Below are 72,089 nucleotides of genomic sequence, written 5' to 3'. Positions count from 1 at the left end.
GCTCTGTGAAAAGGGTATTTACTGCATGTGTCCAAAGTGTCGTCCCAGATGGTGTCACTCTACGCACATGCATTAAACACCCTTTCCACAGAGCATGGCTCATATCCACAATGTGACCCCTGGGACATGGTCAGTTTGACCCAAACCGTCAAAATTTGAACAAAATTTGTTATGGATCTCTATACCATGTTTCATACCAAATTAAAAAGATCTGGGACTTGCAATTTCAGAGAAGAAAATGTGTTAAGTACTAAACTATATAGGTCTATATAGTTAAATAATGGTGACTAATGTGCAATGGCCAGTTATTAACCCAGAGGCATGATTTGAACAAGCTGTGTATAAGATGTTATAAACCAAATATTTAATGTCTGAGCACTGCACTTTGGAAGAAAATATTTTTATGTTTCAACTCTTAAAAACTATTTTTAGCTTTGTAGACCAACACACGCAGTGGATCAGACCAATGTGCACAACTTCAAAAAGGGTTAATATTAAGTTTCGAAAAAATCCGCCTTGTGTTTAGGGCGGAAATGTTGTTTGAAGGAAATTGTTGAGGATGGACAACACAGGAGGGTCACTTTTACCACAATAGCTCTCCAAGAGTATTACATTTGAAGTCGATATAAAAATGACGCGTTTAAGTTAAAACAAAACTTGAACAACCATTCTATGGAATCTTTTAGCACAAAAGCAACTAAATGGTCAATAAATTTAATCAGGCGTAAAACAACGTTCGTTTCCACTAGCCCAATCAACCCTAAATTTTGTGTCAACCTTACGAAAAAAATTCAAGTTGAGTTCCAATTATGTTTGTTATTTAGTTTGCAATCATGTTTGCTACGCTTCATCATAATTGCTAAATTAACCATAAATAGATTTAAATTACCTAAAGAAAAAATGTGAAATATAGACTTTGAAGATTTCGCAAGTGACGTCACTGCATATTCTTATAGAATTGGGAATAGTTTTAAAAAGTACATTTATATGCAAGTTAAGCCGACCTACTACCCTTTTTTTTAAAGCCAATATTAGTGGAATCAATTGATTTTTGTGAAACATAGTTCTGCAAATTAGCCTATGACTTTATTTTGACTCCATCTGACCAATTGTTACCTTCATTTCTGGTAAATCATCCATAAACTTGTGTTCCAGGAATCGCACAAGGGCGACAATTCCATGGTCTCCTGCCATTTTCCGTTAGTCTTTCTTGGTGAGTCGTCGTAGTATTCATCCAAAATGGCCCCAATTTGAGTCATCCATAGCACACTTGTGTACAATTTGTTGTTGTAGATTAACACTGAGAACAATTACACCATCAGTACATAAAAATGCCATGAATAAGCCGCTAAGGACAAGCATACAAATTACTTGATACATTGATATTATTATAAAATTAATAATTAATTCTTACGTTTTAAGAAACCAATTTTAAATATTTGACTAACAAATACGAATGTGTTTACAAAACAGATAATTTGTTTTATTAACTTCCTTTAGAAAAAGCCTACAAACTGACCCATAGTCAGCAATCCTGGGTAGGTAATGGCAAATCAAGCTATGTTTACGTTGGACTTAAATAAGCAATATTCATGATACATAGAAACGCGTCCAAAAAATGTAAGTTCTGTTATTCATGTAGTATTATATTACAAAAAGATATGACTAATATATAACCTGCGCCATGCCAATTTGGGTCTTATTTCGTATGCAGCATGCATAGCTCAATACCTGCAGCCAGCTCAGTCAGGAGCTTACATGTCTGTTATAGTCATGTAAGGTTTTGTGTCTCATTAGTAGACAGGGCAGCTCCTGACAAGACTGCGCCACTGCACATGCTGGTATGTAGCTACGCTAGCAACATATGACATTTAATCCATATTTGCCCGATGTTTTTTTTATATCTAAGATTCTGAGCTCAGTGCAACATTTACAAGCGGCGACCTTATCAACTTCATGAGCCTTGTTCTGTAATAATGTTCGTAATTCATTTGCATCAATTGTCTTTCCAGATTAGCCTGTGAAGTCTGCACAGGCTAATCTGGGACGAAACTTTTTAACGTTACTCGATGTTCTTTTAAAAAGAGACCTCCTTGCATGAGAAGTTAAATAAAAGCGGAAAGTGTCGTGAGACGAGACATATGCATATGCATTAGGCCCTGTATTCCCAGAGCAGTGCGCATTTTAAGGTGCATACTTACTTATTCTTCCTCCAGGTACTAAGACTCTGGTCATCTCCTGCAATGCAGCCTCTGTGGCAAACCAGTGGAAGCACTGGGCACACAGGCTGTTCTGTGGAATAGGGATAACATAATAAACCATTTACTGCTTTGATACTCATTTTTATGTCTGCCCGCTTATTTTGTGAAAAGGGCTAAGATGTCAATCATGGAAACAAATGCTGTAAGAAAGTTTCAATAATACTGGGTAAAAAATTTGACTCCTAAAGTGATCATTAGCACTTCAGCCATAGACAGAAAACTACCTCGCCCCCCTAGCTGCCATGTTTTTCAAAAAACCAAAACCACTTTCAAACCAGCTGAGATATTGTAAAAAAATGCTTCTTTTAAATTAACCTAGTTGCCTACTTTTTACCCCTGGGCCCACTTCACCAAGTTTCAAACTCGACCAAGGTATCATTGGGACAAATGATGTGACAAAATTTTATGTAGGTTGGGCAATAAATGAGGCCTCAAGAGTGATCACAAGGTAAGAGTTGAAAATGTGAGACGCACCGTGAACTACGAAACATGAGCAAAAAACAAGCAAAAATACTCACCATGAGCATGTTATACTCTGATGAGCTCAAAACGTAACATAAACATTACATTCTTATAAAGATACATTCTGAAATGATTTATTTGGTAAATGCACACATAATGGATAGCCGGCAAACAAATGCTCATAATATTGCCAATAATAATAAAGAAACGCTAATTCTTCTAATACAGCGAAAAGTGCTATCAATCCTTATAGTACCAAATAGCTGCGCTCTGAGACACAGAGCTTAATGCAAGTGCGTAAAGAGTCGTCGCAGATTAGCGTGTATAGTCAACACAGGTTAGTCAATGATGACACTTTCCCCTTTTTCGGAATGTAATCTAGTCAAGGCGGTAATTATCGCCCTTGATTAGCCTGTGCAAACTGCACAGGCTAATCTGGGACTACCCTTTGCATTAAGACCCTTTTTCCCACAGCGCCACTCATACTAATAAATCACAATTACCTCCACTGAGCTGTCAGGCAGTGGTATCTGGGTGGCTTGACACACGGCAGTGGTTACATTCGGACTGTGTTCTCGCAGCACAGACAGAAACCCTACCGACGGATCTGTGGCTAGATAAGTCACCTCCTGCATAATGTCATCAACTGGTTGTTATCCCCACGCTTTTTGAAAAGCCGTCCGTCTGTCCGTCCGTCCGTCCTGGCCACTATCTCATCCTACACTATTAGCACTAGAACCTTGAAACTCACACACATGAAAGCTATGAGCATATGAGCGACCCTGCACTATTTGGAATTTTGATCTGACCCCTGGGTCAAAAGTTATGGGGGTTGGGGTGGGGCCGGGTCAGAGATTTTCACTCATGTTTTAGGTTATTTTACATTAACGTCTTCATTTCTACACCGATTTACTTCAAATTGATACTGAACCCCTCTTATGATAATACGGTAAATCTCAACTATGCATGGCCCTATAACCAGCCCTGGGGCGCCCCGCCCACATAGACCACGCCCACCCAAAATTGCCTTTTACTATAATTTCTTCATTTCTACTCCGATTCACTTTAAATTGATACTGAACCTCTCTTTTGACAATACGGTCAATCTCAACTATGCATGGCCCCATTACCAACCCTAGGGCGCCCCGCCCACATAGACCACACCCACCTAAAATTGCTTTTACTATAATTTCTTCATTTCTACACCGATTCACTTAAAATTGATACTGAACTTCTCTTATGATAATACGGTCAATCTCAACTATGCATGGCCCCATTACCAACCCTGGGGTGCCCCGCTCACATAGGCCACACCCACCCAAAATTACCTTTTACTATAATTTCTTCATTTCTACACCGATTCACTTCTAATTGATACTGTACTTCTCTTATGACAATACGGCCAATCTCAACTATGCATGGCCCCATTACCAACCCTGAGGCGCCCCGCCCACATAGGCCACACCCACCCCAAATTGCCTTTTACTATAACTTCTTCATTTCTACATCGATTCACTTCTAATTGATACTGAACTTCTCTTACTTCTTTTACGACAATACGGTCAATCTCAACTATTCATGGCCCCATTACCAACCCTGGGGCGCCCCTGCGTCAAACATGCGGCGTGGGGATATGCGTCGGCCTCTGCCGCGCCATTTCTAGTTTTATATGCCATTTTATTATACAGCTACATTGACATCTGCCTGATATAACACTGCCTAATATATTTGTTTCATATCAGTTCAACAGGAAGTTGTTGTATCAGTTTATATTTGGAGGTAGGTAACATTTCTAATAATCAACTATAAATTCATCATTTGTAGTGAAATATAATGAGATTAAAAAACAAAAGCAATTTGATACCATGAAGAAATATATTTTGAACACAAAAAGCAACAAAGACAGCAAAAAACATTTCAAACAATTAATAAGTTCAAGTGCTTATGACAATGAAATGTAAACAAGTAAAACTCATAATAATTCTTGCTAAAAATGCAGCGCCGTATCGTTTTTTTAATTATTTCTTTTTAAATGGTGATGTAGAGGTATGATAAGCAGAAAACACTTTACTGTCTGATCATTTTGTAATAAATTATCACCATATCACACCATTGGTAAAGGCATTAAGTGGTGTCAAAAACTACCTGAATATCATGAGTTTTAATAATGTTTCGTAGAAATATTTTTCTTCAGTGTACATATGTATTTAAACTATTTTTTTTTTTTAATAAAATTTAAGAAAAACAAGAGATGTGTTTGTCAGAAACACAATGCTCCCTACTGCGCCGCTTTGAAGCCATATATTTGACCTTTGACCTTGAAGGATGACCTTGACCTTTCACCGTTCAAAATGTGCAGCTCCATGAGATACACATGCATGCAAAATATCAAGTTGCTATCTTCAATATTGCAAAAGTTATGGGCGATGTTAAAGTTTTCGGACGGACGGACGGACTGACTGACAGACGGACTGACGGACAGTTCAACTGCTATATGCCACCCTATCGGGGGCATAAAACGCCCCTTTGAGTAAAAAGGTGTTATCATCATAAAACAAAGAAGGCTGACACTTCCTTTGAGATTTCATTGCATCCATCACACACTTGTGGTCATTGGATGACACTTCCTTTGAGATTTCACTGCATTCATCACACACTTGTGGTCATTGGATGATAGGAGGCTTACTCTGGGAAAACAGGGCTTAATGCATGTGGGTAAAGTATCGTCCCAGAGTAGCCTGTGAAGTCCGCACAGGCTTATCAGGAAAGACAATTTCCGCATTTATGAAGTTTTCCATTTAAAGGTATAGTCACTTCTTAACGAAAATACAGTTTAGACTGAATGTCATCCCTGATTAGCCTGCGTCTTCTGCACAGGCTAATCTGAGACAACGCTTAAAGCAGATGCATTAAGCCCAGTTTTCCCAGAGTGAGGCTCATATGACTCACATGAGGAAGGTGTTGAAGTATTTTCCTTGTAAAGTGACCCGTCCCTGCCCCTAGCTCAAGGACTGTAAACTTGACACCTGGAAACATTCTCAGTATTTAATACGAGCATTGTTTGGGGAAAATCAGGCTTGAAGCGTGTGCATTAAGTGTCGTCCCAGATTAACCGGTGCAGTCCGCTTTCTTCATTTGTATTAATCATCTGAAGGAAGTATCTTCATTGCGAACATCCAGTTTGGGCCGTGTGAAGTGCCTGATAAGCCTTGCAGACTTCACGCACATGCATTAAATACTGTTTTTTCAGAGAGAGGCAAACACAATCTGATTTATTTCTGATATTGGTCACTTGAAACAACGACAATCAAGTAGCAAAAATCAAATCTTGAATCTGACAGGTTCGGAAAACCTTAACTTGGAAAATATTTGTTATTAGGTCATTTTCAGTGTAACTAATGTATTGTAAATACTTTACAAAAGTATACAATTGCATCCTTGGTATCTTGAGTGTCGATTAATTCCATAAACTACATTTATTGTTATGATAACAGAATGTTACATCATACACATTTGGTTATTTGGAAACGATACAATTGATAAATCATAAAACATTTTTAAAGGCATTATAATAGACTGATCCCAGACTTCGCTAAAGTTTAGAAAAAACCACTAATCCCACGGTATAAACAACGCTGTTCCATTATATCAACCATGATAGATTGATTTGAATAATAACTGTTGATTAAATGTGTGACTTTGAAAGGATTATATATGGGTCAGATTTATTTGTACCAGCAGGTTAGTGGGTATTTCCAAAAGTTTATTTTCCAGAATTCATATATTAGTTCTTCATTTAAAAGTTTTTAAATGTTAAAGACCAATCGCTGTTTATATTATATGATGTTTAAAAGGTTTATTTACAGTGATTTCCAATTTTCAACTGGTCAACATTACAGCGAAACAAAATGGACAATACATGAACAAATTTCAATTGTAAGAAGTTTCGGTCTAAATAAAAATCTTAAAATGAAAATAAACTTTATGAATCTATCTATTATGATTACTACATTAGACAGATCACGCATAGTCTATAGATATTGGCTATATAGTAATTTACTAAATGCATAAAACAATTAGTTTCATTTCAAAATAAATTATATAAACATGTATTATTATACAATAGAACCATCATTATTGGTGTGAAGTAGCCTGCTGATTGTGTACTTCACGATTTCATCAGTGTAGGATGGCCTATGGAGGTCATAGTGGGAACCCTAAAATTAACATTTGAACCATTAGAAATGTAAACCATAGGTGCTCGATGGCAATGCTTTATTCATTGATTTATTAATTTTTTAGTTACCCGTTGTTTAATATTATGCGTACACATACTAAATAAAAAAAAATCTTCTGACAAAACGTCTTCTTAAAAAAGATAGTTCGACTATGTACATAGATATTGACCAATTGTTTAACTTGATTTCGTCTGCCATGTTGATTTCCAGAAAAAAATTCAGCGCGTCAAAACTTAAATCTGGCGCCAATAGTGTGTATTGGCTGTTGTTGTAGAGAAAGAGCGAGGTTCCCGGTTAAATAATTGGTAAGGAATGATTCATGTGTATGCAATTTACAAAATATTTTGTTAATTACCCCATTAGGTGAGTGAAACAAATAGTAACATGGATTTATCACATCGTTTGTGGAGGTTTTAGTTGCAATAATCCAACTCCCAGCTATTTACCCTCCGGGTCGCTGGGAGTTGCAACTGCTAACCCGATTTTCCATTGAAACGTGCCGCCCAGAATCCGGAAATATTAGCCACTTAAACTATTTTCTGGCATTAATAAACACAAATAGATCGTAAATATATCCATAATGCGCAAATTAAAACAACTTACATGATATGTTATGCTCGCATAATATTGATATTTATCCAAAGTTTCAAACAAGTCAACGATTCATTTAAATGTATATGTTTTAGCAACGGACAAAGCCGTGTATTCCGAGTAATTCCGAATTCAAAAATACGCTATATACTCTCTCCGGAATCCTCGGCTAGATAGATCTCGTGTCTAATCTACCAATCGATATATACCAAATATCTCCGGAACATCCGTAAGATAGATCGAATCGTCAATTCAAAACTTCGGCTTTCGGTTTGATAACGGTTTTTCTGAGCCTATCCGAATTGGCTGGCTGCCAATATCCAAATTCCCAAAAGTCCGATTTACCACTTAATTCATGCGCAATAAAATTAGTTCTTCGTAGATCTCAATAACCCGCCTTGTAAATACAGAACATCACTATATAACATAACAGTGTTGCTTAGCATTGGCTACGACAAAGTTTTTATTGTTTGCATATTCATGCGAGAATAAGTTCCTCACTTGACGGTCTAGGCCGAAAAGATACGATTGTTTACGGAGACGGTAAGAAGATTTTTTTCTGAGACATTTTTTGAAGGCATTATATTTGGTATCTATAAACATATTTAAAAATATTGTTATTTTATTTTGCGTTAACAAGACATTCCAGAAAAAAGAAAATGAAAACAAACAACAAATATTCACGATCGTCCTCGGAAATAGACGAAGTAACCGGATAGATCGAGCGCGTAAATCGAGCGCGAAAAGTTCTACGTAAGACAAATTACACAATATGTACACCGTTCTTTATCAGTGTAAGTGGATTTTCTTTTGTATACACATTACAAAGGAAGTATGAGTGTTTTCCTGATCTGTTAATTATGTGATAAAACGCTATTTTAGGCTATTGAAAGTGATTTATTTGACGCCAACAATAACAGTTTTTTGCGCCCATGTTGTTGTTGCTGTTGTATATCTTCACCGCCTATGTAGACGAACCTCTACTTGATCTTTAGAGTTGAACAACAGGTTATCGTTCCACCACCAGTATCGTGTAGTCCTCCACCGTATTTGTACACTTTAGTATATACCGTAATTACTCCATGTTTTCGGACACTTAAAAATAATTAATTTTTTTCGTGTCCGAAAACTTAGATACGAAAAATATTCACAAAATACAGGTGTCCGAAAACTAAGATTCGAAAATTGAAGTGTCCGAAAATAGCGTCAATTGTATCAACGACTACCGGTTATAGCACGCGCTTGTAAAATACCATGCCGTATAGTGCAAATTACAGTTATATATGTTTGCACTGCATTTTAAATAATTTTAAATGCTAAATTTATTTGACAAAAAGTTACTACAAGGTTGTACTCTGACCAACGAGTTCAAAGATAAGCATGTGACAAACCGATACTCGCTAGTATGAACCTGTAATTAACGAAATAAAAAAGCAAACTATAAATTATTTGTTTGTTCATTTCTGATAGTTGTTGTCTATTACCTTCCATTGTTCGCAAAACTTGCAAAAGGGTGCATCACACTTTGAAGCGTTTAGTATTTGCCACAGTTTTTTTACTGAGAAGGGGGAGTACCATTGCGGTAGATAATTGAACTGTTAATTGGCACTACCCCCGGTAATTGTCATAACGCTTATGCTATCGGGCGAAACCATTTTTTTTATACCGGTTTACAAGGTTATTTACCCAATAACGCAAATGTAATGGCCCGTTGCCCTCAGGCATGCACCTGCCATGTTTTATGATGTTTATCTGGTTGTAAAACCCCATGATCGAAGTGTCATAAGATATCGAAAACAGGACTGAAATTTGGTAAAATAGCGCTGTAAAATATACTGTCCGAAAACTTAGAGGCATTAATAATGGACGAAAACACGTGTGTCCGAAAATTAAGAGTCACGAAAAATAATTATTTTTGCTAAAAAAGGGTTGTCCGAAAACTTAGAGTGTCCGAAAACATAGAGTAATTACGGTACACAAACATTTCTTTTCTTACAGTCTCTGAGCTTCTGCACTCAACCGCTATGGTCAATCCGTATAAATTCGGACAAAGGGTAAAATTCGGACAATACTCCTTCCCAAGCACACTAAATCTAGCCCCAGGCCTTCAGTGCCTACAGCGCTTTGATTGTATCAAGTTTTTGTTTTGAGTATTTCTCCACAATTCACTCGCAAATTGATATCGGTAATAACAGGTATTGTGTTTGTAACGAAGTATTAGGTTGATTAAACTCGATTTTATAGACATACGTGAGACTAATTTTTTGACATTAAAAAATAGGTTATCAAGAAGAACTCTGAGCTGTACGTATGTACTTATAAAAGCTCCGAGCATTCAAGAAGAACTAGTGATGGTTTCTGTTGAAACTGAAAGTAGATAAAGAGCGAGGTTCTTTGCCTGCGCGCGCATTTCAATAAGCGAGCGGGGTGACTGCGATTTAGTTATGTGTAATGACGCAGTTCCGTTGCTTAAGAAAATGGCGAGTGCCCACCTTGTCAATATCTATGCATTGTGTACACACCGGTCTTACTGACAATAACGTAGTGACGTCACCATCTATGTATAGAATGAATATCTATGTACATAGTCGAACTATCTTTTTTTTTAAGAAGACGTTTTGTCGGAAGATTTTTATTGATTTAGTTTAGTATGTGTATGCATTATAATAAACAACGGGTAACTAAAAAAAATTAAAAAATAAATAAAATAAAAATTGTCATTGGCATCGAGCGCATATGCTCCAGATCAGTCTGGTAAGGAGCTATGCTATCCGTTAATGAGGCCACAAATCTGTGCTGACCGTGTAGTTCCTGACCAGACTTGGCAAATGCTCTGAAAGAAATGTCAGTGTTAAGTGACAGAACGATATGGTCAACTTTCCAGTTTTCATAGCATTAAAAGTTGTTCAGCACAATAAACATTAACACCACTTGAATTATAACATATTATGAGTTTTACTTAAACATACAGGTAGCCTACGTTTTATTAGATCTAATTCATTTATTGTTCTTAGATTTATTGGTTTTCTGTTAATTTTTCAATGAAAATGAGCACTACAGCACTCTTCAACATGATACAATTTTATGCAAGATAAATTGATTGTAAGACAGTTAAAACACTTTGTAAGGAAACCCAACAACTGGTATCAAGTTCGGTGAAATTGTATATCGTGACCAGAAAGAAATTACGGAACAATGGGGGTTTTATTTTGAAAGACTATATTCGCCATCTAACTTTGAACATTTTGATGGCAAATGGCGTGATCATGTGTCACAAAACGTCGGACAATTGCGTGAGACATTGCTACCTGACAGCAACGCCACAGTATCGCCCGAAGACATTGAGAGGTGTATACGTTCTTGTCCAAAGGGAAAGGCTCCTGGATATGATGGTATAACATACGAGCATATCAAGCCAGTAGCGAGTGCTGTTTCGCCATTATTAGCAAATCTTTTCACTGCAATTCTTCGTACAGTGTACATTTCTGACATTCTCAAGCGTGGTGTTATAATTACACTACATAAAGGAGGATCGCAACCAAAGGACAATCCGGATAGCTACAGAGCTATAACCCTTACTTCTATTGTGTTAAAGCTCTTTGAATATGTACTGTTACAACGATGTACCACAGATATGATGGCCGACCTTAACATTCAACAGTGTGGTTTCCAGGAGGGCCTTGGTTGCCTGATGACGTCATTCACGTTACGAGAAAGTGTTTATTTTGCACGTGAACATGGATCAAAGCTATACGTGTGCTACCTGGATGGGAGACAAGCGTTCGATAAAGTGTGACATGACGGCCTATTTTACAAGCTCCGAACAAAAATAGACAACACTTCACTGCTCGCATTCATGGAATTATACTCGAACATGACTAGTTGTGTGAAAAATCGTGGCCATACATCGAAATGGTTCCCTGTTCATCAGGGAACCCGTCAAGGCGGGAAAAGTTCACCTAACTGCTATCTAGTATATATAAATGGTTTAATCAATGCTCTTGAACATTCTGGTCTTGGTGTTTGTATGTACGAATGAATGAGAACAGTCCTACAGTAGCAGACGACATGATCCTTATTGCATTTTCAAAGCACGCACTTGATGGCATGATGAAAATATGCTACGACTATACGTGTAAATGGCGCTTTGAATACAATCCATCAAAATGTGCAGTAATAGTATTCAACGAACAGCGATGCGGTCGACCTGAACGTATTTGGACACTCGGTCGTGAAACTATACAGGAAGCAGAATCGTACACACATCTTGGACTGAAATGTGACCGTACCATGTCGAGCGGTGCACTGATGTGTGAAGCTTCGTCGAAGATGAGAGGTACTCTCAATTCTATTCTTCATTGCGGATTTAATTCTGGCGAACTTATAATACTTCGAAAAATATATGTTAATGTGGTTTTGCCCAAAGCTTTATACGGCTCGCCGCTATGGTGCAACTATTCTTACAGTGACATAATTCATCTTGAAGTATCCCATAGAAGATGTGTTAAACAAATTCTTAGCGTCGGTAGGAATACACACACAGATGTTGCATTGTCATTTTTTAAACATTGAGTCCGCGGAAGAACTGATAGACTTTGAGAACCTTGAGTTTTTTGGGCAACTGTACCGGCTTCCAGTTAGATTTTTGGCCAAGAAAGTTTTCATCCATAGACTAGTACGATATTGTTTAGGGTGCGTGAATATGCAAGGGCTGATTCCTGACATCTACAGACTTTTACAAAAGTTTGATGCCTACCCTAGAAACGTATCTGGAAAGTGATTTATTCCCCGGAAAGATGGCATGGAAACGGACTATCAAAAATAGTGTTCGAATGGCAATAAGACACAGACGCTCACAAAATGCAAATGAAATTACATGCTCGAGGACTCAAAGCTATTTGAAGCTGATAGACCGCTTACCGCCATCGAAATTTCTAAGACTTCATCGTCACTCTAGTTTGCAAGTAAATGTGCAATCTGTAACAAGTTCACCGACAGTATTGTGAACCATACTCTCTGGTTTTGTGAAAAAACAGAATTCAAAAGGAATAATCTTATTGTTGAATTGTATAAAGTGACTGGACACTGCAAATTTAAGAAATTTATGAGTCTTCCAGTAATGGCAACGAGTAGACACCTAGTATGTATTGCATTAACAGTAACTGAAGATGACCTTTTTAGCAATTTCGTTTTACTCAAACTCATATGCGATTTGTTTCAACTTGATTATAATACATTCGTTTAAAATCGACTTTAATGTTTCTTTGTAATGGTATGAAACCGACAGGATGAAATTGTCAATATATTATGGATAACCTAACTTTAGCTTAAATTTTCGATTTCATTTAAGGTACAGTATATTAACTTATCGATAGTAGTAAAATAGTGGGGAAATCGAATACTTGATGTATATTTACCTACTAATTGGTTTTAGATAAATAACTTCATATGAGAAAATAGTATGTAAGTTAACAAACAATACACCAACTTTCGCTTTCGACTTTGGTATGGGATATTGTAAACTTAACAACAGGTGAAATGATATCATTAAGTTCTAAATGTCGGAACAATTTCTAAAAATAAATCGATAAATTCATTTTCTCTGTTTAGTAAACGTCTAAGAAATAAACGTTCACATGGCATTAGGAAAAATGGTAACTTAAGGCGTAAATTTAAACGTCTGCTTTCTTTAAATGATTGCTACACATTATTACAAAATGGGGGTAAACATAAATTGCTAAGTGCACTTTGCTCTCTTTTTTGTTTCTTCGTTGGCGCATATTGATAAGGAATGTAAACTTATTTTACTTCAATCTGACCCTCTATATGAATGTGCTTGTATTATTGAATCTTTCACTGACTTCTATCTTAAACCTTTTATTGAAAATGTACTTAACAAAACTCGAAATCGTATCAAAATTGAGTTTTGTAACAAAGGTCTTGATTTAATTGACCTTCCTAAAATATTCAATGATAAAAATGTACGTCGGTTGATTCCCCCTTATTTCCGCAATACTGAATCACCACTTATTTGCTACAAATGTAGTAAACCTGTAAGAAGTATCGTTTTTAATTATAATTCTATTTCCACATATATAAATGTAATAAGAAATTGTCCTACATTATGTGACTGTACTAGTTCTAAATATATATATGGTCCAGTTGGACATGTTATTACTGGGGACCTTAATTTCATTCAAAATAAAAACCTTAGAAATTTGCTACGCAGAGGCCCTAAGTACAGACTGCCTATTCCTGTTGATTTTGATGACTGCATTAAGAATATCGTAACATCCTTACATGATTATTGCACCAAATGGTGCAGGAAGGAAAATGCTGAAATTACTGCACTCAATGATTGGATAACAAAAATATTTAGTATGGCCATGAATAAAATAGGTTTTTATGATACACATCCTTTGGCCCTTCCACATTCAGCTAAATTTAATAAACAAAATCTCTGTAAATTGCTTGAAGACTTAAAATCTAAATTCGTCTTAGTTCCTGCTGTTAAGGCTGCTAATAATGTTATAATAATATGACGAGTGTTTTATGTTCAAACTATTTCCCAAGAACTTTCACAAACACATCATATTGTGAGTACAATAAGCAACCTAATGAAATTATTACCGACCATATTGCCCAATGCATAAAGTTAAATGTAATAGTCATTACATATTACTGACAAGAAATTGCCATCACTTTACTGGATACCTTAATTACATAAGACGCCATATAAAAGTCGTTTTATCCCTAATTCAGTGTCTTGTACCACCAAACAATTATCAGTGTATCTTACATCTGCATTGAGTGCTTTTAGATATCATATAGTTAAATTTTGTAATAAAGTTTATGAAAATAGTAATATTAACCTATTTTGGTCAATAAAAAACACCTTAGAAGTTATCGATAAAATTGAAAATAAAAAATATAAGGTGTCACAGGTAAGTACTTATGATTTTTCTACACAATAATCAACGCTTCCTCGCGCTTTAATAAAATCCAAACTTGTTTCTTTGATTGAAAAAACTTTTGCTAGAGAAAAGTGTTTGTATCTAGCTTTAAACACTAAAACAGCTTTTTTTTACTAATCAGATATTAGATAATTACATCATTTGGACTGGTCTTGACTTTTGTGCAGCACTTACTTTTCTTTTGGATAACTTGTTTGTTGAATTTAAAGGTAAAATATTTAAACAAATTATTGGCGTTCCTATGGGTACTAATTGTGCGCCACTTCTAGCTGACCTTTTTTTATATTGTTATGAAAGCGAATTTATGTTAGAATTATCTAAAACTAAGCAAGTAGATTTGATTAATTGTTTTAACCTTTCTAGTAGGTACATTGATGACATACTTTATTTAGATAATCCATTATTTTAACAATATATTCACAAAATCTACCCAAAAGAACTAGTCTTAAATAGATCGTGTATATCCAATACAGACGCTGCGTATTTAGACTTACATTTAACTATTAATAATAATTTGATCAAAACTAGTTTATACGACAAACGGGACGATTTTAACTTTGAAATTGTGAATTTTCCGTTTCTAGATGGCAACATCCCTAAAGGACCTTCCTATGGTATTTACATTTCGCAGTTGGTACGTTATGCCAGAGCATGTTCGTGTATTAAAGATTTTAATGATCGTAATCTAATATTAACTAAAACATTGCGAAAACAAGGCTTTTTGTTTCATAACCTAAGAAATAAATTTGCTAGATTTTACTCTAAGTATGGTGATTTAATTTCAAAATATAATGTTTCTTTAAAATGGCATTTAAATAATGGAATCTCCCATCCATCATTTTACGGAGATGTTTTGAAGCGTGTCCGCAAATTAAAATATGTTAAACCAAATGTTGATATTAAACTTTTCAATTTAATTAACTTGTTTTTATCAAAAGGATACGATACTTATGTACTTAAAAACACGTGTTTGATGGTTTTCGATTCACTATATCTTTCTTCCCTTAAAATTTGGAATCATTAGTGATATTATAGGCATTTTTCACTGTTGAATAAAATTGTGTCATTGTGTCGTATGAACAAATCTGCATGAAAACTACATTATAGGCATTTTTTACTGTTGAATAAAATTGTGTCATTGTGTCGTATGAACAAATCTGCATGAAAACTACATTTGGACTCAAATCGTACATCAAATCATTTCTGTCTTCAGTTGTCAAACACCTATATACTGTTTGATTCCAATAATGTCGCTTTAATGGAATTACCATTTTTATTCATTTGCTTCTTAATATTAAATCACCTAAACTTGTTTTATTAGTAGCACAGCCCCATTAATATTTTTATTTAGTACTGTCCCTGGAATTTGTTCACGTCATTATGTCATTATGGATTTTTGTGACGTCATACGACCGACTTTCCCAGTTGTAATCTACATGCATAGGTCATTGGGTTTATAACGTTCCATTTTATTTATATTTTCTCTCTGATAGGCGTTTCTTGTTTGATTTAATTATTTTATTTTTTTTTAGCAGTCACATAAACAACCAAGCCATGTAATATGGAATTTTTACAACCATTATTGCTGCTTTTTCCTGTATTTGCGCGATGATTATCTGAGATATTAACTCCATGATGCTACATTCTCAAATCTTTTTCTATAAAGAAGGAATGTAGTTGACAATTGTTAATAGTTTTATTTGTATAAAGAAGGAATGTAGTTGGCAATTATTAATAGTTTTATTTGATCGTTCGTCAAAAAGTTGTAACTCTGTTACTCTTGTATCTTCAATGCAATTGAGTAATTAAATAGTAATTAAATTGAATGCGTTTTAATACCCTTTTATTATTGTTTAATTTGAGTTAAAATGCTATGACGTTAAATTTTATTTACATTAAATGTATTATGAATATTGCTGGGCCAAGTGTGAGGTTGAGCGCTCTATAACCAGGTTTAAACCCCCAATGCTTTGCATTGACCGTTCCAAGGCGGTGACCCCAGCTATATTCATATTTTGTGTTTATGTTGGTTTGTATTGTGCTGTTTTGTACTGTTTGGGCAATCGGTCACTTGCCTTAAATAAAGGACCAATTAATTGTTTTAATGAAAATTCAATACTGCTCCAGCAGCTGGAGTTTAACTTCTTTATACTGTATATTTATTCATGAATACATGTTTTGTCAATCATGCCACTCTTTCTATAATAAACTTGCTTTGTGATTATTTGTGATTATTGTATAACTATGTTGTTCGATTCTTCGATATCGGAGGAAATAAACAATATATATATACTTACATGTTGAAACCCGTCCCTAGCGGTAGGGTGAACATCCGACATTTAAAAAACACTTAAAGCGTGAACAATATTTCACAATTTGAATTAAGAACAGAAATATCTGGTAACTAAAGTACCAAGCTATTTCAAAGTTATCATCTGCCGTGTGTTCCTTATTTTTACCACGGACTCTATATGACACTGATAAGAAACGGGTCTGTATCGGCAAATATCTTGTCGGAACTGAGTCACGTGACCGTAACTATCGATCTTTTATAATTAGCGTACAATGAAGCGCCGAGGTTATACATATTGAGCTATGCTGGTTCAAGTCAAATCTCTGCGCGGATGTTGAATCCTGATAAGAATGCGATCTTGACCAGCAACGTTTTCTTGCCGAACCTGACGGTCCACTGAAATGGAAGGTTTTCAAATGTGAAAGGGGGTATTCACTGCTGCGAGAGCCAACATCATGATGGAAGCTGAACCACATCTCACCACTGACTGTAGAATAGTTCGGACCAAAGTCTAGACCTAAAATGATAAGGACTTATATTTACATGTCTGTAACACCGCAATATCAAAAATATCGATAAAATTGAGAAAAAAAGCTATTTGTCAACTGACAAAAACTGCTCGTTTAAAGTATATCATCCTAGCCGGCGACTTTAATTGCTCATGTGGGCCTGACCCGATTGTAAAAATAGTAACTTCTAATAGAGATCTCGAACAAGCTCCAATTGACCTTTCTATAGAACATCGTCCGATCCATGTTCATTACCAATCTACTAAAACAACAACATGATTGACCTTGTATTCATAAACAACATATCTCATGTGAAAAATTCATCTCCCTGGTATAAGTAACCACGCCATGGTGGTTACTAATATATACATCATTTCCAAGAATATTAATCAGAAGCCTAGAAAAATGTTCAACTACCATAAAGCTAACCGGAATAGAATCAACCAGGATATGCAGCATCTCTAAAACAATCACGGAAAAAGAAGCTAAACGACATGACTCAAATATTCTGTCACAATGGGATACATATAAAGCTGGCATCGAACGATCGATTAACAAACACGGACCGTCGGAGGTGAGAAAGAAGCGCAGTCTTTACCATTGCTTAACAAATACCAGAGAAAAAATCAGATCAGACATAAATAAGGCTCAATAAACATGCCACAAAATAACAAATCGAATACCTACAAGTTTTCCCAGATAGAATTCATTACAGCATTTTTGAAGACGAACTTAAACCACATCTAAATTACCATAAAGAGAGGTGTCGATGAAGAAAATACAAAATCCTTCTGGAGATACGTGCATCCTCGCAGCAAAGACGGAACTGCCCCACTAGTCGTGGATGCCACGATTTTTTATTTATGAAACATTGATATTGTTATGTAAATTTGCTCCGTCTGATATGTATATAGACACTTTGCTCCGCCTGTTATGTAACAACAGATTATATGTCTTTTCTCCATCTTTGACCTAGTTATTTTGGCGGTAAAATCATATTTAGGCGGGAAAATGGTACTGTGTAATATTGCTCCATATAGCACTTTACATGTAAGTCATGCTTATTTTGCTTTTCATGAGATGTTAGTTACTTGGCGGGAAATTATTGTATAAATACCACGCTATGTGCTTGGACAAGGGAGAATTAGAAAAGGTATTAAAGAAAAGGGATTGTATGTTAAAGATTACCTTGAAAAGTTGGATTTATTATATTAAAAATAGTGGGAAATAAGAAAAGTGAATTTATGTAAAAGAAAAGGGATTTGTTGAAAATCAAGAACTGGAAATTAAAAGAGATTGAAAGTTGAACCAGTGTCTTGTGTTAACTTATTTAAAGGTCAATGTGGCTAAAGTAAAGAAAGTTCACCACATTGAATGGTCCCGCGAACCGGAATTTTTTTTTCGTGCTGTACGAAAGGAAAGTTTTTAGAACGTCTTTTATTGGACTGAAAGAAAAAGTGTTTTGGAAATATTGTGTTTGAAATGAAAAGGATAGTTGCATTGTTGTCTTCCTCAAAAGAGTAAGTGTAAAATGATTATCATTTTCATTATATAAAGAAACATGGCTCTCTTCCATACGTGAAAGGTGTAAGAACTCGCTTCAGAAATACACTTACAGAGAAAATTAATTATTTTGCGGCGATTATCAGTTCTGATTTGGATGAAAGTGATATTGATGATTAATTACACATTCAGAGAAGTGTATCAAAATGTTGAAAATGTATAGCGATAAATTAGAACTTCAGTCTGAAAAACTTGCTTGTGCTATGGCAGAGGCCCAGCGTGAAAACTCTAAAGAACTGGAACAAGTTGCAGATGAGGATATGAAGTCGTGTTCTGAAGCTTCAGACAGTGTCATGGAATTAGAAGCATTTGTTGAAAAGATTCTCAAGAAAAAATCAGTAACTGATCAAGCAGACGGAAAACCTACTCCTTCGGAAAATGAGAGGCTAGTGACTGTGCAAGAACAAATGAAAGATATGATGAATATTCAAATACACCATCAACAAGACTTTATGAAGTATATGGAGAAACGAGATAAAGGTTAACATACTGAATTTTCAGTTAAACTTCTTAAACTGGTTTTGAATATGTTTTATGGAAACAAATTACACTGGTGCGAATTCTGGGACGCCTTTGAGTGTACCATCCATAGAAACGAAAAGCTATCGGAAATAGAAAAGTTCATTTATCGGTAAAATTGACGGTGACGCAAAGCGTGCTATTGCTGGCCTAGCGCGATCAGGAGCAAACTACAAGGTTGATGTGAAACTGTTACAAGAACGATTTGGGAAAAGACAGGAAATCATTGATATTCATTACAAGGAAATGTTGAGTATCCAAACACCTTTCTATAAAGTGGAGAGTTTGAGATCATTCATGGATACTATTGAAAAGCATCTACGAAGTCTTGAAGTGTTAGGTGAAAAATGTGCACCAGCATTTGTTCGTTTCAATTATAACAACAAAGCTTCCAGAAGGTATGCTCCGTCAAATTGAAATAAGCAAGGGAGCTGATGTTGAATGGGATGTCAAATCTCTTCGAACACATTTGAGAAATTACATATGTGCTTGTGAAAAATCCAACAAAAATATCAAGGAAAACTATGTTTCAAAGGAACGTGAATTCAATATTCAAAGGACATGAAGTAGAAGCAAAATACCATTAAACACACCCAGAGCAGCTTATGGAAACTCACAAACCATTGTTTATCCTCGAAACTCATCATCATGCGTTACAAACTACAAGGGAGCACGTGTTAATACACAAAGCAGACAGCTAACACCATTGTGTCATTTTTGTGATAATTCACATTGGAGTGACAAGTGTCCGCAGTATAAGACAATTCATGACAGAAAACAAAAGTGGAAAGGAAATTGTTATAGGTGTCTAAAAAGTGGACATGTTGTAACAAAATGCAAATCAAATAAGGTGTGTGTCTACTGTAATATGTTTAATAAATATCACAGAAGTTTATGTCCAAAACGATTTGGTGATAATAGTGCCAATGAACAAGCTCATGTTTAATTTGATGAAAATATATGTGAAAGTCCAAATGGGGACACAAAGCAAGAAGGTATGATGGTTTTACACGGAGAGACAGTTTTCATGCAAACTGCAAATACTGAAGTTCAAAATCCGGAAACAAATTCTTTAGTAAGAACAAGGCTTCTCCTAGACTGTGGTTCACAACGTACATATATCACAAAAGATTTAGCAGAAAGTCTTGGTCTGGAACGGACGGAACGGAGGAATTGAAAGTTTTCACATTTGGTGGAAGTCAAGCTAAGACTATAAAGACAGATATGACTTCATTTAATCTGAAGTTGAACAGTGGAAAATACATGAAAATAAGTACAAACGTTGTGCCAGTTACAGTGGTAATGTGCAAAGAAAGACGCTAGATCCATCGCTAAACAATTGTTTCAGTGAACTTCTGGAAACATTAGATCTAGCCGATACTCTACCGAATGGCACAGAATCGTCTGCTATTGACATATTGATTGGGAATGATTGTATTCTAGTATAGTGCATTCGCAAGAACTGGAAGTGTCAGAAGGATTATACCTTCTAAATGCAAAGATAGGATGGATTTTAAGAACCAGAAGTACAAGTGAAAGTGAAAAGGAAACTTCCTGATTCTTACATTTGGGAGTGAGTCACCAGGGCTCCCGCTGCCGTTCGCCAGATTCGCCAATGGCGAAAATTTAGCAAATTCGGCGAATAAAATAATCGTTCGGCGAAAACGTTTGGCGAACGATTTTTTTCCTGACAAATGCTGTCCCAGATAGTAAACTCTTTCAGATGTAGACTGTTGTTCAATACATCGCCGTATTATTGACCCGAAAAATTGATACGCAGTCTGCATTAACACCGGTCAGAACCGGTCATCGATACAAAGGAAAATGACTGGTGTGAAAACAAAACAATGGTGCACTCGTACATCTTATCGGCTAAAATAAACAATTACATCTGATTAAAGATTGCTGCCGATTTCAATCAATTTGAGTAAAAGCCGTTAGCGAATTATCAACATAGTCACACAATGAACGTAAGTAAAGAAGTTGATAATTGATTTTAATTTCGAGAAGTTCGTAATGTTTGTAATGATTAAAGGCTAAATGTGTTACAATTGTGAATGACGATAGATGAAAAGGTATAAAACCCTTGACATGTTCGGCGAAAGTGTCGGAAATTGCGACTGCTATTATGGCGACCATAGGCAATAAGCGTCCTTTGGACTCTGACGAAGCTAATGACCCGGTCTTAAAAAAATCAAATCTGATAATAGATCATTCAAAGATGTTTGGCTTCCGAAATTCAAGTGGTTATATTATAATGCAAAATCAAAAACGATGTATTGCAAAATATGCATACAGTTTCAAAAATCAAATTCATTCACATCTGGGTGTAGTATGTTGAAAAAAGACAACATTTCAAAACACGAAAAACCAAAAGGTAATAAAAAAGTTTGACAATCAATATTAAAATGTTTACCGTATACATGAATATTTTTTATAATAATAATAATAATAATAATAATAATAATAATAATAATAATAATAATATATTCAGCTCGATAACACAAATATATTCCAAACAGCTGATAGTGCTGTTCAGACTAAAGTGGACTTTTGGAACATTAAATCCATTGGAGTGAAAAGTGAAACTGAAGAAGTGCTTGATGATGAAATTGTGATGAAAAAATCAAAGATGAAGTTATATTCGAAGATGGAAGATATCAAGTGACTTGACCATGGAAGGAAGAAGATTCAGATTTACCAAACAATAAACAACTGGCATTTGGCAGACTTAAATCATGTCTGAAGAAGTTGCAGAACAAGCCGGAGTTGTTAAACAAGTATAATTTTATTATTCAGGAACAACTTCTAAAAGGGATCATTGAAAAAGTGCCTGAAAATAAATCAAGTGAACGCATTCAATACATACCGCATCATGGTGTTGTGAATCCAAATAAGACTACAATAAAACGCAGAATCGTATATGATGCCTCAGCAAAAGTGTCAAAGGAAAGTAAACGTTTGAACGAATGTCTTTATAGAGGACCGGTTTTGCTCCAAGACTTGTGCGGGCTTCTCATGAGATTCCGTCTGCATAAAGTAGCCTTAGTTTCAGATATAGAGAAGGCATTTTTGCAGATTGGTCTGCAGCCATCTGAACGCGATGTGACATGATTCTTCTGGGTTGAGTATATACAGGACCCAAGTGTTGAATATGACAACTTGGAAGGGTACAGATTCAGTCGTGTTCCTTGAGATAGTTTCTAGTCTATTCTTATTGGGAGCAACAGTTGAAACACACCTTGAGTCATATGGAACACCTATTGCGGAGCAATTAAAACGTGATATTTATGTAGATAATATCATAAATGGAGCAAGCAGTGACAAACAAGGCATCGAGATCTATCAAAAGGCAAAGCGTATGTTCAATGAAGCATCGATGAGTTTAAGGGAACGGTTATCTAATAGTGATCTGTTGAATGAAAGTATACCATCTTCTAACAGAGCGGAGTTGAAAGAAACACAAGTTTTAGGTCATACATGGAATCATAGGTCTGATACCTTGTCGTTACAGAAAATCAAAGAGAAAGATGTACCAACAACAAAAAGGAATGTTCTTTAGACAGTTGCTTCTGTGTTTGATCCAATGGGATTGTTCTCACCTGTTCTATTGCGAGGAAAGCTGCTCATTCAAGAAGTGTGGAAAAGAGGTGTAGAGTGGGATGAGGAGATTGAAGATATTGAGATTCAGAATCAATGGACAAAGCTAAAAAAGGACCTTGAAAACGTAAGTGACTACAAAGTTGAAAGAAATATATCAATTGATTACAAGGATGTTAGATACACATTGCTGTATTTCTGTGATTCATCAAAACGCTCATATTCGGCAGCAGTTTACCTTCACCAGGAAAGTGCAAATTCATCCAAGTTGGATTAAGTGTTTGCGAAGACACGCCTTGCTCCTGTGAAAGAAATAACAATACCAAAGTTGGAGCTAATGGCTGTGTTTATTGGAGTCAAATATTTACGATTCGTGAAGAGTCAATTAAAGCTGCATATTGTGGAAGACTATTTGTGGAGTGATTCCCAGGTTGCAATTGCATGGATAAAAAGTGACAAAAGTGTGCCTGTATTTGTAAAAAATAGAGTGGTGGAGATTAGAAAGCATGGATATGTACATATTCGATACATAAATACGAAAGAAAATCCTGCTGATGTTGCTACATGGGGATCAAGTGCGAAAGATTTAAGTGGAAACACACTGTGAAGGAAAGGACCTACGTTGTTCAGTGAAAATTCAGGCGCATGGAATCTTGAGTGTGAATTTGGAATATGTGATTTGTCTAACGAGGAACAAAGTAGCAACCGTGAGTCATCCATATTGACGGAAGTCAGTGTTGTTCTGTAAAAGACGATCAACCGTTCGGGATGGATATCGAGAGATATTCTTCCTTAGGAAAAATGTTGAAGGTTACGGCGCTTGTGTTATTATTCATACGGAAACTTAGGAAAGTCCAGTGCAAAAGTAGACATATTAAAAGTGAAGATATTCAAAAAGCTGAAATCATGTGGATACTTTACAAACAAAGGAAATATTACCACAAGGATTATAGCGCGATACTTGCACAGAAATCAACTCAGTTACAGAAGCAACTGGGATATTGATGATAATGGGATGATTCGGTGCAAATGGAGACTGGACAATTCGGGTATGGTTGAAGGAGCGAGACGCCCACTACTTTTACAACATAGTGAACGTTTTACTAAGTTAGTTATAGAACAAAATCACAAAGAGTGTTTGAATTCAGGAGTTTCCCAAACTTTAGCAAAACGAGACAGAAATTTTGGATAACACATAGTCGTTCTGCAGTACAAGAGTGAACTAATATCCAGCATTCTCGAAAACAGGACTCGATTATCTTGGTCCACTACAGATAAAGACCAGTGAGGGATTGAAAAAAGTTTGGCTATGTTTATTTACGTGCATGACAACACGACCCTGTGCTATTCACTTAAAGGTTATTCAGGATATGACTTCAGAGGAGTTTCTTATTGGATTTAGACGGTTTGTGTCACAACGTGGTGTACCCTCAGAAGTGTTGAGTGATAACGCAGCGCAATTTAAAGTTTCAAAACAAGTTATCGAAGATGTTTGGAATAATGTGATTCAAAGTGAGGATGATCATTCGTATGTGTCAACATGGAATAAAGTGGAAATTCATTGAGGAAATTGCTCCGTGATTGGGCGGTTTCTTTGAAAGACTAGTGGGAGTTGTGAAACGTTTAATGCGCAAGTCAATTGTAAGACGATTGTTAACAATGATTCAGTTATAAACCCTCATCAAGGAAGTTGAATCAATAGTAAATTCTCGACCATTTGTTTATGTGGAAGATGACGTAATTTCAAATATTTCCCTCTCTCCAAATTATTTTTTGACTCTAAACCCAATCACTGGAATAACAGAACTGGATTCAGAATGTCAGGATGAGGAATACAACCCAAGTGAAAGTACGAAAAATAAATTGTTTAAAATATGGAAGAAAGGACAAAAGACGTTAAATGAGTTATGGCGGATTTGGCATGAGGAATACCTTACTAGCTTAAGAGAACGTAACCAAACACAACTGAAAGCAGGAAAAGTGTTGTCCAAGTCTAGCCCAAGTGTAGGTGATATTATTCAGATCAAGGATAACGTGGATAGAGGGAGCTGGAAACTTGGTCGAGTCGTAAATCTGGTGAAAAGCAGGGACGGTATTGTTCGATCAGCAAAAGTGGAATGGCCGTCAAAAACTGTTATTGGAAGACCGTTCAACCTGTTGTACCCGTTGGAATGCAATGGTTCGAATAACAAATCGCTCGACAACAATAACATTCCAGATGAACTAGACAATGTGATTCAAAGATCACGATCTCAAAGACAATCAGCAAAATATGCTACAAGTGAAATCAAGAAACTCTTTGACTATAAAAATAGGAAAAAAACTAGTGAAATGTGATTAATTTTCAATGTTAGATAGGACTTCCATGAGACGATTTATGCTCAAATACGAAGTGAAAGGTAAAGAAGAAATGGACTTGTATAAAATGCAATATTGTGTACATTTAATGAAAGTATCATTTTACATTTGTTTAAAATATGTGTTCATTTTGTCGACGGGAATGTCGTGAATGCCACGATTTTGTATCTATGAAACATTGATATTGTTATGTAAATTTGCTCCGTCTGATATGTAAATAGACACTTTGCTCCGCCTGTTATGTAACAACAGATTATATGTCTTTGCTCAATCTTCGACCTAGTTATTTTGGCGGTAAAATCATATTTAGGCGGGATAATTGTACTATGTTATATTGCTCCATATCGCACTTTACATGTTAGTCATGCTTATCTTGCTTTTCATGAGATGTTAGTTATTAAGAGGGAAATTATTGTATAAATACCACGCCATGTGCTTGGACAAGGGAGAATAAGAAAATGTATTTAAAAGGGATTGTATGTTAAAGATTACCTTAAAAAGTTGAATTTATTATTTTAAAAATAGTGGGAAATAAGAAAAGTGAATTTATGTAAAAGAAAAGTGATTTGCTGAGAATCAAGAACTGGAAATTAAAAGTGATTGAAAGTTGAACCAGTGTCTTGTGTTAACTTATTTAAAGGTCAATGTTGCTAAAGTAAAGAAAGTTCACCACACCACTGAAAAGGGTTGGAAGACTTGTGACAGTAAAGACAAATCCCAGTTACTGATTGATCAGTTCGGGCCTGCGTTAACTAGGGATACAGGAGACACAAATCTTCCTGACACTACAAATGGTTGTCGTTCACCTACACCACCACTCAGCATCACCACAATTGGTGTTGAGCAACTCCTTAGAAACACCAAACGTGCTTACTTCAAGGACCAGACAAGACCCCGAACTCAGTACGAAAGACATGTGCCAGTCAGTGAGCACCTGCACTATCAACCATCTTCAAAACATCAACTGACTTAGGAAAATGTCCTCGGGATTTGAAAGACGCTTTTGTCTCATACGTTTCTTAAAAGGCAATGTCCATCTAGCCGAACACTATAGTCTGTTTTCATAAACTGCGTAACATGCACGCTACTAGAGCGCATCATGTGTCAACACATCATTTCCCATCATGGATTCTGATCTTTATACTCATGTGAAACACAATTGCTGATCACTGTTCATAGCCTACTTTGAAATATGACTATGGCTATCCTGGCCTTCGATACTGTCCTACATATTTTTTACATAAGCTAGAGCAGCATGGCTTCACTCGTAACATCAACCACTGCCCGGGAGCTTCCTCGCAGACAGAAGTATGAAAGTTGTTGAAGAAAGCGATAAATCCAGTCCAGCTACTGTTAACTCCGTTGTACCCCAAGGTACAGTACTAGACTCCCTTCTTTTTCTCTACCACATCAATTATCTGACAGATTTGGTTTCTTCCTCCATCCGCCTAAATGGAGACGATTTCCTTTTATACCGCACACTCAGAAGTCACAAGGACCATGATATCTTTCAGCAAGACCTGAACTAACTAAACGTCTGGGCCAACACATAGGGAATGCTCTTCAACGCAAAAAATGTTACATTCTGACCACAAACCAGAAATCCTCAAAAGTTTACCAGATAAAAAATTAAATCCTCAAACTTGTTCCGGAAAACCCATACCTTGGGTTGGTACAATATCTTAAAGCGAGACTTAACGATTTTGTCCAATATTTATGAATTTTTATAAAATGTGTAAAAAAAACTTATTATACATATATTTCAATATAAATTAAAATAAAAGTTAAGAATAACATGTGCCGAAAATTGCGAAATAAGCCAGATATTTAATTCTAAGATCGAAAATGTATGTTTAGTCGAATTCGCCAGCATGTAAAACATGTATGTACTATGTGACTCTAAATTTAGTTTTATGGATCATTTTAATTTCCTGCAACGATATCTATTCATACGACACACGAACACTAACTCCGATCCTAATAAAAAGACGAATGCTTCGGTTATTGTAGGAAAATATGTACGAAATATCTTCGTCACAATCGGCTCGGGGCGCTAATTTGTCTTTGCTGCGTTTTATGAAATTCGTCTTCAATGTATAATTATCTCGACTTTTTGTGTTATTGTAACATTTTTATCAATGTATTACAATTTAACAGATATAAAAATCGTATAGTCTCGCTTTACGAACTAAATTGGACCTCACACATCAATGACATCATTATAAAAGCTTTTTTCACACTTGGTTTCCTTAGGCGTAATCCCAAATGCTGCCCTAAATTCAGTCGTAAAACAGCCTATATTGCATTGAAAAATTCAACCCTTCAATAACGCTCGATTTGATTGGGCCCACCCTACAATAGACGTTGACAAACTTGAAAAAATCCAAAAACAAGCTGAAAGATTCCTCGCCGGTCTTTGCCACAAAATGCTCGCAGGTATGAAGATCCTCCACTACAGAAAAGAAGGAAGTCGAACAGTTTGATCTTCTTCTACAAGGTGGTTGAGAGGCTTGTGTTAGCCCGCCAAGCCATGAATTTTTGACCCCAGTCCGTCAATCAAAACATAAAGTTACCCAAAACATCATCTATGAGTATTCATCTGACAAAAATGTTAATGAGTAGCCCATTAAATAGAGCTTTGTCACAAACGTGACGTATACCCCCACATGCTGCATTGACACAGAATGCTGTCTTCACAAAACAAGAGAAGCTAATTTATGGCGAGTTTTAAGAATTATTATGCCATTATCATGTATGGCCATTTTGACATTTGAATTGTTTCGCACCACACGCCGTCCAATGACTGTGAATAAAATTAATGTACAGAGTCATTTTAAAATCTCACAATGAATGACATAGTTATCGCCCGGACAAGTTCATTTATGGACATTTTTTACTTTTGAACTCCAAGTGTGACATTGACCTTTGAGATATCGACGTTATTCTTTCGCATGACACACCGTGCAATGATAGTGAACAAATGTACCGAGTAATTTTAAAATCTCACAATGAATGACATAGTTATGTACTGGACAAGATCGTTTATTGCCATTTTTGACTTTTGAACTCAAAGTGCGACCTTGACCTTGGAGATATCGACGTAATTCTTTCGCATGACACACCGTCCAATGATTGTGAACAAATGTTCCGAGTAATTTTTAAATCTCACAATGAATGACATAGTTATGGTTCGGACAAGCTCATTTATGATGTTAAATGGAATGTCAAATCTCTTCGAAGACATTTGAGGAATTACATATGTGCTTGTAAAAAATCCAACAAAAATATCAAGGAAAACTATGTTTTAAAGGAACGTGAATTCAATATTCAAAGGACATGAAGAAAAAGCAAAATACCATTAAACACACCCAGAGCAGCTTATGGAAACTCATAACCATTGTTTATCCTCGAAACTCATCATCATTCGTTACAAACGACAAGGGAGCGAGCACTTGTTTATACACAAAGCAGACAGCTAACACCATCGTGTCATTTTTGTGATAATTCAAATTGGAGTGACGAGTGTCCGCAGTATAAGACAATTCATGACAGAAAACAAAAGTTCTCAGGACATTGTTATTGGTGTCTAAAAAGTGGACATGTTGTAACAAAATGCAAATCAAATAAGGCGTGTGTCTACTGTAATGTGTTTAATAAATATCACAGAAGTTTATGTCCAAAACGATTTGGTGATACTAGTGCCAATGAACAAGCTCATGTTTAATTTGATGAAAATATAAGTGAAAGTCCAAATGGGGACACAAAGCAAGAAGGTATGATGGTTTCACACGGAGAGACAGTTTTCATGCAAACTGCAAATACTGAAGTTCAAAATCCGGAAACAAATTCTTTAGTAAGAACAAGGCTTCTCCTAGACTGTGGTTTACAACGTACATATATCACAAAAAATTTAGCAGATAGTCTTGGTCTGGAACAGACGGAACGGAGGAATTGAAAGTTTTCACATTTGGTGGCAGTCAAGCTAAGACTATAAAGACAGATATGACTTCATTTAATCTGAAGTTGAACAGTGGAAAATACATGAAAATAAGTACAAACGTTGTGCCAGTTATCAGTGGTAATGTGCAAAGAAAGATGATAGATACTTTCCTTACACCATTGTTTCAGTGAACTTGTGGAAACATTAGGTCCAGCCGATACTCTACCGAATGACACAGAATCGTCTGCTATTGGCATATTGATTGGGAATGATTATTATCTAGTATAGTGCATTCGCAAAAACTGGAAGTGTCAGAAGGATTATACATTCTAAATGCAACGATAGGATGGATTTTAAGAACCAGAAGTACAAGTGAAAGTGAAAAGGAAACTTCCTGATTCTTATATTTGGGAGTGAGTCACCAGGGCTCCCGCTGCCGTTCGCCAGATTCGCCAATGGCGAAAATTTAGCAAATTCGGCGAATAAAATAATCGTTCGGCGAAAACGTTCGGCGAACGATTTTTTCATGACAAATGCTGTCCCAGATAGTAAACTCTTTCAGCTGTACACTGTTGTTCAATACATCGCCGTATTATTGACCCGAAAATTGATACGCAGTCTGCATTATCACCGGTCAGAACCGGTCATCGATACAAAGGAAAATGACTGGTGTGAAAACAAAACAATGGTGTAATCGTACATCTTATCGGCTTAAATAAACAATTACATCTGATTAAAGATTGCTGCCGATTTCAATCAATTTGAGTAAAAGCTGTTAGCGAATTATCAACATAGTCACACAATGAACGTAAGTAAAGAAGTTGATAATTGATTTAAATTTCGACAAGTTCGTAATGTTTGTAATGATTAAAGGCTAAATGTGTTACAATTGTGAATGACGATAGATGAAAAGGTATAAAACCCTTGACATGTTCGGCGAAAGTGTCGGAAATTGCGAATGCCATTATGGCGACCATAGGCAATAGGCGTCCTTTGGACTCTGACGAATCTAATGACCCGGTCTCAAAAAAAATCAAATCTGATAATATATCATTCAAAGATGTTTGGCTTCCGGAATTCAAGTGGATATATTTTAATGCAAAATCAAAAACGATGTATTGCAAAATATGCATACAGTTTCAAAAATCAAATTCATTCACATCTGGGTGTAGTATGTTGAAAAAAGACATTTCAAAACACGAAAAACCAAAAGGTAATAAAAAAGATTGACAATCAATATTAAAATGTTTACCGTATACATGAATATTCTTTTATAATAATAATACATGTAATAATAATAATAATATATTCAGCTCGATAACACAAATGTATTCCAAACAGCTGATAGTGCTGTTCAGACTAAAGTGGATTTTTGGAACATTGAATCCATTGGAGTGAAAAGTGAAACTGAAGAAGTGCTTGATGATGAAATTGTGATGAAAAAAATTAAAGATGCAGTTATATTCGAAGATGAAAGATATCAAGTGACTTGGCCATGGAAGGAAGAAGATTCAGATTGACCAAGCAATAAACAACTGGCATTTGGCAGACTTAAATCATGTCTGAAGAAGTTGCAAAACGAGCCGGAGTTGTTAAACAAGTATAATTTTATTATTCAGGAACAACTTCTAAAAGGGATCATTGAAAAAGTGCCTGAAAATAAATCAAGTGAATACATTCATTACGTACCGCATCATGATGTTGTGAATCCAAATAAGACTACAATAAAACTCAGAATCGTATATGATGCCTCAGCAAAAGTGTCAAAGGAAAGTAAACGTTTGAACGAATGTCTTTATAGAGGACCGGTTTTGCTCCAAGACTTGTGCGGGCTTCTCATGAGATTCCGTCTGTACAAAGTAGCCTTAGTTTCAGATATAGAGAAGGCATTTTTGCAGATTGGTCTGCAGCCATCTGAACGCGATGTGACATGATTCTTCTGGGTTAAGTATGTACAGGACCCAAGTGTTGAATATGACAACTTGGAAGTGTACAGATTCTGTCGTGTTCCTTTTGGGATAGTTTCTAGTCTATTCTTATTGGGAGCAACAGTTGAAACACAACTTGAGTCATATGGAACACCTATTGCGGAGCAATTAAAACGTGATATTTATGTAGATAATACCATAAATGGAGCAAGCAATGACAAACAAGGCATCGAGATCTATCAAAAGGCAAAGCGTATGTTCAATGAAGCATCGATGAGTTTAAGGGAATGGTTATCTAATAGTGATCTGTTGAATGAAAGTATACCATCTTCTGACAGAGCGGAGTTGAAAGAAACACAAGTTTTAGGTCATACATGGAATCATAAGTCTGATACCTTGTCGTTACAGAAAATCAAAGAGAAAGATGTACCAACAACAAAAAGGAATGTTCTTAAGACAGTCGCTTCTGTGTTTGATCCAATGGGATTGTTCTCAACTGTTATATTGTGAGGAAAGCTGCTCATTCAAGAATTGTGGAAAAGAGGTGTAGAGTGGGATGAGGAGATTGAAGATATTGAGATTCAGAATCAATGGACAAAGCCAAAAAAGGACCTTGAAAACGTAAGTGACTACAAAGTTGAAAGAAATATATCAATTGATTACAAGGATGTTAGATACACATTGCTGTGTTTCTGTGATGCATCAAAACGCTTATATTCGGCAGCAGTTTACCTTCACCAGGAAAGTGCAAATTCATCCAAGTTGGATTAATTGTGTGCGAAGACACGCCTTGCTCCTGTGAAAGAAATAACAATACCAAAGTTGGAGCTAATAGCTTTGTTTATTGGAGTCAAATATTTACGATTCGTGAAGAGTCAATTAAAGCTGCATATTGTGGAAGACTATTTGTGGAGTGATTCCCAGGTTGCAATTGCATGGATAAAAAGTGACAAAAGTGTGCCTGTATTTGTAAAAAATAGAGTGGTGGAGATTAGAATGCATGGATATGTACATATTCGATACATAAATACGAAAGAAAATCCTGCTAATGTTGCTACTTTGGGATCAAGTGCGAAAGATTTAAGTGGAAACAAACTGTGATGGAAAGGACCTACGTTGTTCAGTGAAAATTCAGGCGCATGGAATCTTGAGTGTGAATTTGGAATGTGTGATTTGTCTAACGAGGAACAAAGTAGCAACCGTGAGTCATCCATATTGACGGAAGTCAGTGTTGTTCTGTAAAAGACGATCCACCGTTCGGGATGGCTATCGAGAGATATTCTTCCTTAGGAAAGATGTTGAAGGTTACGGCGCTTGTGTTATTATTCATACGGAAACTTAGGAAAGTCCAGTGCAAAAGTAAACATATTAAAAGTGAAGATATTTAAGAAGCTGAAATCATGTGGATACGTTACATACAAAGAAAATATTACCACAAGGATTATAGTGCGATACTTGCAAAGAAATCAACTCAGTTACAGAAGCAACTGGGATATTGATGATAATGGGATAATTCGGTGCAGAGGGAGCCTGAACAATTCGGGTATGGTTGAAAGAGCGAGACGCCCACTACTTTTACCGCATAGTGAACGTTTTACTAAGTTAGTTATAAAACAAAATCACAAAGAGTGTTTGAATTCAGGAGTTTCCCAAACTTTAGCAAAACGAGACAGAAATTTTGGATAACACATGGTCGTTCTGCAGTACAAGAGTGAACTAATATCCAGCATTCTCGAAAACAGGACTCGATTATCTTGGTCCACTACAGATAAAGACCAGTGAGGGATTGAAAAAAGTTTGGCTATGTTTATTTACGTGCATGACAACACGACCCTGTGCTATTCACTTAAAGGTTATTCAGGATATGACTTCAGAGGAGTTTCTTATTGGATTTGGACGGTTTGTGTCACAACGGGGTGTACCCTCAGAAGTGTTGAGTGATAACGCAGCTCAATTTTAACTTTCAAAACAAGTTATCGAATATGTTTGGAATAATGTAGTTCAAAGTGAGGATGTTCATTCGTATGTGTTAACATGGAATAAAGTGAAAATTCATTGAGGAAATTGCCCCGTGGATGGGCGGTTTCTTTGAAAGACTAGTGGGAGTTGTGAAACGTTCAATGCGCAAGTCAATTGTAAGACGATTGTTAACAATGATTCAGTTACAAACCCTCATCAAGGAAGTTGAATCAATAGTAAATTCTTGACCATTAGTTTATGTGGAAGATGACGTAAATTCAAATATTCCCCTGTCTCCACATTTTTTTTTGACTCTAAACCTAATCACTGGAATTCCAGAACTTGATTTAGAATGTCAGGATGAGGAGTACAACCCAAGTGAAAGTACGAAAAATAAATTGTTTAAAATATGGAAGAAAGGACAAAAGACGTTATATGAGTTATGGCGGCTTTGGCATGAGGAATACCTTACTAGCTTGAATGAACGTAACCAAACACAACTGAAAGCAGGAAAAGTGTTGTCCAAGTCTAGCCCAAGTGTAGGTGATATTATTCAGATCAAGGATAACGTGGATAGAGGGAGCTGGAAACTTGGTCGAGTCGTAAATCTGGTGAAAAGCAGGGACGGTATTGTTCGATCAGCAAAAGTGGAATGGCCGTCAAAAACTGTTATTGGAAGACCGTTCAACCTGTTGTACCCGTTGGAATGCAATGGTTCGAATAACAAATCGCGCGACAACAATAACATTCCAGATGAACTAGACAATGTGATTCAAAGATCACGATCTCAAAGACAATCAGCAAAATATGCTACACGTGAAATCAAGAAACTCTTTGACTATAAAAATAGGAAAAAAACTAGTGAAATGTGATTAATTTTCAATGTTAGATAGGACTTCCATAAGACGATTAATGCTCAAAGACGAAGAGAAAGGTAAAGAAGAAATGGACTTGTATAAAATGCAATATTGTGTACATTTAATGAAAGTATCGTTTTACCTTGTTTAAAATATGTGTTCATTTTGTCGGCGGGAATGTCGTGAATGCCACGATTTTGTATACATTGTATATGAAACATTAATATTGTTATGTAAATTTGCTCCGTCTGATATGTAACAACAGGTTATATGTCTTTGCTCAATCTTCGACCTAGTTATTTTGGCGATAAAATCATATTTAGGCGGAATAATTGTACTATGTTATATTGCTCCATATGGCACTTTACATGTAAGTCATGCTTATCTTGCTTTTCATGAGATGTTAGTTATTAAGACGGAAATTATTGTATAAATACCACGCCATGTGCTTGGACAAGGGAGAATAAGAAAAGGTATTAAAAAGGGATTGTATGTTAAAGATTACCTTGAACAGTTGAATTTATTATTTTAGAAATAGTGGGAAATAAGAAAAGTAAATTTATGTAAAAGAAAAGTGATTTGCTGAGAATCAAGAACTGGAAATTAAAAGTGATTGAAAGTTGAACTAGTGTCTTGTGTTAACTTATTTAAAGGTCAATGTTGCTAAAGTAAAGAAAGTTCACCACACCACTGAAAAGGGTTGGAAGACTTGTGACAGTAAAGACAAATCCCAGTTACTGGTTGATCAGTTCGAGCCTGCGTTAAGTAGGGATACAGGAGACACAAATCTTCCTGACACTACAAAGGGTTGTCGTTCACCTACACCACCACTCAGCATCACCACAATTGGCGTTGAGCAACTCCTTAGAAACACCAAACGTGCTTAATTCAAGAACTAGACAAGACCCCGAACTCAGTACGAAAGACATGTGCCAGTCAGTGAGCACCTGCACTATCAACCATCTTCAAAACATCAACTGACTCAGGAAAATGTCCTCGGGATTTGAAAGACGCGTTCGTCTCATACGTTTCTAAAAAGGCAATATCCATCTAGCCGAACACTATAGCCTGTTTTCATAAACTGCGTAACATGCACGCTACTAGAGCGCATCATGTGTCAACACATCCTTTCCCATCATGGATTCTGATCGTTATACTCATGTGAAACACAATTGCTGATCACTGTTAATGGCCTACTTATGAAATATGACTATGGCTATCCTGGCCTTCGATACTGTCCAACATATTTTTTTTACATAAGCTAGAGCAGCATGGTTTCACTCGTAACATCAACCACTGCCCGGGAGCTTCCTCGCAGACAGAAGTATGAAAGTTGTTGAAGAAAGCGATAAATCCAATCCAGCTACTGTTAATTCCGTTGTACCCCAAGGTACAGTACTAGACTCCCTTCTTTTTCTCTACCACATCAATTATCTGACAGATTTGGTTTGTTCCTCCATCCGCCTAAATGGAGACGATTTCCTTTTATACCGCACACTCAGAAGTCGCAAGGACCATGATATCTTTCATCAAGACCTGAACTAACTAAACGTCTGGGCCAACACATGGGGAATGCTCTTCAACGCAAAAAATGTTACATTCTGACCACAAACCAGGAATCCTCAAAAGTTTACCAGATAAAAAATTAAATCCTCAAACTTGTTCCGGAAACCCATACCTTGGGTTGGTTCAATATCTTAAAGCGAGACTTAACGATTTTGTCCAATATTTATGAATTTATATAAAATGTGTAAAAAAAACAACTCATTATACATATATTTCAATATAAATTAAAATAAAAGTTAAGAATAACATGTGCCGAAAATTGCGAAATAAGCCAGATATTTAATTCTGAGATCGAAAATGTATGTTTAGTCGAATTCGCCAGCATGTATATCATGTATGTACTATGTGAATCTAAATTTAGTTTAACGGATCATTGTAATTTCCTGCAACGATATCTATTCATACGACACACGAACACTAACTCCGATCCTAATAAAAAGACGAATGCTTCGGTTATTGTAGGAAAATATGTACGAAATATCTTCGTCACAATCGACTCGGGGCGCTAATTTGTCTTTGCTGCATTTTATGAAATTCGTCTTCAGTGTATAATTATTCTTGACTTTTTGTGTTATTGTAACATTTTTATCAATGTATTACAATTTAACAGATATAAAAATCGTATAGTCTCGCTTTACGAACTAAATTGGACCTCACACATCAATGACATCATTATAAAAGCTTTTTCCACACTTGGTTTCCTTAGGCATAATCCCAAACGCTGCCCTGAATTCTGTCGTAATACAGCCTATATTGCCTTGAAAAAATCAACCCTTCAATAACGCTCGATTTGATTGGGCCCACCCTACAAAAGACGTTGACAAACTTGAAAAATTCCTCGCCGGTCTTTGCCACAAAATGCTCGAAGGTATGAATATCCTCCACTACAGAAAAGAAGGAAGTCGAACAGTTTGATCTTTTTCTACAAGGTGGTTGAGGGGCTTGTGTTAGCCCCGCCAAGCCATGAATTTTTGACCCCAGTCCGTCAATCAAAACATAAAGTTACCCAAAACATCTTCTATGAGTATTCATCTGACAATAATGTTGATGAGTAGCCCATTAACTAGAGCTTTGTCACAAACGTGACGTATACCCCCACATACTGCATTGACACAGAATGCTGTCTTCACAAAACAAGAGAAGCTAATTTATGGCGAGTTTTAAGAATTATTATGCCATTATCCTTTATGGCCATTTTGACATTTGAATTCTTTCGCATCACACGCCGTTTAATGACTGTGAACAAAATTAATGTACAGAGTCATTTTAAAATCTCACAATGAATGACATAGTTATCGCCCGGACAAGTTCATTTATGGCCATTTTTTTATACTTTTGAACTCCAAGTGTGACATTGACCTTTGAGATATCGACGTTATTCTTTCGCATGACACACCGTGCAATGATAGTGAACAAATGTGCCTAGTAATTTTAAAATCTCACAATGAATAACATAGTTATGTACTGGACAAGATCGTTTATTGCCATTTTTGACTTTTGAACTCAAAGTGTGACCTTGACCTTGGAGATATCGACGTAATTCTTTCGCATGACACACCGTCCAATGATTTTGAACAAATGTTCCGAGTAATTTTTAAATCTCACAATGAATGACATAGTTATGGTCCGGACAAGCTCATTTATGGCCATTTTTGACATTTGAACTCAAAGTGTGACCTTGACCTTGGAGATATCGACGTAATTCTTTTGCATGACACACCGTCAAATGATGATAAACAAATGTGCCAAATGATTTTAAAATCTCACAATGAACGACATAGTTATGGCCCGGACAAACTCATTTATGGCCATTTTTTACCTTTGAACTCAAAGTGTGACTTTAACCTTCGAGATATCGACGTAATTCTTTCGCATGACACACCGTCCAATTATGGTGAACAATTGTGCCAAATGATTTTAAAGTCTCACGATAAATGACAAAGTTATGGCCCGGAGAAGCTCATGACATTTGAACTCCAAGTGTGACCTTGACCTTGGAGATATCGACGTACTTGTTTCGCATGACACACCGTCCCATGATGATGAACAAATGTACCAAGTCATTTTAAAATCTAACGATAAATGACATAGTTGTTGTGTGCGTAGAAACAGATTAAAGCTTCAAATCAGCTGTCCTACAGTTGGATTAAGTTCTACCCACATTCTCTCTCGTTGTTCCGATACAAAAGGCTCATATCCAGATGCGGACGAACTATTTGACGACAAATGAATTCGTTAGAAACAGGTTACATAAATAAAATAATCATCTGTTAAAGTAAGAAAGCCCTCAGAAATTTTTTAGTCATTTTCCTTTACTTTTTCCGCTTTTGTGGAATTGACCTACTTGTGACTCGAATGTAGTTTTTATACAGTTCGTTCACCAAACTTGAACAAAATTTTAATAAACTAAAAAAGAGTTAAAACTTATGCAAAGTGAAACAGTATTTTAAAACAACCTATTATGTAGGTTAACATGCAGTTTCTAGCTCCGATTCTGGCAGGTTACATTTTATTATAATCCCTTCAGTGTTCCGTTAAAAATGAGAAATGGTGCTTTGTAACCTTAAATGGTTTCCGGTCGTTTCCCCCCTGAGACGGTTCCTCCCCAAGACGTTTCCCCCCCCCCCCAAGACGTTTCCTCCCCAGACGTTCCCCCCCCCATTTTAGTGCAGTCGTTTCCCCCCCCTCCCCCCCCAATAAATTTATAATTGTTTGGTTGAAGTATAATCTTTGTTTATTATCAAAATTATTTTTTTGTTTATTCAGTCTTTAATTAACTTTTAATATCTATGAAGCAGCTTGTATGTTTTTTTTTGGTTTTAGAATTGTTTTTTGGAGGGTTTAACTGTGTAAGGATTGCATGTAAATCATTAGTAAGTGCATGTTGGTGTACTAGTGGAATAAATTGAATATGCTCAAAATCTTACTGAGTATCTTATACATGTTGCTCAACACAAATGCAACCAAGAATAATGTGTAATCAAGACCCGTTTTGAATACACAATTAACACCTTATTTCAGTTTGAGTAAACCTTGGCAGGGTTGTGCAATTGTAGTTGTTAGTTGTTTTTAATCCAATTAAATATGGTCAATTGATGAATTGAAAAAAGATAAAATCAAATTTAAATTAATTTCAAAACTGTTTTCCTTGTAACAGTTAAATATGATAAATAAATAAACTTTGTATCTGTCAACATTTTTTTTCATGCATTCATATGTCTATTATCAAATTATTGGATGTCACTGATATTTTATTTTTTACTAATAACTCATTTAGACAAATTAAAACAGAATTGAACTTTCCTTGCACATTATTTCATTATTAATAAAATAATTAGCAAATGTAATAAATTTTTTTTGATATTAATATCTTTATGAATAAAAAAAGTCAATTCAAAGCAATTTATTAATAATAATTTAAACAGTGATAAACTATTTAAAAATGTTTTTGTATGATAATGTGCTAATCTCATCTTATGAATGACTATCCCCCTTCAAAGATGTCACCTAATCTCATCAATGCTGATTAATGGGCCTGTATATTGCACCATAAGTACCCCTTTATACAATAGCTGTTATCTTGTAATATACACTTGCTAATCCAATTAACGCTTGTATATTGCACCATAATTGCCTGATATATTGTTTAATGGTAGGTGTGTGTTGTTACTTAATATTAGCGAAAACATAACTTTCCTATTATTTGCCTGGTTTTGAAAATATTTTCATCCTTGAGTTTCCTTTAATTTTTAAAGAATATTTTTGAGAGGTAACACCTGAGTACTACAAATCAATGTAAAATGTTCATACTAGCTGTATTGGGACATTATAATTTAAATGTTACATAACAATTTTATTTACTTGTCTCAAAATAAATATCCCAATATGATATTTATTTAGTCAAAATAATTTGTGTTTCAGTTAAAATTTGAATAAAGTTATTATTCTTCATTAAAAATCATAACTATTCCACTTAAAATGACCATCAAAGAACATCAAAGCTGTGCTTTTACTCAATTTTTCAAGGATCTCAATTAATGAAAGAAAAATTTCAGGCACTTATAAAAACAATTATAATTAGATCTATTTAATTGGTAAAATTTGTTTGAGGCTTCCCTAGAAACAACCATAAAAAATCACCCAGTCACCTTTACCAAAGACCTATAAAATGTATTCTATAGGTCTTTGCTTTTACTCACTCAGGACTCAACTTACTTTTTTTTTAATTAATTATTAAGACACATAAAATGCACTGAATTTTAATACTAATCGATATAGTTATTTTTTTCACATATTCCGGCATTATTACAAATAACTACTTATTATACGGGCAAAAGCCCGCGAAGCGGGCGTTGACCGTTCATACATATGGGAATTTAGACATAAAATTACATAAGAATACCACATATGGATACGTCTCAAAAAAATTTGCCACGCGACATATATTTTCGCGATGCTATTTATGGCCTTGAACAAATCAAAAACACTTTGACATATGCTAAATCACATGTAAATACATACCTCAGGAAAAGTTATATCAATGACATCATAATTGTGTAGCGAATCGCACTGAATATTCTCGCATTATTTGTTTTTCTTCGCAACCGTTCCAGAATTAAGTCATTACTCAATTATCTCCCCTGAATGCTCTTCTTCAGTGAGTATAAGCCGAAGACTGGTTCACTACATATAGTTACAGTCTTTACCAAACACAATTTAAGTGAACATAACCCGTCTTAAATATATTGCCGAATCTTAGATTTCTGTCGAATTTATTTGCTTTGATCTTTTCGATATCTTATTGTTATTATTATCCTGACAAATCACAAACGCTTGTTAAAAAATTATTTGTTTTAAACATTATAGTTGGCATCTCTATTCTTCCAGTATTCTCGCGGTATTTCAATAACGACACCCTACTGTTTATTTGTCAGAATATGTGACGCATTTTCATTCGCTCTCAAAAAGCATTCTATACATAGATGGTGACGTCACTTCGTTATTGCGAGTAAGACCGGTGTGTACACAATGTCTCAGAAAGACGTTTTACGTGTGATTATGAGCAATATTCTGGTAAGTTGTCGTTGTTATCCACCAGAAACACATTTATTCACAAAATTTAAAGATATTCCGATCTAACTTTTTAGTCTTTTAGCTTTAATTTTTAACGTATTTACACCTCGTCTGCTCGCACTTTACCGATATCCCGAAAGGTTACATATCACTATAATTAGTTTAGGCCTAAAACCACAAAATCCGATACCGTTGGATTTTCGTACTACAATCTTACGTAAAAAATCTTCCAGATTCGAAATCAACAAAAAACAAGACATTTATAAATTGTCTGCATTATTGATCAAATTTTAAGATATTTGTTGGTTTTCCGTTTTTAGAAGCTGTTCTGCGAAGCCGAACACAAGAGCTGAGCATCATACAAGCCATTCTATCCAGCAAAACTGACAGTTTTGGTTTACAGAAATCAACAAAGGAGGGATTCCTGATCTATCAAATTTCCAAGCTATACACACAGTTATTATCTGTGGTGATCTTTATTGGTTCTGCTTGTTTACTTGGATGGAACATGTGTGAACTTTTATAGAACTTCGAAAAGTCTATATATGTCTATCTATAAACAAAAATCAGCTATTGTATAATAAGATCAGATGTGCAAACAATGTCAAAGGGTTGTTAAATTAACAATTTGAAGGCAATTATGCTGAAAAAAAAGGAAGTTCCCATGCAAATTTTGTCTGTATATCGACAAGTGTCTGCCGATAATTGTCAAACTAGTAATACAAAACTTACCACAAGTATGTAAAAGCACTAAGTACCTGTGATCATTTTTAGTAAGATAGTGTAATTCTTAACAGTAGCAAATAGCTTGTTTAGTAAATGCATAATGTAATTAATATGATTTCCGTTCTATTGTGTAATTAATAAATTGGTTGTTACTTGTTAATCCATGATAAATGTTTTATGGCTAGTACAAAACCAGCAATGTTAATTTTGTAAAAGGTAATACAATAACACCACTTAGTAATTTCATATACGTAAATATTCTTGAAATGTAGGTTGATGATTGTGTTTTAGTTTTACTTATTTTGTAACTATTATTTTATGTGCAAATAAATGATGTGAAGTGTTTTGTATCTCCACACAATACCACATACCTTTTTATATATGTACTGTGTTATGTGTTATTTGAATGTTTAAATAAAAAAAAATGGATGATATAACATGATGCATTCTAATATTTGCATTCATATTGTAACTATAGAGCTAAGTGTATGCAGTTTAGACTGTGATTTTAGAATTGCTACAAAATGGCTAGTTTTTTAGTGGCGACAAAATTTTAACTATTCAAAAATAGTTTGCGAAAGAAAATTAGAAACCTGCAAGATACCTGTATTTATTAAATATTTTAATTGCGAATCAAGTATGTTGTTATGCTGTTACACATAATTATACATTGATAATAAATAAGAAGACAATTAGTGGTGTTAACGTTTCCCAACAGTAGAAATCATTCTTCTGATGAAGTCAGTGATATACAGACGAAAGCTCCAGGTATGGCTTTCAATACGTAGTGTGTGTTATTTGACAGTCTAAAACTTATTGGATTAAACAAAAATCCTGTCAAATTTGTCAATCAAAATTGATTTGACACATCACATGATTTTGATTATGTTAAATCAGTGTACTGTATGCTAAATGCAACTGCTTTAGCAAGCTGTCAAGTTGAATTGAGACATTTGATGAAACAAACCGTTTCCTGAGTAGGACCAGTACTTAGTGTCTATATGACGTACCATGACGTCGAAAGTCTGCAAAACCTACTAAGTAGATCGAGAAATGTACTTCGACGTACAATTTTCACCGACCCTTGAGTGTTAGCCAATCAGAAGACACCTTACGTCTGTTGCTTTTAGAGATTTTTGACATTGAACATTATTATTATTATTTATACCGAATTATGCCACAATCGACCGCTTACTCATAGATATTGTGCGTATTTATGAAACATTATTATTATTATAATTTATACCAAATTATGCGACTATCGACCGCTAACTCATAGATATTGTGCGTATTTATTGACCTGGCGTGGCGGAATTAACCTCTGACTTATGCAAGTTATGGTTATCACAAAATACCACCAACGGGGAGTTTATAATACATTATTTATCCCATTAATGCTTGGTAACTGGTTACCGTTGGGAATTTCCAACACAGTAATGCGCTGGACGGTCGTGATACTCCGCCCCGCATGATCATTTCAGACACACAATATGCTGAACAATTTTAATTTTAAAAAGGTAACAATTGAATCTTCTTCAAATTTGTATATAATCTATTTAAATGCATTAAATACTTGAAACTTCTATGTGACGTTATTTTGCCATTCTGATATTTTTATTCATTTTGTCCTCAACTAAAGTTTTAAACATTTATTATGAATAAATCTGAAGGAAAAGCGGCTCAAGAGACTAGTGTTTTGATTGGCTGTTCAGAAAATGTGTACGTAGAAGTACAAACATGTATGTCGAAGTACAAATTGTACTTCGACGTACATTTCTCTTTTTAACGTGTAGGTCTTCTTGACTTTCAACCCAAATGGTACGCCATAGTATGTCTTTAAGGTTATCTTAAGAATGCTCCCACTTAAAGGATCAATACAGAGACCTCCCAGTGACTAAGCCAGTTAGCAGACACCCCATCCACTATACCACAAACACCGAACCAGCTATAAATTCCTGTGGCTAGAAAACAAAATAAATATATAAGATGCTAGATCTTCAAGCTTGGAACATGTAACTCGTTTTAAGATTGATTTTTTTGGATGCATTACTAAATTATTGCAACAATTATCATATTTTGAACACAATCATGTCCATATATTTATTAATAATACATGGTTATCAAAAAAACTTTAAAAGCTTTTGCCCGTAAATTAGGTAGCACCTATAATCATATTACGGGCAAAAGCCCGCGAAGCGGGCGTTGACCGTTCATACATATGGGAATTTAGACATAAAATTACATAAGAATACCACATATGGATACGTCTCAAAAAAATTTGCCACGCGACATATATTTTCGCGATGCTATTTATGGCCTTGAACAAATCAAAAACACTTTGACATATGCTAAATCACATGTAAATACATACCTCAGGAAAAGTTATATCAATGACATCATAATTGTGTAGCGAATCGCACTAAATATTCTCGCATTATTTGTTTTTCTTCGCAACCGTTCCAGAATTAAGTCATTACTCAATTATCTCCCCTGAATGCTCTTCTTCAGTGAGTATAAGCCGAAGACTGGTTCACTACATAAAGTTACAGTCTTTACCAAACACAATTTAAGCGAACATAACCCGTCTTAAATATATTGCCGAATCTTAGATTTCTGTCGAATTTATTTGCTTTGATCTTTTCGATATCTTATTGTTATTATTATCCTGACAAATCACAAACGCTTGTTAAAAAATTATTTGTTTTAAACATTATAGTTGGCATCTCTATTCTTCCAGTATTCTCGCGGTATTTCAATAACGACACCCTACTGTTTATTTGTCAGAATATGTGACGCATTTTCATTCGCTCTCAGAAAGCATTCTATACATAGATGGTGACGTCACTTCGTTATTGTGAGTAAGACCGGTGTGTACACAATGTCTCAGAGAGACGTTTTACGTGTGATTATGAGCAATATTCTGGTAAGTTGTCGTTGTTATCCACCAGAAACACATTTATTCACAAAATTTAAAGATATTCCGATCTAACTTTTTAGTCTTTTAGCTTTAATTTTTAACGTATTTACACCTCGTCTGCTCGCACTTTACCGATATCCCGAAAGGTTACATATCACTATAATTAGTTTAGGCCTAAAACCACAAAATCCGATACCGTTGGATTTTCGTACTACAATCTTACGTAAAAAAATCTTCCAGATTCGAAATCAACAAAAAACAAGACATTTATAAATTGTCTGCATTATTGATCAAATTTTAAGATATTTGTTGGTTTTCCGTTTTTAGAAGCTGTTCTGCAAAGCCGAAGGCAAGAGCTGAGCATCATACAAGCCATTCTATCCAGCAAAACTGACAGTTTTGGTTTACAGAAATCAACAAAGGAGGGATTCCTGATCTATCAAATTTCCAAGCTATACACACAGTTATTATCTGTGGTGATCTTTATTGGTTCTGCTTGTTTACTTGGATGGAACATGTGTGAACTTTTATAGAACTTTGAAAAGTCTATATATGTCTATCTATAAACAAAAATCAGCTATTGTATAATAAGATCAGATGTGCAAACAATGTCAAAGGGTTGTTAAATTAACAATTTGAAGGCAATTATGCTGAAAAAAAATGGAAGTTCCCATGCAAATTTTGTCTGTATATCGACAAGTGTCTGCCGATAATTGTCAAACTAGTAATACAAAACTTACCACAAGTATGTAAAAGCACTAAGTACCTGTGATCATTTTTAGTAAGATAGTGTAATTCTAAACAGTAGCAAATAGCTTGTTTAGTAAATGCATAATGTAATTAATATGATTTCCGTTCTATTGTGTAATTAATAAATTGGTTGTTACTTGTTAATCCATGATAAATGTTTTATGGCTAGTACAAAACCAGCAATGTTAATTTTGTAAAAGGTAATACAATAACACCACTTAGTAATTTCATATACGTAAATATTCTTGAAATGTAGGTTGATGATTGTGTTTTAGTTTTACTTATTTTGTAACTATTATTTTATGTGCAAATAAATGATGTGAAGTGTTTTGTATCTCCACACAATACCACATACCTTTTTATATATGTACTGTGTTATGTGTTATTTGAATGTTTAAATAAAAAAAAATGGATGATATAACATGATGCATTCTAATAATTGCATTCATATTGTAACTATAGAGCTAAGTGTATGCAGTTTAGACTGTGATTTTAGAATTGCTACAAAATGGCTAGTTTTTTAGTGGCGACAAAATTTTAACTATTCAACAATAGTTTGCGAAAGAAAATTAGAAACCTGCAAGATACCTGTATTTATTAAATATTTTAATTGCGAATCAAGTATGTTGTTATGCTGTTACACATAATTATACATTGATAATAAATAAGAAGACAATTAGTGGTGTTAACGTTTCCCAACAGTAGAAATCATTCTTCTGATGAAGTCAGTGATATACAGACGAAAGCTCCAGGTATGGCTTTCAATACGTAGTGTGTGTTATTTGACAGTCTAAAACTTATTGGATTAAACAAAAATCCTGTCAAATTTGTCAATCAAAATTGATTTGACACATCACATGATTTTGATTATGTTAAATCAGTGTACTGTATGCTAAATGCAACTGCTTTAGCAAGCTGTCAAGTTGAATTGAGACATTTGATGAAACAAACTGTTTCCTGAGTAGGACCAGTACTTAGTGTCTATATGACGTACCATGACGTCGAAAGTCTGCAAGACCTACTAAGTAGATCGAGAAATGTACTTCGACGTACAATTTTCACCGACCCTTGAGTGTTAGCCAATCAGAAGACACCTTACGTCTGTTGCTTTTAGAGATTTTTGACATTGAACATTATTATTATTATTTATACCGAATTATGCCACAATTGACCGCTTACTCATAGATATTGTGCGTATTTATGAAACATTATTATTATTCTAATTTATACCAAATTATGCGACTATCGACCGCTAACTCATAGATATTGTGCGTATTTATTGACCTGGCGTGGCGGAATTAACCTCTGACTTATGCAAGTTATGGTTATCACAAAATACAACCAACGGGGAGTTTATAATACATTATTTATCCCATTAATGCTTGGTAACTGGTTACCGTTGGGAATGTCCAACACAGTAATGCGCTGGACGGTCGTGATACTCCGCCCCGCATGATCATTTCAGACACACAATATGCTGAACAATTTTAATTTTAAAAAGGTAACAATTGAATCTTCTTCAAATTTGTATATAATCTATTTCAATGCATTAAATACTTGAAACTTCTATGTGACGTTATTTTGCCATTCTGATATTTTTATTCATTTTGTCCTCAACTAAAGTTTTAAACATTTATTATGAATAAATCTGAAGGAAAAGCGGCTCAAGAGACTAGTGTTTTGATTGGCTGTTCAGAAAATGTGTATGTAGAAGTACAAACATGTATGTCGAAGTACAAATTGTACTTTGTCGTACAAATATATACTTTGAAGTGTATTTTATATTCATGTCGACGTACTTATTGTACTTCGACGTACGTTTCTCTTTTTAACATGTAGGTCTTCTTGACTTTCAACCCAAATGGTACGCCATAGTATGTCTTTAGGGTTATCTAAAGAATGCTCCCACTTAAAGGATCAATACAGAGACCTCCCAGTGACTAAGCCAGTTAGCAGACACCCCATCCACTATACCACAGACACCGAACCAGCTATAAATTCCTGTGGCTAGAAAACAAAAAAATATATAAGATGCTAGATCTTCAAGCTTGGAACATGTAACTCGTTTTAAGATTGATTTTTTTGGATGCATTACTAAATTATTGCAACAATTATCATATTTTTAACACAATCATGTCCATATATTTATTAATAATACATGGTTATCAAAAAAACTTAAAATTAAGCTTTTGCCCGTAAATTAGGTAGCACCTATAATCATATTATACATTTTCATATTATGTGAACGTTTCACCCCCAAAATTGAGGTGAAACGTCTAGGGAGGAAACGTCTGGGGATTAAACGTCTTTGGGGAAAACGTCTGCCACCCACCTTAAATTGTGGTGATGTCCCTTGTTCGCAAGTTTACATCAAAATTTTATTTACAAAAAGGTAAATTCTCAACATATCCTTATTTGATCGAACATTTGCGATAAAGAGTGGACCAGATCATTATGTTAACTTTTACACAAGCATAAATCAAACTTTGTATCCTTTTAATTTAATTCTTTTTATACACACAACATAATGTACTATATTCCGGACTCATTTTGTTTCGGATACTTGGTAAACGCGATAACCAAAACTTGGATCTTGATTATCCAAGAAAGTTGCCTCTTTTAAACGATACAATTTGAGTATCTGTGCAAGGGAAACTTCATTCATCATTTATAAAAAATGTCATTTTGTTTTGAATTCAGGAATGAAGATGGCAAATTCTTACTATTAAATAATGTCAGTTCTAACTTCTGTCTGAGATAATGATTTTTTCAATGACATATTACACATGCATGGTATTCTTAATATTGGAATTAATATTCTAAATAAATGCATTGCTTTAAGTAGAACATATTGCACAACTATTGTGAATATCAATTGTTTATATTAATATAATTGCACTTTGTCCTATTTTCAATAAGGCCTTTATTTAGAACACTAGTTGCAATATCTAGAACATCATTTTTAAGTCTTTTGCCTATTTATTTTCAGACTAAATACCTAATTTGCTTATTTCAAATTTGCATGATAATGATTTACAGATTAAAAGTAAACGACCTGCCAGTAATACCCGCGAGGGGAGTCCGGCAGTATTTAAAGATAGATTAAATTGAAACTTTGGCCAATTTGGCAATTTGCAGTTTATGACAACCACTTCAGAAGTACATTAACTCGGCTGCTAAACATGAGGGTACGTTTGGTACCAGCTTTGGAAGATAATTACATGTACCTCCTCATAGATGAGGCAACTCAGACATGTGCTGCAGTAGATCCTGTTGAACCTGAAAAAGTAATGCAGTGTAGTCTTATAATTTAAGAATATAATGTTGCTTTTTAGATTGGACTGAAATTCATGCAATATAATAATTTTGTAATAGGACAATTTTGCTGATAAAATAATAATTGGAGACCTGTAAAATTAGGTGAAAAACAGGGTTTTACTTGTTTGATGGAAAATATTGAGGACTCAATTTTTTTTTCATGAAACATAACTACTGTTGTATAACAAAAACTACAACAACAACAACAAAATGTATAACTTTGATTAACAATATACAATAATGCTAGCTAAATACCGACATACATGCTAGAAAGCTTTCAATTGAATTTTAAAAGTTATAATTTAAAACAAAATTATGGAGATGGTTTCTGAAGTTTTACTAGGTACCCGTTATTTAATTTGTTTTGTTTTCTGCCATCGTTGTCAAGAAAGCATTTCATTTTTATATATTGAGAGATGAGTTTGACCTTGAATATTTGTAATCTGAACACTTAGATGTATTCACAAGAGTCCTCTCACAGAGGTTACCCTTGTTCATTTAAATAAGCTGACTGCAAAAGCTGTATCATGACGATACATCTACATCCTTTGACCTACGACATTGACAAGTATTACCTTTACCTTTGGAGTAGACACACATGCTTTGCGTGCAACACATTGTTACGAAACCATTAACATTTGCAAAGGTTTTATTGAACACAAAACAACCCTCTATAAAAACGCCAGTAAAAATTTGATCAATATTTACATTAACAATTAAGCCTCCTTTTGGGAATACTTGACTTAATGCATGTGCACTAAGTTTCATCCCAGATAAGCCTGTACAGTCTGAACAGGCTAATAAGGGGGGGGGGGCACTTTCTGCTTTTATGGTATGTTTGGTTTAAAGGAAGCCTCTTCTAAACAAAAATCTATTTCAGGCAGAAAGTCTCTTACCAGATTAGCTTGTCAGGACTGCACATGCTAATCTGGGACGTTTTACACACATGCATTAAGCCCAGTTTTCACTGTAAGTGGCTGCTCAAATAATTATAAAAATTGTGTCCTATCCAGCTGCTCAAAGCTGTAGAGGAAGAGCAGGTGACCTTGAGCTGCGTTCTGACGACCCATCATCACTGGGACCACGCTGGCGGTAATGTGGAGCTTATCAAGAAGACTGGGCCACTGCCTGTGTACGGCGGTGACGACCGCATAGGGGCCCTCACTGAGAAAGTGGGGCACAACAGGCAACTGACAGTATATTGACATTCTCTTGCTAGCTCTTTGTAAGCTTTTATCGATGTCTCCTTATACAATACACAAAGCACTTTACAAAATTGAGTAGATACACAACATCTTGTTGTTAAAATATCTCAATTTTAAATAGTCTTGTTGTATTGAAGAAACAATGGATGGTATGTGACGGAATAAAATGTACATGAAATAATGTTAGCACTTAAAGAAGATTTTTATTAAAGTCCTCCTACTGATATTTTGTCTTGTTTTTTGTTTGTTTTGTAAAAAAAAAAGACAAATCCAAAAATAAAAATAGGTTATACCGGACTAATTTTTAGATTTCCTGCAAAGATTTAAATGACATTATTGAATACGACTCAATTCAAATACAGTATCAACCTAAATGAAAAACCATAATTACTGGTAACTAACTTTTTTCACATGTTATTGTTAATATGACAATTATAATATCAAATTAAGTGGTCATCCATTGTTAGTGATGATATCTTGAATCAGAACTACACTTTATTGCAGCAGGCTTGTGAAAAAGAAATGCCCACAATTGAAATAAAACATTCAAACTTTTTATAGTCTATGTCAGGTGTTACCTCAGCTGTCCTGTGTCTTCAGCTTTAAGCTTGTAACCACTCAAGAGACTACATTTACCACAGAGATGCACCTTCAAAAATGTCTTTGTGGTTCTTTTATCAGAAGTTACAGAAACCATTCATTATACTATAAAAGCGAAAGAATAGTGGAGCGACCTGTGTTGAGAAATGCTTATTAAAATGAAAATTTAGTGGTTTCATATTGTTTTTATGCCCCCGGATCGAATGATGGGGGGTTTATTGTTTTTGGCCTGTCTGTCTGTCATTCTGTCTGTCTGTCTGTCATTCTATCTGTCTGTCAAACTTTAACCTTGGTCATAACTTTTGCAATATTGAAGATAGCAACTTGATATTTGGCATGCATGTGTATCTCATGGAGCTGCACATTTTAAGAGGTGAAAGGTCAAGGTCATCCTTCAAGGTCAAAGGTTAAATATATGGCTTCAAAGCGGCGCAGTAGGGGGAATTGTGTTTCACAAACACAGCTCTTGTTTTGTCTTGTAAATGATAACAGACGAATAAGAGTTTAATTACTTTTGTAATTACAGCTGGGTAACTTGAACATCCAATGTCTGTTCACACCTTGCCACACTACAGGCCACATTTGCTACTATGTGACAGGGGAAGGAGAAGAACCAGCTGTATTCACAGGTCAGTATTGGCCATATTTGCTACTATGTGACAGGGGAGAGAGTAGAACCAGCTGTGTTCAAAGGTCAGTACGGGCCACATTTGCTGCAGGGGAGGGAGTAGAACTAGCTGTATTCACAGGTCAGTATGGGCCACACTTGCTACTATGTGACAGGGGAGGGAGTAGAACCAGCAGTATTCACAGGTCAGTACGGGCCACATTTGCTACTATGTGACAGGGGAGGGAGTAGAACCAGCTGTATTCACAGGTCAATACGGGCCACATTTGCTACTATGTGACAGGGGAGGGAGTAGAACCAGCAGTAATCACAGGTCAGTACGGGCCACATTTGTTACTATGTGACAGGGGAGGGAGTAGAACCAGCTGAATTCACAGGTCAGTACGGGCAACATTTGTTACTATGTGACGGGAGGGAGTAGAACCAGCTGTATTCATAGGTCAGTATGGGCCATATTTGCAACTATGTGGCGGGAGGTAGTAGAACCAGCTGTATGCACAGGTCAGTTTGGGCCATATTTGCTACTATGAGACAGGGGAGGGAGTAGAACCAGCAGTATTCACAGGTCAGTACGGGCCACATTTGCTACAATGTGACAGGAGGGAGTAATACCAGCTGTATTCACAGGTCAGTACGGGCCATATTTGCTCTTATGTGACGGGAGGGAGTAGAACCAGCTGTATTCACAGGTCAGTATGGGTCATATTTGTTGCTATGACAATATGACAGGGGAGGTAGTAGAAACTGCTGTATTCACAGGTCAGTGTTAGAGTAAGGTTGCAAAACTAATATTTTGGCCACACTCGTTCTTAATATTGCTTGTACAGAAGACTTGTGAGTGTATTCCAGATAATCTAATGGCCCTCCAATGTTTTTTTTCACCATTTTAGGAATGAGGCCGATCCCTTTGGATTGGGAAAAATCTACACATTTTGACTAACATTTGGAAATTAGTGTTGTTACTGTTGTTTTTCTTCAAAATTGAAAATAAAAATGTTTTTACTATTATATCTACTAAGATTCAACTTATAGAGCTGGATTGGAGATAAACACTAAATGTTGAGATTTACATTATTTTTTTTGGAAACCGTCAACTGGGAATTGTTAATTCCCAATTTAAAAAAAAACACATATATTTGTTTCCATTGGAAATGGGGCCAAATACCAGCCCTGACTTTAAACTAAGAAAAAAACACTGCCCCCTCAGACTTTCCAGGTCATTGGCTAGTGTGGCCCTATAAATTTCCATCCCTGTGTAAGAGTTTCATACCAGTACACTTCAACTTTGTTGTCTGTCAGATGTCAGAAAAAAACAACAGTTTTGCCCTTATAGCTGGTGAAAAATTCTCAGTTTTGATCATCCAATGAAATGGCATTTGGGCCATACAAAGCTGTCCTTTTTTATGGCTTGAAGCTAATGTCCAAAAGGGGCACAAAAATTATGTTGTAGACAAAACACACATGTACACAACAAACTTACAAAAACAAACAGGCTTGGACGGTCAATGTAAAGCATTTAGGGTTAAAACAACTTGTCCCAGAATTATTCATACAAAATTAAAGTGTAAATAAAAACTAACCTCAACTTGTCATGGTTCAAATGAGATAGCAATCTAAAAGAGAATACTCTTCAATTTTATAACATTTAGCTACTCAATGGTTATGTGCATACCAGAGAACCAGTAACTTTCTGAGTCACGATGAAATGAAACCAAAAGGAGTAAAATCAGCTACATATTATCTTCATAAGCATTCACAAATTATGATATAGTTTAACCCTTTCAGTGCGGGAACCGAATTTTGAAGGCCTTTGCAAACAGTTTGGATCCAGATGAGACGCCACAGATCGTGGCGTCTCATCAGGATCCAAACTGTTTGCTATGCTGATAGTATTTTTTGAACAAAAAAATAAAGAAAATGCTAATTTTAGAAATTCAGCAGACAACATTTTAGCAGAAGACAAATTTCCCAGCATGCAAAGGGTTAACATTCAGATCATCATCATGCAATTCAGGAAAAATTGTGGTAAAATCAAAATAATTTATGGCTTAGTGTTGGCCATTGCGTGAATAACCAATGCTTTGTCTTGCGGATGCTTGTTATTAAACCTCTAAGGCTATCAGCCTGGTAGTTGACACTCAATACTGTTGGTTATAACAGCAATAACCAACACTGAAACAGAAATTATTTCTTAAATAAAGAATGGTGCAACACTGTTTTATTTTGCTACATATCTTTCTCTAAGTAGTCTACTATTAGGTAGTGTATAATGTTTTCAAACATAATCTTTCTTCCTCTCATGCATCCTTATTGTGTTTTGCAGGGGATACATTGTTCAGTGCTGGTTGTGGACGGTTCTTTGAGGGAACTCCCCCAGAGATGTACAAGGCTTTGATTGAAATCCTGGGGAATCTACCAGCAAAAACTGTATGTTTGCATGCTGAAATTAAACTAGATTTGCCCATACTACTATTAAACTGAGACTGTTAATTACAATGAACAGAGTTACGTTTAAAGGGACTTGTTAACATATTTTGGCATCTTTTGAATTTGCCATTTACTGGTTTAAATTGATAAATATAAACATTGGAACTAAAGAGCTCCAGTATAAAACAAGAATACAATTTAAGAAAGAAAAACAGTTATCCTCACCTGGACTCGAACCGACGACCTTTGGAGGGTTTAATTCGTCAAAAGATGCATAAAATGAATATTTTAGAGCATGTTAAAGTTCAGCATTATTGTTTCCTGACAAATCACATAACTATATAGAAAATTTGCAAATCTTAAAACAATTTTGTCAATTTACCGAACTGTGAACAGGTCCCTTGAAACATATTAACTTCAAACAAACATTTGTAAACAACATTGATAATATGTACATGTTCCAAAGGAATTGGAACAAAAGACAAGGTCTTATATATATGGTTCTTCTCCCTAGGTATATATACAGGTGCATGTTATGGGAGTTTCATTTGTTATAGGTTATTGGATGACAGTTGAAAGGTGTAGGAGATAAAGTGGCAAGGTGTAGGAGTTAAAGTGGCAGAAGTTTGGAAAAAGGAGAAAGAGGTTTTTTAAGACTTGAAAGAAAAAACGTTTGGGAGTCTTTCTGTAGCATATTTACATATCAAATTGCTTGCTTTTTAAAATAAGTTTATTAACTGTGTCAGCTATTACAGTAATGGTTAAGTAGGAATGATTGTTGTGTCAATATACAATAGTTTCAAAGCAGGGGACAGAATATATAAATTTCGTATTTATAAGTTTACAACGAATGTGTTCATACTGATTGCATTCGATAAAGTAACTTTATGTTGTTTCATGGTGTCCACAGAGACATAAAGGGGTTGCTATTATGTTACATCTGGCTAGATGTTCATTTTAGGTGCTTCACTTTAATTTAAAAGTCAACAGTGTTTGAAAACTGTCAATAATTGGCTGAGATGTAACATTTATTATCCAATATTCTATTGTACTAGTATGTGAAAGTCTTTAAAGACATAACTAAGTATAGATAATATTTTTATGTTGATTTTGTGGGTGCTTGACAGATTTACGAAAATAGGATATATTTTATAAGCAGAGTCATGCCTATATGGGTCTTAAGCCATATGAAGCCAGCACAGCTAAAGACAAGCCTGTGCAGTGGCAGAGTCTGGTCATGACCTACCATGGCTGCTTATGAGACCAATAACCCTTGCTTGACTAAATGAGTCGTGTTTTGAGAAAACTCGGCATAATGCATGTGCGTAAAGTGTCCTCCCAAATTAGCCTGTGCAATCCGCACAGGCTAATCAGGGACAACACTTTCCGCTTTTATGACATTTTTGGTTAAAATAAAGTCTCTTCTTAGCAAAAATCCAATTTAGGCGGAAAGTGTCGTCCCTGGTTAGCCTGTGCGAACTGCACAGGCTTATCTAAGACGACAATTTACGCACATGCATTATGCCCAGTTTTCTCAGAACGGGACTCATTTAGTGGACAACATAACTCCTGACCAGACAGCACTATTTTGCAGGCTAGTCTCTTGCTATGTTGGCATAGGGCATAAGACCCATTCTTGCAAGATGTGACTCCGGTAAACATTTTGCTTTTATTGTTTTAGAGGGTGTTCTGTGGACATGAATACACAATACAGAACTTGAAATATGCTGAGCATGTTGAGCCAGAGAATGCTTATATCCGTAACAAAATGGAATGGGCAAAGGTAATGCTTAACATGACCATTCATTGTTTGTACCAGAAAAAAATTACTCTGTGGCATATGAACATACATTCAAACTTTGTTACCATTGCATATGAATATACTTACAAACATTGTTAACACATGTATCAATTCGAACTAGCTTAAAATGGTAACAAGTTGATGATATACATATACTTGATTTTAACCCTTTCCCACTTAGAGACATATTTTGACTCATTTGTAGTCCCTTGGAAAGTTAAATTTAATGAAAGACCTTCCTAACTAGATTCAAGTTTTAAAGGCTTCATTTCCAATCCTTTGATACTGATGAGCAGCAAACAGCATCAAACCTGAACAGACTGCGAGTTACTCGCAGGCTGTTCTGGTTTTATGCTGTTTGCACAATGCCATTTTCACTTTGCTTCTGAGTGGGAAAGGGTTATTTTATGTTTGCTTTTACCAGTTGAAATTTTTAATTCTGTGTATTGATCTTCAGAAACTAAGAGAATCCAATGTTCCTACGATACCATCAACTATTGAGGAAGAGAAGAAAATTAACCCATTTATGAGGGTCCAGTAAGTACATAATGAATCATTTTCAGTATTTTGTAACATTTTTAGCTCAACTGATTGCTCAGGTGAGCTTTTGTGACCGGTCTTTGTCCGTCGTCCGTCCGTCCTTCCTTATTTGTTCGTAAACACTCTAGAGGCCACAATTAATGTCCGATCTTCATGAAACTTGGTCAGAAGCTTCCTCCCAATGAAATCTCGGTCGAGTTCGAAACCGGGTCGTGCCGGGTCAAAAACTAGGTCACTAGGTCAAAAAAAGAAAAAAACTTGTTAACACTGTAGAAGTCACATTTCATGCCCAATCTTCATGTAACTTTGTCAAAATGTTTGTCTTAATGATATGTTGGTTGAGTTCAAAAGTGGTTCCGGTTCGTTAAAAAACATGGCCGCCAGTGGGCGGGGCAGTTTTCCTTATTTGGCTATAGAGAAACCTTGTAAACACTCTAGAAGTCACAATTTTTGCCCAATCATCATGAAAGATGGTCAAAACATTGGTTTTATTGATTTCTCGGATGAGTTCGAAAATGGTCCAGATCGGTGAAAAAACATGGCCGCCAGTGAGCAGGCATTTTTTTCTATATGTATATAGTGAAAACATGTGAACACTCTAGAAGTCACATTTTTGGCCCAATTTTCATGAAATTTGGTCAGAACATTTGTTTCTCTTCATATGAGAGTTGAGTTCAAAAATGATTCCTTTCAGTTGAATAACATGGCTGCCGGGGGGGGGGCAGTTTTCTTATATTTATACATAGTAAAAAAAGCTTGTGAACACTCTAGTAGTCACATTTTTTGCCCAATCATCATGAAACTTGGTGAAAAGATTGGTTTATATATATATATCACATAATTAATGCCATAATTATTGCCCTTAGATTGTCCAAATTTTTATTATATTATACAAAATCCTTGTAAACACACTAGAGGTCACAATTTTGTTTCAGATTTTATGAATCTTGGTCATAATATTTATTTTTGTAAGCAAAGTTTGATGTTTGGTAAGGGGGATCAACTCAAAATATAGGTCACTAGGTCAAATCTTACAAAAACAAAAACACTCCATATGCCAGAGTTTTGGTTCAATAATGATGAAACTTGACCAGGATGTTTGTCTGGACAATATCTAGGTCAAGTTTGACGTTTGGTAAAGATTGAATGAACCGACTCCTCTCATCTTGGCCCTCTTGTTTACATAGTCACGGCATCTCCAATAGGAAACAGATATTGTCAATGTAAGTAACTAATGGTTAAGAAATGTGTTTTGAAGCATATTATCATCCCTTACTGTCAGAGGACTATATAATTGTGTTTATGCCCCCAGATCGAATGATCGGGGGTTTATTGTTTTTGGCCTGTCTGTCTGTCATTGTATGTGTGTGTCTGTTCCAAAACTTTAACCGTGGTCATAACTTTTGCAATATTGAAGATAGTAACTTGATATTTTGCATGCATGTGAATCTCATATAGCTGCACATTTTGAGTGGAGAAAGGTCAAGGTCATCCTTCAAGGTCAAAGGTCAAATATATGGCTTCAAAGCGCTGCAGTAGGGGCATTGTGTTTCTGACAAACACATCTCTTGTTAATATTTGTATTATTATACATGTATGATGCTAATCTATAAATGAACCCAATTCGTTGATTGAGACAATATTCTGTGAACGACAACGTATTTAATATGCTTGAAAATCTGATTTTCCCAGTATAATATTTTTTGTATAAAAACAGCTGTAATTGATTCCTATTACTTGACTATATGAATAACTTTTTTCTTTCAAAAGAAGACAGCAAACATAAATGGACATTATGTTAATGACATAATTTTTCAAATAACGGTTGGTGCTCATTTAATTTGTTTATCAAAAAGCGTGTGCAAGTATAATGTTAGTAAAAGATTACTTATATATAGCTAGACATATAATAAAACAATTAATATTGACAAAAAGCTGTAGAATATGATGTGCATCAGAAAAATAATCCATGGGAAGTTATTGTAGTATTTAGGACAGATTAACTGGCCTCTTATAATATTTAGAAAGAGTTATGGAGGTTAAATATTTCAAAAAGAGTTGAGGTCTTTTAATATTAAACAAATAGTTATGGTCCTTTATTTATTTATTTATTTTTTAGCTCACCTGAGCACAACGTGCTCATGGTGAGCTTTTGTGATCGCCTTTTGTCTGTCTTGCGTTGTCCGTTGTGCAACGTCAACATTTGCCTTGTTCACTCTCTAGAGGCCACATTTATTGTCCAATCTTCATGAAATTTAGTCAGAAGATTGGTTTCATTGATATCTTGGATGAGTTCGAAAATGGTTAAGTTTGCTTGAAAAACATGGCTGCCAAGGGGCGGGGCATTTTTCCTTATACATTGTATTGCTATTTATGGCTATAGTAAAATTTTGTTAACACTTTAGAGGCCACATTTATTGTCTGATCTTCATGAAACTTGGTCAGAAGATTCATCCCAAAAATATCTTGGAGGAGTTCGAAAATGATGCCGGTTGGTTGAAAAACATGGCCGCCAGGGGGCGGGGCATTTTTCCTTATATGGCTATAGTAAAACCTTGTTAACACTCTAGAGGCCACATTTATTTTCCGATCTTCATGAAACTTGCTCAGAAGATTTGTCCCACTGATATCTTTGATGATTTAAAAAAGGGTAACCTTTGCTTGTAAAAAAATGGCTGCCAAGGGGCGGGGCATTTTTTCTTATATGGCTATATATGGCTATAGTAAAATCTTGTTAACACTCTAGAGGCCACATTTATTGTCCAATCTTAATGAAACTTGGTCAGAAGATTCATCTCAATAATATCTTGGACGAGTTGGAAAATGATGCCGGTTGGTTGAAAAACATGGCCGCCAGGGGGCGGGGCATTTTTCCTTATATGGCTATAGTAAAACCTTGTTAACCCTCTAGAGGCCACATTTATTGTCCAATCTTGATGAAATTTGGTCAGAAGATTTGTCTTAATGATATCTTGGACGAGTTCGAAAATGGTTACGTTTGCTTGAATAACATTGCCGCCAAGGGGCGGGGCATTTTTCCTTATATGGCTTAAAATCTTGTTAACACTCTAGAGGCCACATTTATAGTCCGATCTTCATGAAACTCAGTCAGAAGATTCATCCCAATAATATCTTGGACGAGTTCAAAAATGATGCCGGTTGATTGAAAAACATGGCCACCACAGGGGCGGGGCTATTTTCCTTATATGGCTATAGTAAAACCTTGTTAACACTCTAGAGGTCACATTTATTTTCCGAGCATCATGAAACTTGGTCGGAAGATTTTTCCCAATGATACCTTGGATGAGTTTAAAAATGGTTTGGTTGCTTAAAAAACATGGCCACCAGGGGCGGGGCATTTTTCCTTATATGGCTATAGTTAAACCTTGTTAACACTCTAGAGGCCACATTTATTGTCCAATCTTGATGAAATTTGGTCAGAAGATTGGTCTCAATGATATCTTGGATGAGTTCAAAATTTTTTATGTTTGCTCGAAAAAAATGGCTTCCAAGGGGCGGGGCATTTTTCATTATATGGCTATAGTAAAATCTTGTTAACACTCTAGAGGCCACATTTACTGTCCGATCTTCATGAAACTTGGTCAGAAGATTCATCCCAATAATATCTTGGATGAGTTTAAAAATGATGCCGGTTGGTTGAAAAACATGGCTGCCAGGGGGCGGGGCATTTTTTCTTATATGGCTATAGTAAAACCTTGTTAACACTCTTGGTCAGAAGATTTTTCCCAATAATATCTTGATATCTCAGGTGAGCGACTTTAGGCCTTTCAGGCCCTCTTGTTTATTTTTTTATTTTTATTTTTTATGTTTTTAGCTCACCTGAGCACAATGTGCTCATGGTGAGCTTTTGTGATTGCCTTTTGTCCGTCGTCCGTCGTGCGTTGTCTGTTGTGCGACGTCAACATTTGCCTTGTTCACTCTCTAGAGGCCACATTTATTGTCCAATCTTCATGAAATGTGGTCAGAAGATTGGTTTTAATGATATCTTGCATGAGTTTGAAAATGGTTACGTTTGCTTGAAAAACATGGCTGCCAAGGGGCGGGGCATTTTTCCTTGTATGGATAAATATGGCTATAGTTAAATCTTGTTAACACTCTAGAGGCCACATTTATTGTCTGATCTTCAAGAAACTTGGTCAGAAGATTCATCCCAATAATATCTTGAAGGAGTTCGAAAATGATTCCGGTTGGTTAAAAAACATGGCCGCCAGTGGGCGGGGCATTTTGCCTCATAAGGCTATAGTAAAACCTTGTTAACACTCTAGAGGCCACATTTATTTTCCGATCTTCATGAAACTTGCTCAGAAGATTTGTCCCACTGATATCTTTGATGAGTTAAAAAATGGTAACCTTTGCGTGTAAAACATGGCTGCCAAGGGGCGGGGCATTTTTCCTTATATGGCTATATATGGCTATAGTAAAATCTTGTTTACACTCTAGAGGCCACATTTATTGTCCAATCTTAATGAAACTTGGTCAGAAGATTCATCCCAATAATATCTTGGACGAGTTTGAAAATGATGCCGATTGGTTGAAAAACGTGGCCGCCAGGGGGCGGGGCATTTTTCCTTATATGGCTATAGTAAAACCTTGTTAACACTCTAGAGGCCACATTTATTGTCCAATCTTGATGAAATATGGTCAGAAGATTTGTCTTAATGATATCTTGGATGAGTTCGAAAATGGTTATGTTTGCTTGAATAACATGGCCGCCAAGGGGCGGGGCATTCTTCCTTATATGGCTTTATAAGGCAATATTAAAATCTTGTTAATACTCTAGAGGCCACATTTAAAGTCCAATCTTAATGAAACTTGGTCAGAAGATTCGTCCCAATGATATCTTGGACGAGACAAAAATGATGCGGGTTGGTTGAAAAACATAGCCACCACAGGGGCGGGGCTATTTTCCTTATATGGCTATAGTAAAACCTTGTAAACACTCTAGAGGTCACATTTATTTTCCGATCATCATGAAACTTGGTCAGAAGATTTGTCCCAATGATATCTTGGATGACTTTTAAAATGGTTTTGGTTGCTCTAAAAACATGGCCACCAGAGGCGGGGCAATATTCCTTATATGGCTATATATGGCTATAGTAAAACCTTGTTAACACTCTAGAGGCCACATTTATTGTCCAATCTTCATGAAATTTGGTCAGAAGATTGGTCTCAATGATAACTTGGATGGACTCGAAAATAATTATGTTTGCTTGAAAAAAAGGCTTCCGAGGGGTGGGGCATTTTTCCTTATATGGCTATAGTAAAATCTTGTTAACACTCTAGAGGCCTCATTGACTGTCCAATCTTCATGAAAATTGGTCAGAAGATTCATCCCGATAATATCTTGGATGAGTTCAAAAATGATGCCGGTTGGTTGAAAAACATTGCTGCCAGGGGGCGGGGCATTTTTCCTTATATGGCTATTGTTAAACCTTGTTAACACTCTAGAGGCCACATTTATTTTCCGATCTTCGTGAAACTTGGTCAGAAGATTTGTCCCAATAATATCTTGTTATCTCAGGTGAGCGACTTTGGGCCTTTCAGGCCCTCTTGTCATTTTTTTTATTTTTTTTTATTTTTTATTTATTTAAATATTTTTATATTAAATATTTTAGAAAGAGTTGTGGTCCTTTAATATTTAAGAAAGAGTTATGGTCCTGGATATTTAAGGAAGAGTTATTGTCCCTTAATATGTAAGAAAGAGTTATGGCCCTTTTATATTTAAGGAAGAATAATGATCTTCTTATATAAAAGAAATGGTTATGGCCCTTTAATATTATAGAAATAGTTATTGTCCTTTTAATATTTAAGGAAGAGCTCTGGCCCTTTAATATTAAAGGAAGCGTTATGACCCTTTTAATATTTAAGGAAGAGCTCTGGCCCTTTAATATTAAAGGAAGAGCTTTGGCCCTTAAATATTTAAGGAAGAATTATGGACCTGTAATATTTAAAGAAGAGTTATGGCACTTTAATATTGAAGGAAGAGTTACGGTCCTTTAATAGTCAAGGAAAAGTTAAGGCCCTTTAACTTTTAAGGAAGAGTTATGGCTGTTTAACATTTAAGGAAAAGTTATGGTCCTTAAATGTTTAAGGAACAGTTATTGCGCTTTTATATTGACGGAAGAGTTATGGCCTTTAATATTTAAGGAAGAGTTATGGACCTTTAATTATTAAGGAACAGTTATGGCCCTTTAATATTTAAGGAAGAGTTATGGTCCTTTAATATTTAAGGAAGAGATATGATCTTTGTTTTCTACATATCCTCTTCAAGCCATTTATGACGTTATGAAAAGGTATCCATTAAACCCCTTCGTTACTTCTTGAGTCATGTTCTTTTACAAAAAGCAGTATGGATGGATAATGTGGATAATCTGTTAATTTTCACTTTCATGTCTTTACAAATGATGGAATAAACATGATAAATGAAGGCCCCCATAAAGGTTGATTAGTGCAACTAATAAGCAAAATAGGGCAAATATCTCCCAATACTACTGGTATGTCATCCTTCAAAATATTGGTAAACAAGATAGTGTGCACTTTAAAGTCATTTACATTTGTTGGCATGATTTTTTTTTTTATTTTTTTTAACAAATGAATTTATTCGCAGAGACATAAATTTTTGCATTTTTGACTTTGGACAAAAAAAAGAGAAATTTGCATCAGTGATTTTCCTTTGTGTTTGTGTTAAATTTGTTGATAGGTCATCCCACAAAAACAAAGTATATTAATGTCCCACAAGTAAAATTGATTTTACAGTGTTTCTTGATGTGCAATTATGATAAAATAATGAACTCACATTTGTGAATTAATGCCAGTAAAATATACCGGAAATTTCTTTGGTAGAAGCAGACATAACTGCGGAAAAGAAACAATTATTTTAAGCGAAATATTTCATGTTAAAGAACAAAGAAATGTGGGCATGTAGCAATACATTGCAGGGGTTTTTGAAAGCTGTATGTTCTGCCTGTTTTTATCTACAAGTATGCAATTTACAATCGCTCAGATTTTCCCTTGATTGAAATATTTTAGTGTTCTTGTATTTTTCAGAGAAGGCAGCGTGCACAAACATGTGGGTGGGGCAACAGATCCCATTGAAGTTATGAGGCTATTACGACTAGAAAAGGACACTTTCAAAGCAAAGTGACAAGGTTTCTTAACTGTGCAACCTTGCGAAATAAAGTGATATGTGCAAATGAAGAGATATTTGGTGATCGTTATTCTTGCTTTTTGTGTGAAAAAATGTTAATTAACCTTCTCTTTCCTTAAAAGTATACTTTATCATATTTTATAGATAAATTAGAAGGTATAAAATTCAGTATAATTATAGACTAAGAGTAACCATTATAAGTTCCACTTCATTTTTTGATATTTATGCCCCCTTTCGAAGAAGAGGGGGTACATTGTTTTGCTCATGTCGGTTGGTCGGTCCGTCGGTTCGTCCACCAGATGGTTTCTGGATGATTACTCAAGAACGCTTACGCCTAGGATCATGAAACTTCATAGGTACATTGATCATGACTCGCAGATGACCCCTATTAATTTTCAGGTCACTAGGTCAAAGGTCAAGGTCACAGTGACTCGAACCAGTAAAATGGTTTCCGGATGATAACTCAAGAACGCTTACGCCAAGGATCATGAAACTTCATAGGTACATTGATCATGACTCGCAGATGACCCCTATTGATTTTCAGGTCACTAGGTCAAAGGTCAAGGTCATGGTGACTCGAACCAGTTAAATGGTTTCCGGATGATAACTCAAGAACGCTTGCGCCTAGGATCGTGAAACTTCATAGGTACATTGATCATGACTCGCAGATGACCCCTATTGATTTTCAGGTCACTAGGTCAAAGGTCAAGGTCACGGTGACTCGAACCAGTAAAATGGTTTCCGGATGATAACTCAAGAACGCTTACGCCTAGGATCATAAAACTTCATAGGTACATTGATCATGACTCGCAGATGACCCCTATTGATTTTCAGGTCTCTAGGTCAAAGGTCAAGGTCACAGTGACTCTAAATAGTAAAATGGTTTCCGGATGATAGCTCAAGAATGCTTACGCCTAGGATCATGAAAATTCATAGGTTCATTGATCATGACTGGCAGATGACCCGTATTAATTTTCAGGTCACTAGGTCAAAGGTCAAGGTCACAGTGACTTGAACCAGTAAAATGGTTTCCGGATGATAACTCAAGAATAATTAGGCCTAGGATAATGAAACTTCATAGGTACATTGATCATAACTGGCAGATGACTCTTATTGATTTTCAGGTCACTAGGTCAAAGCTCAAGGTCACAGTGACAGAAAACGGATTCACACAATGGCTGCCACTGCAACTGACAGCCCATATGGGGGGCATGCATGTTTTACAAACAGCCCTTGTTTTAAATTGAAATTGTAAATAACACAGAACTTTTTATGCTCCCCCAAAAAAATTTGGGGGGGGAGCATATAGTCGCCGCTTCGTCTGTCCGTGTGTCCGTCCGTCCGTGAACAATTTTTTGTCCGGGCTATTTCTCAGCAATTAATGACCGGAATTCAATTAAACTTTATGGGAAGCTTTACTACTGAAAGGAGATGTGCCTTTTATCAGCCAGTTCTGGTCGGATGATTTTTCACAGAGTTATGGCCCTTGGAAATTCTCCATTAACTGTACATATAGTGCAATTCTTGTCCTGGCTATTTCTCAGCAACTTATGACTGGAATTCAATGAAACTTTATGGGAAGCTTCACTACCAAGAGGAGATGTGCATATTATTAGCCGGTTCTCGTCGGATGATTTTTCACAGAGTTATGGCCACTTGAAATTTTCCATTGTACATATAGTGCAATTCTTGTCCGAGCTATTTCTCAGCAACTTATTACGGGAATTCAATGAAACTTTATGGGAAGCTTCACTACCAACAGGAAATGTGCATATTATCAGCCGGTTATGGTCGGATGTTTTTTCACAGAGTTATGGCCCTTTGAAATTTTCTATAAACTGTACATATAGTGCAATTTTTGTCTGGGCTATTTCTCCCCAACTACTGACTGGAATTCAATGAAGCTTCATGGGAAGCTTAGCTACCTTGAGGAGATGCGCATGTTATTTGTGGGATCTGGTTAGATGATTTATTTAGAGAGTTATAGCCCTTTGAAATTTGTTAGTTGCTAAACTATCCATCGTATTATTTTGTCCAAAGTTATGCCCCTCAAGACGTTTCCTTTTATCTGAATAAATAGTGCAATATTGTGACAAAAAAACCTTTGTCGAGCATCACCCGTCTCCGACGGTTTCTTGTTTCAAATGTGATGAACACACATTTTTAACTCTTTCCAAATTAAAAAAGATTGAAAAGAATTTCTATTTTTTTAGCATTTTATGATAAAATGTCTTACAATTACTAATCAGAACTAAATCTTGTAAAAAAAAAAAAATACATCTTACTTGAAAGTGCCACATTTGTATATTTTGGATAGGTTCGCATTTTATTACCTAATTTTTTACTTCAAAATCAGCTTTATGTGTAAATAAAATAAACAAACAATATTAGCATATAATATTGGCATAGAAAGAATCACAGCATACAAATAATGAGTTTTATTTACAGATATATTTGTTGTTTGTTATTATAGGTTTTAGTTGTGTACTTAATTCAATTTTATGTTTTTAAACATTAAGTTCCTTTTTGTTTTCCAGTTTGATTGGTCTTAAATACAGTAAATTAGCCCTTATTTAAATAAATCTTTGAAATCAAAATTTTATTTTGATAATTTGATTAAGCCAAAGAAAGGTCTGGGTTGAATTGGTATGTTACTATTGTTTGTTTGAGGACAGCGCAGATTATTTAGAATTATTACCAAAGGACTAAATTTAAATAACTTCTTTCATTTGTATGGTTTTAAATTCATGCTTAAATGCAAACACATAGATTGTTCTTACTAGATCAAAGAAATTAACATGACATAACGAACAGTGATATGTTAATTATCTTGTAAATGATTAATGGAAACTTAGTCTAGTTACATTAGTGTTTAATTAATGCCTTGTATTTTTTTACTTTTGTTCAAATATTAACTGTTAAATGGCGCCCATTTTATGCTTTGCATCAATGGCCTTGTTGTTTGATACATGTATTATCAAGGATTGCAAGTACTTTTTTTTGTTTAATTTTGGTCTTAGCCTTGAGGATTGAATGTTTTATGACGGTATTTGAAGTTTGTACAGTTACTCAAACTTTTTGTTTAACAATATGTGTAGGGTATGTCATACATGATAGATACATTCATTGTGTTGTCCATGTTTACTTTGTCCCTGCAGTGTTAATGATGCAATATAGTAGTACTTAACCGTCATGCTTGGTGTGAGGTTAACACTGGTCAATAAGACCCGTGTGTGTACAACAAATGCTTCTCAACATTTCATGGATTGAACTCTTCTGATGGCGTTGATTTGTTCGCATGCTTTTATAAGTTTACTATTTTTAGCACACTTGGGCACAAAGTGATTTCTCTATGTCGGGCATCATGCGGTGAGAGTTGGCAATTTTTATCTCGTTTTCTCTCTAGAACCAATTTTCTAGGCCGAGTTTTAATCTGGTTCTCATGTGCCCTAAAACTTGGCACCAGGTCAAATTTTAGAAAAACTCTGTCATCACTCTAGAGGCCACATTTAAGACTCAAATTGATGTAACTTGGCAAGAGTCTTAATTTTGGCAATATATACCAGTATGCCAAATTTGAATCTGGGTCACCAAAATGGGTGGTGAAATCTAATGAAAACCTGAGCTTTTATGAGTACATACAATACGTACAGTTAAGAGTTCTTCCTGTTATTTAACCACAGGTGCTTAGCGTGTGGCTATGATATTAAATACTAAAAACATCATTTTGAATGAAAAATAATCAAATTATAATGAAAAATCATTTTCTCTGAGAAAAAAGAATTTCACTATCAAATATATATATATATATATATATATATATAAATATATATATATATATATATATATATATATAAATATATATATATATATATATATATATATATATATATATATATATATATATATATATATATATAATGTATGTAAAACTGTTCCAACATTGGAAGATGTGTTGCGGTGGAAGTGTGGGGTATATAACTGTGAATGAACCATCCTTTATTTGGGGATGGGGAGTTCACAGTATGTCTGCTTCATTCTGCATCGTAGCTAGGCGCACACGCCGAAGTCTCCAATAGGAATATGTATGTCTGTTTGTATGTCTGTGTATTTGGTTGTTCACGCATATCTTTCTCCATATATATAATAATTGACTGTGAATGAGTATCTATTAATAGATCCCGTAAAAACGGCAACATTACGTTGTTGTGAAATATAATTTTCTCCCTTGAAACACAAACATACTCATAATTTCACTGTATCTTCTAGATCCAACGTATTTCCGCTGTGTATCTAACATAGTGTTAGGGTAGTTATGAATCCTGATCGGATCCTGCCCAAATACAACTATGGTTTCATGTTTGTGAATAAATGTTCATGTAACTGTCCCTTCTGTGTATGTAAAACTGTTCCAACATTGGAAGATGAGTTGCGGTGAAAGTGTGGGGTATATAACTGTGAATGAACCATCCTTTATTTGGGGATGGGGATTTCACAGTATGTCTGGTTCATTCTGCATCGTAGCTAGGCGCACACGCCGAAGTCTCCAATAGGAATATGTATGTCTGTTTGTATGTCTGTGTAACTGGTTGTTCACGCATATATATATGTATATATATATATATATATATATATATATATATATATAACAAGGTATTCAACTCAAAATGACCCGATAATAGGGTGCATCGATTTGAACAGCCATGTCTTTATCAATTGTGTAGCATTTTTCATGAACTCGGTCTTATTAAAGGCAGAAATGAATTTCCTATCTGGAAATGTACATATCTTTCAATATTTTTTACAAATGCTGGGTCAAATTTGAAGAAATAACACGATACACAATTCACGTGACCTACTTAGGGGGCATCTCAAACGCCATTTGAACTGTCAAAACATGAAACTTGTTCTTGAATACTGTGATTGAAACATAGTATAAAGTTGATATGCTAATATATATACAAAAAAGTCATTATGTTGAGTGTTTTTATATAGAATTTTACATATTGAAAGCCGAAGAAATACACATAGCAAAGTGTGCACTTGACTGTAAAAACCCACCAATCATTTTAACTTGGCCCATTTTATCCACCAATGGTAGTGTCATTCAATTTATAACAATTGCTATGTAATATGATTTTGAAAGGATTATTAACAGGTAAGCTTTTTTAGCAGCACATAAGTGGGTCTCTTCCACAGGCTAGCTAATTAAGAGAACTATATATTGTTTCACTGTGAATTATTTGTTTTAAGTCTTCAATAGATTCAACCAGGGCCCTGATTCAACAGATATGGATAAACAACATGATAATTTCTAATCATACCTATTCACAATATTTAACATGAAACACAAATAAAACGCGAAGATAACAATCTATTGAGATCAAAGATAACAATCTATTGAGATCAAAGATAATCTAATGAGATCAAAGATAACAATCTATTGAGATCATTTATAGGAAAAATCAATAGGATGTGTATACAGTTTAATATATGTATAAATAATCAATGGGACCACAATTAAAAATAAATCATCATAGACAACAGTAAACTACAAGAAAGCAAAACAAAACTAAAACAACTGAACTAAAGAACGTAAAATAACATCACAAGATACAAAAATATCAATGTACAATAGCATCACATCAAACAAAGCATTGATCATATAATAATATTTAAAAATGATGACTGATTGAAACGTGTACATGTTACAATTAAAAGAATTGAATGACTGATTTTGAAAAGTAACATAATATCAACTAATGCATTTTTAAAAGAGTTATGGCTTATTAAAAATGCTGCATAATATCATGACTAAACTTGAATGACTATGTTGAACAGAAAACTTTAAAGGGGCCTTTTCACAGATTTTGACATGTTTTGAAGTTTGCCTTAAATGCTTTCGATTGATAAATGTAAACATTTGCTTTGAAAAGCTCCAGAAAACAAGGGCTGTTTGTAAAACATGCATGCCCCCCATATGGGCTATAAGTTGTAGTAGCAGCCATTGTCTGAATACATTTTTTGTCACTGTGAACAACGGTGGTGGTGGTGGTGGTGGTGGTGGTGGAACCTTAATTTCATTTTTTGCCTGATGTTTATTGATACAATGCATTACAATAATGAAGTTAGCCTTACGTTTGGTAAAATTTAAATAAATTACAAGGGAGGCAAATGCTGTAACAAAAAGAACATGCATAAACGGTAGTTGTTTCCCTTGTTTGAACCATGCTAAATCCTTAAAATGCCTATTTCCAGTAACTGTGACCTTCACCTGTGACCTTGACCTTTGACCAAGTGACCTCAAAATCAATAGGGGTCATCTGCGAGTCATGGTCAATGTTCCTATGAAGTTTCATGATCCTAGGCCTAAGCGTTCTTGAGTTATCATCTGACAACCACCTGGTGGACGGACCGACAGACCGACCGACAGACTGACATGAGCAAAGCAATATACCCCCTCTTCTTCGAAGGGGGGGGGGGATAAAAATCAAGAATAAAAAAAATAAAAAATAACCCTCAACAGGACTCGAACCACAGACCCCTAAAGACCTGGCGTAAATAGTCTCCGATTTAGACCCCTCGACCATTCTTCCGCATACATTTACAGATGTATTTTATACTTTATTTGAGCAATCATCGTAGTTTCACAAAATATAGCGACAACAACAATAATTCAATTGTTTCGCGTTGAAACGCTTTATAATTTTCAGGTTTTTAAATCGTCAATATATATATAGATGCATATGATGGCTATATTAGAGCATAGCAAATGTTCAGTATTACTGTTTCCTCACAAATATCATAACTAAATCGAACATTTGCGAATCTGGAACAACTTTTTTTTTAATTTTGTCAATTTACCAAAACGTGAAAAGGCCCATTTAAGCTTTAAATGATAAAATACTTATGACGTATTTAAAATGCTGCCTGTTAGTAGGCTATTTGAAAGACACGGGTTCACGAATAATTTTGATACAGGTGTCAAATATTTATATAACCGGGAATAGTGCTCAACTTTACCCATAGCCTGCGCTTTATTTAATTTATTTATTTAATAGAGTAAAGAATAAGATACTTACGTGGATTTCAAGTTTTTAAGCGGGGCCGATGTTGACAAATTTCTACTTAGCGTGCTAGCCAAAATGACGTCACGGACCACGTGGTATGGCCACACTGTATACAAGTTTTATTAAAAACGTGTGTATTTTCTGGGTTTTTGTTTGCATGGCAATCGTTATTCGACATGGTTCAGGGTGTTGCCTTCGGGTGCAAAGAACGTGCAGAAAAGTGTAGTGCTCTGAGCTTTTATAAGTACATACGTACAGCTCAGAGTTCTTCTTGTTAACCGATTTTTTTAATGTCAAAAATATCTCACGCATGTCTATAAAATCGAGTTCAATCAACCTAATACATCGTAACAAACACAATACCTGTTAATACCGACATCAATTTGCAAGTGATTTCTACATCTACATCATACGTCGGCGAAATTACACTTGATTATTAGGTCTTTTCGTAATTAAGAAGTTGTCACCCATTCGGGAAGGTATCACGAGTATCCCGTGTAAAACGCGGTCCGTCTAACATGCGAATATGACTCATATCCGCGGATTGACCGAAAAGCGCGGATATGGACGAATACAGGCAATATCGACACTTTGTCTGCAATGTTTAATAAAAAAACACAATATGGGTTAAATATGTTAGTATTGTCTCAAAACATAACAATTTAATAGACATTGTCATTTTTCCAACTCTTAATTCATATCCGCGAACATGACGAAGTGCCAGAAGATTGTTTTAGGGCTACACACCACAAACAATATAACCATGCCGACACCACATATGTTTTGTTGTTTAAGTTTACATAATGTTTATATAATATACTGAATGTATTATTATTCTTGATGTCGTCTCAAAACTTTAGTATTTAGATATACAATATGCTTTAGAAAATATTACAATATTTTTGGGCCGATTATCGACAGACCACAAGTAATTAATGATGTTACTTTTCCCTGGTTATATTTTTATTTGAATTCAAAATGTTTATTTAAATATACTGAATGTTATGAATGCAGTAAATATTGTCTGAAATGTCACTGTTTCAAGTGGCATTTTTCATTTGAAATAAATGATGATTTCAAATGCGCGAATATGATAAAATCGACGAATGTGGTTTATCCAAAAAAGGATTTATATTTGTAGTGCTATAATAACTTTATGCAAGGTAAAATTATCTTATATTTGATTGTTACTATTTATTTTATGCTTTCCGGTGGTTTATTGAGAAATATAAGTGAATGAAAACTGATAATTTCAATGTTTCAAACAGTGAACATTAACAGTGAAAAATATCGATATTTTTCACTTTTTACTGTGAAATGACGACATTTTTTTGACAAAATGACGTCATTATCACACCGAAATTTTTTTGTTAAACTCTTAAACAATTTGTCACGATTTTCGTAATTCCGTTTTGACAGAGTTGTCGTTTGTGTGGCTAAGTATACCTACTTCCGGTGTTAAGGAAAACAATTGGGAAATACTACTGTTCCATCGTCAAATGCCTTAATTGTAGCGGTATAATAGGTACATTTTCAACAAAAGTAACATTACATAAATTACCTAAAGACTCATTACAAGAAAAGCTTGGATGACAGCAATTAGCCGGAAAAATTGATTTCCAACGGCGTATACTCAAGTCTGTTCCGATCACTTTCGAGACGGAATCGGTCCAAACTCTGTTGACCGAAACAAAATTCCTACTGAAAATTTACCTCAGCGCAAAGTAGTAACAAAACATAAAATAAAGCAGTGTATATTAAGACAGCCACTTCCAGACAATATCCCTGTCACCTCTGCCCTACATCTCCATTCGTAAGTACCAGACAGGTAGCATGTTTTGTAGTCATAATCCAAATTGTCCACATCATGTTCATATAACCATTATAGTTGCACTGTTATTGAAAAGCAATGCATGTCCCGCTAAAATATTATATTTTTCGTTAATATTATGTTCTATAAGTGAATGTAGCAGCTGTGATATAATAGGCTTCGTATTTTAACTTTTCGGGATATTGGATATGAACTGTTGAAATATTAACGAAAAACCTAAAAGATTTGCGGGACATGCATTGCTTTTCATAACAGCGCTAATATAATGGTTATAATCATTCTTGAAACATTTAAATGTAGCACTACGATATCCTTTGTTCATTTGAATAAATACAATAACGTGCATATTTTTACGTACCAATAAACTATAATATATAGTAACAAACAAATATAAGATATTTTACCTTGCATATTTAA

At 35.2% G+C, this 72,089-nt stretch overlaps 2 protein-coding genes and 1 long non-coding RNA gene across 10 annotated transcripts in view; 1 reads left to right on the top strand and 2 right to left on the bottom strand.

The window, feature by feature from the left end:
* LOC127854680 (uncharacterized) overlaps positions 1 to 17,792 on the bottom strand; it is a 21,800-nt gene extending 4,008 nt beyond the window's left edge. Inside the window, exons 1-6 of the mRNA XM_052389741.1 lie at positions 16,824 to 17,792; positions 6,853 to 6,940; positions 5,673 to 5,749; positions 3,227 to 3,352; positions 2,202 to 2,292; positions 1,117 to 1,187 (exon numbers count right to left, since the gene is read on the bottom strand). Of these exons, the coding sequence (XP_052245701.1) occupies positions 1,117 to 1,187; positions 2,202 to 2,292; positions 3,227 to 3,352; positions 5,673 to 5,749; positions 6,853 to 6,940; positions 16,824 to 16,865 (495 nt within the window). The 5' untranslated portion in view covers positions 16,866 to 17,792. The remainder of the gene's footprint in view (positions 1 to 1,116; positions 1,188 to 2,201; positions 2,293 to 3,226; positions 3,353 to 5,672; positions 5,750 to 6,852; positions 6,941 to 16,823) is intronic.
* Positions 17,793 to 47,395: 29,603 nt separating this feature from the next.
* Positions 47,396 to 65,897, top strand: LOC127855815 (hydroxyacylglutathione hydrolase, mitochondrial-like). Of its 8 annotated transcripts, none has more exons than XR_008037754.1 (9): positions 47,396 to 47,476; positions 48,223 to 48,371; positions 49,416 to 49,598; positions 50,734 to 50,836; positions 53,159 to 53,262; positions 54,944 to 55,045; positions 55,521 to 55,600; positions 62,672 to 63,127; positions 63,418 to 65,897. XR_008037754.1 is itself a non-coding variant. In XM_052391635.1 (9 exons), the coding sequence occupies exons 1-8, from the start codon at positions 47,431 to 47,433 to the stop codon at positions 62,766 to 62,768; spliced, it is 864 nt and encodes a 287-aa protein (XP_052247595.1). In that variant the 5' UTR covers positions 47,396 to 47,430; the 3' UTR covers positions 62,769 to 62,772; positions 63,896 to 65,897. The 8 variants fall into 8 exon arrangements, 2 of the variants coding, with proteins under 2 accessions (XP_052247595.1, XP_052247593.1); XR_008037753.1 differs by having other exon boundaries at positions 63,273 to 65,897; XR_008037757.1 differs by having other exon boundaries at positions 62,672 to 63,191; positions 63,482 to 65,897.
* LOC127855824 (uncharacterized) lies at positions 58,322 to 60,351 on the bottom strand. The gene is made up of 2 exons (XR_008037764.1): positions 59,874 to 60,351; positions 58,322 to 58,498 (listed from the first exon to the last, which is right to left on the bottom strand). It is a non-coding gene; the product is annotated as an uncharacterized LOC127855824 (long non-coding RNA).
* Positions 65,898 to 72,089: the final 6,192 nt, after the last annotated feature.

This window comes from Dreissena polymorpha, chromosome 13 (assembly GCF_020536995.1).
Source record: "Dreissena polymorpha isolate Duluth1 chromosome 13, UMN_Dpol_1.0, whole genome shotgun sequence".
NCBI classification, from domain to species: Eukaryota; Metazoa; Mollusca; class Bivalvia; order Myida; family Dreissenidae; genus Dreissena; species Dreissena polymorpha.
The sequence above is the reverse complement of the archived record's forward strand: the minus strand, read 5'-3'. Positions and strand labels throughout refer to the sequence as shown.

Bases quoted from the DNA above. Each gene is read 5' to 3' on its own strand.
- LOC127855815 (XM_052391635.1), top strand. From the start codon at position 47,431: ATGTCCCTTGTTCGCAAGTTTACATCAAAATTTTATTTACAAAAAG. The intron at 48,372-49,415 runs GTAATGCAGTGT...TGTCCTATCCAG, and splicing joins ATCCTGTTGAACCTGAAAAA to CTGCTCAAAGCTGTAGAGGA. The intron at 55,046-55,520 runs GTAATGCTTAAC...ATTGATCTTCAG, and splicing joins ACAAAATGGAATGGGCAAAG to AAACTAAGAGAATCCAATGT.